Source organism: Salmo trutta, chromosome 32 (assembly GCF_901001165.1).
Source record: "Salmo trutta chromosome 32, fSalTru1.1, whole genome shotgun sequence".
NCBI lineage: Eukaryota > Metazoa > Chordata > Actinopteri > Salmoniformes > Salmonidae > Salmo > Salmo trutta.
This window is the reverse complement of record NC_042988.1, coordinates 7,784,742-7,856,830: the sequence shown is the minus strand read 5'-3', so window position 1 is coordinate 7,856,830 and position 72,089 is coordinate 7,784,742. Positions and strand designations below refer to the sequence as shown.

At 40.8% G+C, this 72,089-nt stretch overlaps 4 protein-coding genes, 1 long non-coding RNA gene and 1 pseudogene across 5 annotated transcripts; all 6 read left to right on the top strand.

Moving 5' to 3' along the window:
• Positions 1–175: 175 nt before the first annotated feature.
• LOC115170954 (uncharacterized) lies at positions 176–1,004 on the top strand. Its single transcript, XR_003871115.1, has 2 exons — positions 176–453; positions 668–1,004. It is a non-coding gene; the product is annotated as an uncharacterized LOC115170954 (long non-coding RNA).
• A 15,096-nt stretch (positions 1,005–16,100) lies between these two features.
• LOC115170661 (interferon beta) lies at positions 16,101–17,091 on the top strand. Its single transcript, XM_029726906.1, has 5 exons — positions 16,101–16,226; positions 16,323–16,409; positions 16,541–16,690; positions 16,787–16,879; positions 16,984–17,091. The coding sequence occupies exons 1-5, from the start codon at positions 16,101–16,103 to the stop codon at positions 17,089–17,091; spliced, it is 564 nt and encodes a 187-aa protein (XP_029582766.1).
• Positions 17,092–19,286: 2,195 nt separating this feature from the next.
• Positions 19,287–22,536, top strand: LOC115170660 (interferon a3-like). The gene is made up of 5 exons (XM_029726904.1): positions 19,287–19,421; positions 19,690–19,764; positions 19,895–20,044; positions 20,356–20,433; positions 22,414–22,536. The coding sequence occupies exons 1-5, from the start codon at positions 19,287–19,289 to the stop codon at positions 22,534–22,536; spliced, it is 561 nt and encodes a 186-aa protein (XP_029582764.1).
• Positions 22,537–29,689: 7,153 nt separating this feature from the next.
• Positions 29,690–31,710, top strand: LOC115170599 (interferon a3-like; annotated as a pseudogene).
• A 2,603-nt stretch (positions 31,711–34,313) lies between these two features.
• Positions 34,314–48,093, top strand: LOC115170659 (interferon a3-like). The gene is made up of 3 exons (XM_029726903.1): positions 34,314–34,463; positions 47,342–47,431; positions 47,559–48,093. The coding sequence occupies exons 1-3, from the start codon at positions 34,314–34,316 to the stop codon at positions 47,730–47,732; spliced, it is 414 nt and encodes a 137-aa protein (XP_029582763.1). The 3' UTR covers positions 47,733–48,093.
• Positions 48,094–63,004: 14,911 nt separating this feature from the next.
• LOC115170598 (interferon a3-like) lies at positions 63,005–64,891 on the top strand. The gene is made up of 5 exons (XM_029726860.1): positions 63,005–63,139; positions 63,344–63,421; positions 63,549–63,698; positions 64,389–64,481; positions 64,696–64,891. The coding sequence occupies exons 1-5, from the start codon at positions 63,005–63,007 to the stop codon at positions 64,789–64,791; spliced, it is 552 nt and encodes a 183-aa protein (XP_029582720.1). The 3' UTR covers positions 64,792–64,891.
• Positions 64,892–72,089: the final 7,198 nt, after the last annotated feature.

Here is a 72,089-nt window from a genome sequence, read left to right as displayed (position 1 = left end):
GGATTTCTCATGCTCAACAGTTTCCCTTCTGTATGAAGAATGGTCCACCACCCAAAGGACATCCAGCCAACATGACACATCTGTGGGAAGTATTGGAGTCAACATGGGCCAGTATCGCTGTGGAACACATGCCCTGACGAATTTAGGCTGTTCTGAGGGTAAAACGGTGTGCTCAACTCAATGTTAGGAAGGTGTTCCTAATGTGGTGTACACTCAGTGCATTTTGGGGGATGACAATCGTGGGCATTGGTATTTAAATAATTGAAACGCTTCAAACACACCAAATATGTTTCTAATATTTTCATAACCGTCTCATAAGACATAATTAATGCACTCACCAGCATTTTATATTGTCTCCAGGTCGTAGGTGGTGTTTGGGAATCCTCTGGAGATGGATGGTCGGTTACTCTGAAAACATACTTCAACAAGCTGAACACCGTCTTGAAAGAGAAGGTGGGTCCAATTTCAAATGTCCTCAAATAGAGGCTAAATTAATCTGAGCAAAAGTTCTAGATCACCAGAAATGAGACTCATTTCAATGCCACAACTCACATATGAAACTTGGAATTGCCAAGTGCCGTTTTTATGTCGATGGATGCGTGGGAGCAACAACACCTGCAGTGGTTGAGTTGACTGAAATAAAATGTATATCTTGTACGCTCTCCAGGAACACAGCGCATGCGCATGGGAGATTGTGCGAAAGGAGATTCGCGAAAACTTGGTGCAGTTCAAGAAATTCATTGACAGCAGAGTCAAGCCGTGAGGAGAAGCACAGAATCATCATTGGAGACGTGACATATTCCTCAGGCTGGCTAACAGATTGATGGCTGATATATATACTGACTGACTGACTGACTGGCCGGCTGCTAGATTGACAGAATGACTGATTTATTTATTTATTTATTTATTTATATATATTGGTAGACTGATATTTATGTGTACACTATGCATTTATTTATTCGTGTTTTATTTATAATACAATTAAATAAAAAATACATACAACTACTCTCATATTGTTTTCATTCACTTATATAATTAATTCATGCATTCATGCATGCCTGCATTCATCCATTCATTTTTTTCATGCATTTATTTTTTTATAGACCGACTTTCTAAACGGGGACTCTGAAATTGAACCAAAACCAAAGCACACTCAATTTTTGTAAATATCTGAGAGATGGGGTTGAAACAAATAACCACTGTCACAGAACTATAGATGCAAGGAAGGATGATCCATGAAATCACAATTCTAGTTTTATCTACATTTTGAAGATATACAGTGGTTGTTAATATTTGCATTGTTTCAACCAATGGTGTAAATCACGTTGGCACATTGGTTTGTTGTGTTGCAACACAATCTCACACTCAATTCGTTTAAATATGTACGAAAAGTATTTAGCATATTTCGAGCATTTTTGTGAGTTTTGTGTGGCTTAATTTGTGTGAAAAGATACACATTTTTGTACGTAGGAAAATACACACATTTTTGTACGACTTCATTCATTAGGAACAAACTTTTTCGGGGTCAAACTTTGGAACAATCTTTTGAAAGTTATTTGAGCAATGCTTGATGAGCAACTGCCTTTTTTATGTCCCATATATATTTCTATAATTCACCAAAATAATTATATTATAATAGAAGCCTTAGATTGTTTTTTTTATTTGTATTAATGCCAATACTGTTTTCTATGCTTGTTTTCTCTTAATTCTTTAGAGTACTGGTGTATTTGGAGTCAGAAAGACCTTTTATTCGTGTAGGCAACCGTAGGACTATACACTTTTCTTCATAACGCATTTCATAGTTCGTGGAGACTACATTACTCAATTTTCTTTATATATTTATTCTTTAACTTCTTAGGACTATAATTTTCTTTATTTATTCTTTAATAAGGGTTTTTCTTTATTTTTACTATTTTCTACATTGTAGAATAATAGTGAAGACATCAGCACATTGAAATAACACATAGAATCATGTAGTAAACAATAAAGTGTTAAACTAATCAAAATATATTTTAGTCAAAAATATTCCTAGTCAAAGCTTATCCAGCTGGGAAAAGAGAGAATGTTGTCATAATGTATGTAGTGCTTGATGAACAGAGCAACAAATCTCTGGCCAAGACAGAGTTTTTGAATCTCTTCAAAATCAATGACAACGCTGCTCTATATACCATGAAGACCTGTTCTGGGGTAACAGAGACTTCAGACAGGAGAACTTCATGGTGGAGTCTATAGACGGACACATGCAGCTCACTCTCCCTACTCTGATTGTCTGGCATCATGTCACAGTCTATAGGCCATGCAGGCCATGAACCGTCTCAAATCACTTCGCAGGACTTTAGACCAAAAGCCTGACATGAAACGTCATTTTATTCTTCATGCAAAAGATGCTGGATAACGATCAAATCAAATCTCCGCCACTAGAGGGAGACAAGGAGTGTCACTTAACAACGTTCTGCTCAGTGATCCAGACTTAAACAACACACTCTTGGGCGTCCTAATGCGCTTCCGCAAACATTGCATTGCACTAACGGCAGATGTGCAACAACTGTTTTACTGTTTTGGAGTACGTGAGGATCACAGAGGTTACTTAAGGTTTCTCTGGTAGACAACAACCCAGATAGAAACATAACTGAGTACAGGATGAAAGTGCATGTATTTGGGAACAGTCCCTCACCAGCCGTAGCCATCTACTGCATGAGGTGAGTAGCTCTACAGGGTGAGAAGGAACATGGGTCAAAACCCAAGCAATATGTAGTGAGGAACTTTTACATCGATGATGGTCTGACATCAGTAGCTACTATAGAAGAATCTATCAACATTGTAAGAAAAACACAAGCAATGTTAGCGGAGTCCAACATGAAACTACACAAAATTGCATCCAATAGCAAAATAGTTATGGAAGCCTTCCCATGAAGGACCATACTAAAGACTTAAAAGACCTGGACCTCAGAGTGGATCCTCTCCCCTTTCAACAGAGCCTGGGACTTTCCTGGAACCTGGAAACAGACAGCTTCACATTCCAGGTGTCCTTTTACGCGGAGAGGCATCCTGTCCACAGTGAATAGTCTTTATGACCCCTTGGGTTCGTGCCTCCAATAACAATGCAAGGTAAAGCCTTAATCAGAGAACTCTCTTCTGACCACAGTGACTGTCATGGGGAAATCAAAATTGGCCCCTCGACCGGCCCACACTATCCCACGCCTAGAACTGTGTGTGGCTGTGCTAGCTGTTGAGATGTATGAAATGATCAGAGACGAAATGGACATTGCCGTAACACAGACAGTAAGATAGTTCTCGGTTACATCCACAATGTCACCAAAAGATTCTATGTGTATGTTGCCAATAGGGTAACTCACATCAGGAAGTCTACCCATCCAGATCAGTGTTGTTATGTAAACACTGACAGCAATCCAGCAGACCATGCAACCAGGCCCATACTAGCTGCGCTCTTAAAGCACACCAGATGGTTCTCAGTTCCACCTTTCCTGACCCAAGCAAACTCAAGAGAGCCTGAGACCATCAATTTTAACCTTGTAGAGCCTCCCGCAGATGCAGAGATTCGACCAAATGTCACAGCCTTCGCCACTAAGGTTACTGGAGCTCAACATGGCTCTCATCGCTTTGAGAGGTTCTCAAGCTGGAAAGCTCACAATCGAGCCACAGCACGACTCATTCATGTTGCCAGATCCTTCCATGAAGGCACGGACAACACCAATTGCAGAGGCTGACATGACTGTAATAAACCATGCTGTACAAGTGAGTTGTCACAAGCCACAACAGCAATCTTTCACTATGTGCAACATGAAGCCTTCAAAGAGGAATTCAAATGCCTTGAAAAAGGAAAAGAGTTCCCAAAACAAAGTACACTCAAAAAGCTGAACCCAGTGATTGATGAGGATGGGTTGCTGAGGGTCGGAGGCCGCTTATCCTCTGCCGACATGTCACAAGACGAAAAACATCCTCTCATCATCCTACGGACACATCATGTCACCACTTTGCTGGTAAGACATTATCATGAGCAAGTCGCTCACCAGGGCCATCATTTTTCAGATGGAGCTATTCCAGCAGCAGGCTTCTGGATTATTGGGAGCAAACGTCTTGTCTTTGGTATCATCCACAAGTTTTTCATCTGCCGCAACGTTAGAAAGAGGTTCCTTGACCAAAAGATGGCTGACTTGCCAGCAGACAGACTCACATCTGAACCACCATTCACCAGCGTTGGACTTGATATGTTTGGACAATGGAATGTCATAACTCGTTGCACTAGAGGTCAGGCCAGGTCGCAGTTGTAAATGAGAACTTGTTCTCAACTGGCCTACCTGGTTAAAAAAAGGTGAAATAAAAATATATAAGAGGTGGTAGTGCAGACTCCAAGAGCTGGGCGGTACTTTTTACATGTATGTCTACTAGAGCATGGACATATTGAGCTCATCGAATCCATTTCCACATCCAGCTTCATCAACGCGCTGAGATGTTTTTTCTCTATCCGTGGTCCAGCAAAAGTGCCACGCTCTGATCAAGGTTCAAACTTTATAGGTGCCTGCGGGGAACTGGGAATCGAAACAAATGACTCAGAACTGACTAAATACCTCTCAGACAAGGGATGTACTTGGATATTTAATCCCCCACACTCGTCTCATATGGGTGGTTCTTGGGAGAGTATCATTGGGGTTGCCAGACGTATCCTAAATGCTATGCTGTTTCAGACGGGCAACACTCGTCTCACACATCAGGTCTTGAGCGCTATTATGTCTGAATTTAAGGCAATAATCAATGCGAGACCCCTAGTGTCAGTGTCAACCGACCCTGACATGCCTGCCATTCTCACACCCTCAATGTTACTGACACAAAAGACCAGCACTTCCTCAGCCCCTTCTGGATACTTCAGCATGAACGACCTTCATGGAAAACAGTGGAAGCAAGTCCAGTGTCTCGCTGACACCTTTTGGAAAAGGAGGAGATAGGAGTACCTGACAACGCTGCAGAGACGCAGAAAAGCCAAATGTAAAAGTGGGAGATGTTGTCTTATTGAAAGACAGTAAGGCGCTCAGATATGACTGGCCAGTCAGCTTGTGGTCAAAACCTTTCCCAGTACTGACAAAAAGGTTAGGAAAGTAGAACTAAAAATTGTCAAGCACGGGGCTGCTAAGGTGTTTCTGACACCGTATTTAAACGTTTTCAATATTTTCATTCAAGAAAAGTCAGCCTTGGGAGTTTTATTTTAGACTTAGTTGTTAGCTATCTGTCTTGTTTGCATGGGAACGCAATTCCAATGCAGAATAGAGAGACTGAAATGAATGAAATACCCTAATCCTCAGCTATGTTCAGTGTCATCAGCAATTTCCAGTGACAAACGCTCAGTCTGAAGACATTCAGCTCTGGGTTTCACAGCCCTATAATAATAAAAATAATAATAGAAGTTATAACACCTTACAAATTGTGTTTTTACAACCTCAGGGGGATATAACATGTTGGGCAAAGTGGTATAGGAGAGACTGACATGACCCCTAACTTCAGTTCGGTCTTCGCCAATGAGAACCAAGAGGGACCTAGCTTCGTATTTCATGACTGAGAAAAGCCTCGATTCTACCCATATCATGTGGATCATTGTCAGGTTATTTGATAGAGCGCATTCGGAAAGTATTCAGACCCCTTGACTTTTTCCATATTTTGTTACATTACACATTCTAAAGTATATATATATTTTTTCAATCGTCATTGATCTTCAAAAACACCCCACGATGACAAAGTGAAAACAAGTTTTTAGGCATTTTTGCAAATTAAAAATAAAAACAGAAATTCCAAGACTTTTCCGATGGCTGGTCGCCCGGCCAAACTGAGCAATCTGCGGAGAAAGCCCTTGGTCATGAAGGTGACCGAGAACTCGAATGTCACTCTGACAGAGCTCCAGAGTTCCTCTGTGGAGATGGGAGAACCTTCCAGAAGGACAACCATCTCTGCAACACTCCACCGATCAGGCCTTTATGGTAGAGTGGCCAGACAGAAGCCACTCCCCAGTAAAAGGCACAACAGCCCACTTGGAGTTGCCAAAAGGCACCTAAAGGAGTAAGACCATGATATACAAGATGGTCTGATCTGATGAAACCGAGTTTGAACTCTTTGGCCTGAATGCCAAGCGTCACTTCTGGAGGAAACCTGGCACCATCCCTACGGTGAAGCAGGGGGGTGGCAGCTTCATATTGTGTGGATGTTTTTCAGCGGCAGGGATTGGGAGACTAGTCAGGATCGAGGGAAAGATGAACGGAGCAAAGTACAGAGACATCCTTGATGAAAACTTGCTCCAGAGCGCTCAGGACCTCGGACTTGGTCAATGGTTCACCTTCCAACAGGACAACGACCCTAACCACACAGCCAAGACAACACAGGAGTGGCTTCAGGACAAGTCTCTGAATGTCCTTGAATTGCCTGGCCAGAGCCTGGACTTGAACCGATTGAAACATCTCTGGAGAGACCTGAAAATAGCTGTGCAGCGACGCTGCCCATCCAACTCGACAGAGTTTGAGAGGATCTGCAGAGAAAAATGGGAGAAACTCTCCAAATACAGGTGTGCCAAGCCTGTAGTGTCATACCCATGAAGACTCGAGGCTGTAATTGGTGCCAAAGGTGCTTCAACAATGTAAACGGTCTTAAACCTCTTGGGGCTAGGGGGCAGTATTTTCACGGCTGGATGAAAAACGAACCCAATTTAAACAGGTTACTACTCTGGCCCAGAAAATAGAATGTGCATATTATTAGTAGATTTGGATAGAAAACACTCTGAAGTTTCTAAAACTGTTTGAATGGTGTCTGTGAGTATAACAGAACTCATATGGCAGGCAAAAACCTGAGAAAAATTGAATCAGGAAGTGGGAGAAATTAGAAATGTAGTTTTTCTTTTGAATCCCTTGAAAAACTACAGTGACATAAGATTTACGTTGCACCTTCTAAGGCTTCCATTGGCTTTCAAAAATCTTCAGGAACTGGTTTCATCCGTCACCTGTTACCGGGCAGAAAATTGTGGCTCAGTCAATCACTGGCCAGTCTGAGGACAGGTGTCTCGTGACGCGCGTGCACCACGTGACTTCGTTGGTTGTTATTTTTCTTCTGGGATGAATACCTATTGCCCGGTTGTAAATTATCGCAATTTTACTTTAAAAAATACCCTAAAGGATTGATTGTAAACATCGTTTGACATGTTTCTACAAACGGTAATGGAACATTTCGTCTATGGATTTGCATCCACGCCACATGGCATTGTAAAGTGTTCTGGATGGGTCAACAAAACGGACGTATTTGGACATAAATGATGGACTTTGCAGAACAAATAAACATTTCTTGTGGAAGTGGGTGCCCTTCCAAGTGCATTTCGCCGAAGATCAGCAAATGTAAGAAAATATTTCGAACATATTTTTTGAGATTTGTCGACGCCGTAGTTGTAGGCTAACTGTATAGCTTAGCATTGAAGGCTAAATTCTGTACTCAGAATATTGAACAATGTGCTTTTTCCGTAAAGTTATTTTGAAATCTGACAAAGTGGTTGCATAAAGGAGTAGATTATCTCTAATTCTTTAAATAATGTTATACATTTTGTCAACGTTTATGAGTTCTTCTGTAAATTAAATGTTCCTATTCACCACAGGTTATGGGGAGAAAACATTTTCTGGACGTCACGCGCCAATGTAGAAATTGGGTTTTTGGATATAAATATGAACTTGATCGAACAAAAAATGCATGTATTGTCTAACATGATGTCCTAGGAGTGTCATCTGATGAAGATTGTCAAAGGTTAGTGCTTAATTTTAGCTGTATATCTGGTTGTGACGGCTATCCGTGCTTGGAAAAATGATTTATTTTTTTTGCTAAGGTGCTATCCTAAAATAATCTAATGTTTTGCTTTCACCGTAAAGCCTTTTTGAAATCGGACAATGTGATTGGATTAACGAGTAGAGTATCTTTAAAATTACGTATAATACTTGAATTTCAATTTTGAGATTATTTTTTTTTGAATTTCGTGCCGTGCTATCTCACTGGTTGTTGTCCAACCAATCCCGTTAACGGGATTTTATCTCGAATGGGTCTTCAAGAGGAATACTTATGTAAATGTGATATTTCAGTTTTAAATTTGTAATACATTTCAAACATTTCTCAAAACCTGTTTTTGCTTTGTTGTTATGGGGAATTGTGTGTAGATTAATGAGACAAAAAAAAACAACTCAGGAAATATTTTTTTGTTTTTTTGGGGGTAGGCACAAAACTCCCTCCATACTTCCATTTGTTTTTTTACCAGCACTGGTTACCTTCAGATGAGTCCTGTGACATTAATGGGGAGTTTAGAGCAAATCGAGAATCTTCCTTTTCCACAGTGGGGTCACATTAGTTTGTAGCCCAAAAGGTTTTGAAACGCTACCAAACAGAAGTTGGCACATTGATAGTACCGACATCAGACAAGTCCCTTGACACTTTGGGTTCGTAAAGCAAACGGGAGAACATCATCATATTGTGTAAGTCTCCCCTTTCAATAGAGTGGTCATTTTCCCCATCAGGAAGACGGAACATTTTTGACATGGGTCCCCAGATCCTCAAAATGTTATACAGCTGCACAACAGAGAGCATCCTGACCGGTTGCATCACTTCCTGGTATGGCAACTGCGCTGCATCTGACTGTAAGGCGCTACAGAGGGTAGTACGTACGGCCAAGTACATCACTGGGGCCAAGCTTCCTGCTATCCAGGACCTATATACTAGGCGATGTCAGAGGAAAGCCCAAAAAATGATCCAAGACTTCAGACACCCAAGTCATAGACTGTTCTCTGCTACTGCACGGCAAGCGGTACGGTACTTGAGCTCCAAGTCTAGGACCAAAAGGCTCCGTAACAGCTTCTACCCCCAAGCCATAAGACTGCTGAGCAATTAATAAAATGCCTGCGTTGACTGTTTACATTGACAACCCCCATCATTTGTTTTTACACTGCTGCCACTCGCTCTTTATTATCTATGCATAGTCACTTTACCCCTACCTACATGAACAAATTTCCTCGACTAACCTGTACCCCCACACATTGACTCGGTACCGGTACCCCTGTATATACAGTTGAAGTCAGAAGTTTACATACTGTACACCTTAGCCATATACATTTAAACTCAGTTTTTCACAATTCCTGACATTTAATCCTAGTAAACATTCCCTGTCTTAGGTCAGTTAGGATCACCACTTTATTTAAAAAATGTGAAACAGAATAATAGTAGAGAGAATTAGTTATTTCAGCTTTTATTTTTTTCATCACATTCCCAGTGGGTCAGACGTTTACATGCACTCAATTAGTATGTGGTAGCATTGCCTTTAAATTGTTTAACTTTGGTCAAACGTTTCGGGTAGCCTTCCACAAGCTTCCGACAATAAGTTGGGTGAATTTTGGCCCATTCCTCCAGACAGAGCTGGTATAACTGAGTCAGGTTTGTAGGCCTCCTTGCTCGCACATGCCTTTTCAGTTTCTGCCCAAAAATCCTCTACAGGATTGAGGTCAGGGCTTTGTGATGGCCACTCCAATGCTTTGACTTTCTTGTCCTTAAGCCATTTTGCCACAACTTTGGAAGTATGCTTGGGGTCATTGTCCATTTGGAAGAGTAATTTGCGACCAAGCTTTAACTTCCTGACTGATTTCTTGAGATGTTGCTTCAATATATCCACATCATTTTCCTGCCTCATGATGCTATCTATTTTGTGAAGTACACCAGCCTCCCCCTTTCTCCTCCAAACATAACGATGGTCATTATGGCCAAAATAGTTATATTGTTGTTTCATCAGACCAGAGGACATTTCTCCCAAAATTATGATCTTTGTCCCCATGTGCAGTTGCAAACCGTAGTCTGGCCTTTTTATTGCAGTTTTGGAGTAGTGGCTACTGCCTTGCTGAGCGGCCTTTCAGGTTATGTCGATATAGGACTCGATTGACTGTGGATATAGATACTTTTGTACCTGTTTCCTCTAGCATCTTCACAAGGTCCTTTGCTGTTGTTCTGGGATTGATTTGCACTTTTCGCACCAAAGTAGGTTCATCTCTAGGAGACAGAACGTGTCTCCTTCCTGAGAGGTATTACGGCTGCGTGGTCCCATGGTGTTTATACTTGCGTACTATTGTTTGTACAGATAAACGTGGTACCTTCAGGCGTTTGGAAATTGCTCCCAAGGATGAACCAGACTTGTGAAGGTCTACAATTTTTTTTTGAGGTCTTGGCTGATTTCTTTTCATTTTCCCATGATGTCAAGCAGTTTGAGGTTGATGGTAATCCATCCACAGGTACACCTCCAATTGACTCAAATGATGTCACTTAGCCTATCAGAAGCTTCTAAAGACATGACATCATTTTCTGGAATTTTCCAATCTGTTTAAAGGCAAAGTCAACTTAGTGGATGTAAACATCTGACCCACTGGAATTGTGAAACAGTGAATTAGTTGTGAAATAATCAGTCCGTAAACAATTGTTGGTAAAATTACTTGTTTCATGCACATAGTCGATGTCCTAACCGACTTGCCAAAACTATAGTTTGTTAACAAGAAATTTGTGGAGTGTTTGAAAAACAAGTTAATGACTCCAACCTAAGTGTAATTAAACTTCCGACTTCAACTGTAGCCTCGTTATTTTGTTGTGATTATTTTTATTATTTTTTACTTTAGTTTATTTGGTCAATATTTTGTTAACTCTATCTTGACTGCACTGTTGGTTAAGCATGGCTGGAGGCTCCATATTGAACTTCCATCCTCTCAGGCCAGTGGCACAACATTGTATGAATTAATGGTTGGATCAGAATCGCTTTTATAATCACTAGCCTGTACAGAGAATTAATGTCACGATCGTAAAAAGGAGTAGACCAAGGTGCAGCGTGGAATATTTCATCTCGTGATTTATTTACTCAGAACACGATAAAAAGTAATGAGCAAAGAAAATACGACCGTTCACGTTCTGTAGGCATACAAAGCAATACAAAAATAAGATCCCACAAACACAGGTGGAAAAAAGGCTGCCTAGTATGGTTCCTAATCAGAGACAAGGATAGACAGCTGCATCTGGTTAGAACCATACTCGCCCAACAAAGAAATGCAAAACATAGAATAACCACCCCAGACCCTGACCTAACCACATAGAGAAACAAACCTCTCTCTCAGATCAGGGCGTGACAGTACCCCCCCCCCCCCCCCCAAGGTTGCGGACTCCTGGCCGCAAACCTGAACCTATAGGGGAGGGTCCGGGTGGGCATCTATACTTGGCGGCGGCTTTGGTTCGGGGGCGTAGCCCCCACACCGCCCGCAGATCCCCCCAGGCTTCTGTGTCGCCGGAGGAACCAGACCGTGGATCAGTGCCGGAGGCTCTGAACTTGCCGACCGCTGCTGAAGAACTCTGGGCTGCAGGACCGTCGCTGAAGCCGCTGCAGACCGCCGCTGAAGACTCGGGGCTGCAGACCGCCGCTGAAGACTCGGGGCTGCAGACCGCCGCTGAAGACTCGGGGCTGCAGACCGCCGCTGAAGACTCGGGGCTGCAGACCGCCGCTGAAGACTCCGGGCTGGAGACCGCGGTGAAGACTCCGGGTTTGCAGACCGCCGCTGGAGGCTCCGGACTGAGGAGCGTCGCTGGAGGCTCCGGACTGAGGAGCGTTGCTGGAGGCTCCGGACTGAGAGCGTCGCTGGAGGCTCCGACTGTAGAGCGTCTCTGTAGGTTCCGGACTGGGGACCGTCGCTGAAGGATCCGTGCCATGGATCATCACTGGAGGCTCCGGGCCATGGATTATCACTGGAGGCTTCGTGCTATGGATCATCCCTACTGGCTCCAGGCCATGGATAATCACTGGAGGCTTCGTGCCATGGATCATCCCTACAGGCTCCGGGCCATGGATCATCACTGGAGACATCGTGCCATGGATTATCACTGGAGACATCGTGCCATGGATTATCACTGGAGACATCGTGCCATGGATTATCACTGGAGACATCGTGCCATGGATTATCACTGGAGACAGTCGTGCATGGATATACACTGGAGGCTTCGTGCCATGGATTATCACTAAAGGCTCCTGGTCATGGATAAACACTGGAGGCTTCGTGCCATGGATTATCACTGGAGCCTTCGGACCATTGATCATCACTGGAGGCTTCCGGTGAGACGCACCGGAGACTGGGTGCGCAGAGCAGGCACAGGACGTACTGGGCTATGGTGGCGCACTGGAGGGAGAGTGTGCGGAGCAGGCACAGGACGTACTGGGCTATGGTGGCGCACTGGAGGGAGAGTGCGCGGAGCAGGCACAGGACGTACTGGGCTATGGTGGCGCACTGGAGGGAGAGTGCGCGGAGCAGGCACAGGACGTACTGGGCTATGGTGGCGCACTGGAGGGAGAGTGCTCGGAGCAGGCACAGGACGTACTGGGCTATGGTGGCGCACTGGAGGGAGAGTGTGCGGAGCAGGCACAGGACGTACTGGGCTATGGTGGCGCACTGGAGGGAGAGTGCTCGGAGCAGGCACAGGACGTACTGGGCGTGGAGGGAGTACTGGAGTCGGCGCTTACATTAGATTGTATAATACTCATAGGTGCGGTTTCTGAAATGTGTTGGCATATGTTTGGGGTTTATTGTTGAAGACAAAAAAATTCAACGCCGTTAATGAATGCAATATGAAAAACTCAATTAATGTAATGTTCCCCTAAAGAAACCTGTCTAGAGTTTGATCACCGTATGTTGATGTTATTTGGGTTGAATAAAGTATATTTTTTCAATTGAAGATAATCAAATTGAGGTTATCACCACTGACTGTTATAGTTTGGAAGGTTTTTTGGTAACCCGGATAACGTGTATAATCAAAATTCTTACTGTCTCATCATTCGGCTTATTTATGGTGAATCAAACAGCTAGGCTACTCAGTTGTCCCATCTCGGTTGGCTGTCAGGAAGAAAAAGAAAGTCACAACAGACTTAACGTGTGATGAAAATATGATCGCTGTGCCACGCCTATTGAAACAACCTTCTGGTTAACCCTACACAGAATCTGAAACATGTGGTGTGCAATGTCCACAATATTGACCATGGCCCTCATTTACTAAGATAGATCCCTGCAACATTGTAGAAATAGGCTACTGTTTTATTAGTTTTTCATGTTCAATATTACCTGCTGAAAAACTGCTTTCTGACCTCATGAAATGCATTGCTCCAATGCAATTCTCCGCAAAGACATGTATGAAACTGTTAACTTGCTGGACAAAATACATTCTTATTAATATCCCAACAGCATAATTAAAAATCACTCGCTGAAATGTTGGGCTTATAGAGGGAAGCTAAAGCCTGAACCATGCAGCCTTCTTCACCACAATAAATGTTTAATACCTTCAAGTTCAGCGATACTTCGGTTTATTATATCAGATGGGCAACTTCATCATTATTATGGAAGATGGACAACTTTAGCAATGTAGGAATCGTATCGAATCAAGATTAAGATAATCCGTTGTTAATCATTTCGAAAGTCTGTTACAATTAAATGATATCAAAAGAAACATGGTTCTATTGAAATAGTTGAGTATCTGCCTGACTGTTCTGCCGAGGCACAGCAGAATCCGGACGCAGATTATGCACCAGTCCGCTAAATTTGCACCAGTCCGCTCTTTGGTGAACTCAATTTGATGCTCAATACATCTCATTATTAGGCCTACATGTTTTTTTTTTCATTATAAACCATTTAATGTAACCAATTCTTTCTCTATCTGTACCACAACGTTTAATGTAAGGTTACTATTCCAATACAGTTCACTTTTTGATATTGATATGACTTTATTTCAGAGTGGACAGTTTCCAGTTCTGTGTCTAAAAGAAAAGTCGAGCGCATGTTTCCAGAACATGTTTACAGGAACACACAGGCAGGATACACTTCAGTATCATATAGCAAGATTTTAAAAGCCTAAACTATAGTATATGATTTTTACAATTTCAAAATGATAAATTGGAAGTTTATCCATGGAATTTATGAGACACCCTAATGCCTAAACCCCTGTTTTCTTTTACACAGGTGAGGACGTTTCTGTAGTTGCATTAGAGGCTTTGGGATATATGGCCCAATTATTTAATGGTCTGACTCCTGTCACGTGGAACCAGGAAACACTGAACCTGTTCAAAAATGATGACCTAGTTAAGTTAAGAAATTAGAGGGATGTGTAAGTATGATCCCTCATGGTGTATCCTAAGATATATTTGGGGGGCAGACAATAATTGTCACAGGTCTTTAATTTGTGATTTAATCTAAATTATTTTTATAATATTTTTAGAACTTTAATTAATACGGAACTAATTCACTGACCACCATTTTTATTGTCACCAGGTCGGGTGTGGTGTTGGGGCATCCTTGGAGATGGAGGGTCGGTCACAACAGGCAACGCGTCATGAAAACACATTTCGACAAGCTGAACACCGTCTTGAAACAGAAGGTGGGTCCAATATCAAATGTCCTTGAAAAGAGGCCAAAATAATCTGAGGAAAAGTTCTAGATCACCACAAATCGGATGAATTTTGCTGCCACAACTCACATGTGAAACATGGAACTTCCAAACACCGTTTTTGTCGTCGGATGCGTTTGCGCAGTGCTGTGGTTGATTTGACTGCGGAGTCAAGCAGTGAGGAAGAAGAGGTCTGTTGGACAAACCACATAATCATCATTGGAGACATGTGACATGTACATGAGGCTGGCTAATAGATTGATGGATGATATATTTACTGACTGACTGATTTATGTGAAGGCTATGTATTTATTTATTCATTTCTTTTTTATATTAAAATTAAATAAAAAGAACATGCATCTATTATCATATTGTTTGTATTAATTTACATATTTAGTCATCCATGCATTCATCCATTCATTCTTTCATGTATTCATTTGTTTATAGACAATATGCAGTTCAAAACAACAGCATAGTGTCACTCGACCACATTTTTGGTAAATTGCTGAGTAAAGGGGTTTGAGAAAAGTAACCACTGTCAGAGAGCTATTGATTCAAGTAATGACCATCCAAGATATCAAAACTATAATTTTACCCTTAAACTAAGCATATCTAAGACGATGAAAAGTATTATTATTAGGAATTAGGATTTAGGTATTTTTCTAATAAGCCGACGATAACGTTATCACAACACATTGGCACATTAGTTTATTCATAGGAATATCCCTGCTAGTCTCTCGAAAGGAATAAATAGTCAAATGTTAATGTTAGCCTCATTATTCAGATACGGACGTTATAAAATGCTGCTTAATTTCTATTTAATCATCAGTTATTATCAAGAGTTTAATTCAAATGTATAGACATGAATGTTATTAAAGACAGAAGATCCAAACAGAACGAGATCATATTAAATCATCATCTCCCTCTCCCACCTCTCACAGACACGCGCACGCACGCACGAACAGGGACATATACAAACACACACAGAGAGAGAGAAACAAACAAAGAAACAAGCAAATAGCAGTTTTGTGATTAAAAAACAAACATTGTAGTAGGCCTACCCTTAGTCCATAAAAGTGCCATTAGTTTAATATTGGTGTTGATAAAGACATAGAGGTCTACTGCATTCATTGTAAAGTTAATAAGGGGGTCGATATTCTCTGTCTCTCTTTCTCTCTCTCTCTCCTTCTCCCTGTCTTTCTTAGAAAAGTTTGCGTTTTCACAAGGCCATCTATGAGATATATTTTCAACCTACTTAGGACAACGTGCCTCCCATGAAGGAACACTCGAAACATGCTGAGAGGGAAGTGGAGCAAAAGGAAAGAGATATCCGGTCTTGTGGTTCACTGGGCAAAACTTTCCCAAATTCTTTCATTTTAACTCCTAATTTAGCGTTACACCCATTCACTTTTTGTACATCCTTTCAATCCTCACTATTTAAATTAATCCGCAGATATGGGATCAGAACACAAACCACATTCTCACTGGAGGAAATTTGCAATATACTGGCAACAGGTGAGTCAACAATATGCTATCTTTTGATAATTGCTTCAGGATACAAATAATGAATTATTTTCAGGATTATATTCGACTAACAATGATCATCTGCTGCAGATCATCTAACTACAATAAGAATGGCACTTCAGACTATCACTTGGATGAGCGCCTTCCTCTGCGTCGTGCAAGTTTGCTCCATGCCCATGCCTTGCCAGCTACAAGGACAGCTGGTGCGAATAACCCACAACCTACTGAGAGACATGGTACATTTTGTAAATTACTTTTGTCTTGAGAAGTATTATCCACCTATGTATAACTGAATAGCTCAACGTGAATGCTGTGTTTTCTCTGTCTTTCAGGGGGGTAATTTTCCTCTGGAGTGTCTGCAGGAGAACGTCTTCATGGCATTCCCAGACACCGCATTTACATCCTCCGGCGCGCCACAGGTAAGGGCAAGCGAGCATATCCAAGTGTTCTTTACAGCATGAAAGAGGATTTGCAACCGTTAGGATTAGAAAGTAGATAACTTTAAACTGCCATTCATGTTATTTGAAAGTATTGTTGTTGTCCGTTTCAGTTGAGCAGCAGTGGTGCTAAGGCTATTTATGAGACATTGAAGAACATCGACACATTGTTTGGAGCTGACGACCTGCCTACTCAGTGGGACCAACGGAAGATGGAGAATTTTCAGAATATTGTATACCGCCAGATTGAAGAGAGCAAATGTGTGAGTTACTATGCCAACACACATCGCTTAACTGTTTAATTGTGGTATTGTGACATTTTTATTATTATTCATCGCCTGCCTTTTTCTTTCTGGCAGATGATGGGCAGTGTGGATACAAGTGATTATCTCATCAGGACAGAAGGACTGAATACGTACTTTGGGAACATTGCAGCAGTCCTAAAAGAAAAGGTAGACTACAGGTTAAACACATATAGACACATTTTTTTGATAATATCTCTACATTGGACAATATTACCATACATTTCCCTAACAGTTTATTTGTATTTTCACAGAATTTCAGTTACTGCGCCTGGGAAGTGGTTCGAAAAGAGCTCCTGTACACCCTACAGTTCATTCTGGAACACACCTCTGATAGCCTTCTGTGGGCCAACAGAACATGAACTTGAACTTGCAGAACATTTTTGGAATTGTGTTTTACAATTGTACATGATTTTAAAAGCCTACTATTCTACAATCACGTAATGTGCAACGTCAAACAGAAATATTATGTATTTATTTATTTATTAAGGTTATTTATTTATGTATGCCTATTTATGAATGTATTGATTTATCTATTGGAAAATATGTTGCTCTTCATCAAATGTTAAGTTAATAAACATTTGTATACTTTGAAATATTATTAATCTGAGTGCTCATTCTGTAGCCCAGTCTGTCGGTGTGTGAACATTCATATTTGTATTAAACATGCTCAGGACATATGGATGTCAGTACTATTAGTCCTATAGCCTACGGGTCCTGCACATGTGCAGAAGCTTCAGGACCTTTAGCTGTTGGGAGGAAAGATCCGTTTTTTACATTGCCTGTTTTTATTTCACATCATTCTTTCCATAATCTCACCAGTCAAAACATAACTAACCAACACTAACACTTTGATGAAATCAATTCACTTTAAGCTGTCACTGTAGGATCAATATTGGTTTGTTCTTTACCTCTAGAACACAACTTGAAACTTCAGGAGGAGGAACCCAAGTGGTGGACCTGGTTTCAACGACAGAAAAGTAATTTCTACATTTGCGGCATAATGAGGAAATAATGAAAATAATGAAAATCTTTGTACCATTGTTCTAGTTTTAGATGCACATTACGATAACATTATGTCAACTGTAATATTAATTAACTGTCTTCTTTTGCTTTTATTTCAGAGGGTCAAGCAATGGCGACAAGGTTGTCAAGACAAAACTTGAAACTGTGGGGAGACTTTCTCTTTAACCTCAAAAGAGAAACATGCTTTTCTTATGCTATGAGAAAGCTTTTTAGAATGTAGACCTTTCCACATGACTCTGTAATCTTTATTTAAATGTTCAGACTGTTCTCTCTTGTCTCCTTCAGTCTTTGTACTGGATATTTTGGGGTATTTCAAGGTCTTGATACTGTAATTGCGAATAACCTTTATCAAATGCATGTGTCAACAATGAATGTGTATGGTTGGCTTTATTTTTCACTTTGAATGTTCTAGAGTAAAAAGTTATATCAATGTAATGGACAGACAGACAGACAGACAGACAGACAGACAGACAGACAGACAGACAGTCGAGGCTAAGTGAAAGTGATGAAGGGATCTGAGACCAGCACTGAAGCCTAGCCGTATTGGCGGCTCCATAACATCAACAATTTATATTGTCTATCAATATCCGAAATAGACATAAGGCCTATGCTTTCCCAGCAGTTAACTGACTTGCCTAGTTAAATAAATGTAAAAAAAAAACCAAGAATGGTCCACCACCCAAAGGACATCCAGCCAACTTGACACATTTGTGAGACGCATTGGAGTCAACATGGGCCAGCATCCCTGTGGAACGCTTCGACACCTTGTAGAGTCCATGCCCCGACAAATTGATGGTGTTCTGAGGGCAAAATGGGGTGCAACTCAATATTAGGAAGGTGTTCCTAATGATTTGTACACTCAGTGTACGGTCAGATATAATTTTTCATTTGTCCTTTGTAAAGAAAAGGACAACGTTCCAACAAATCATGTTGTCACTGCTCGTCAAAATTGCATCACCAGCTGGTGGAAGTTGGTTCCGTCATTGTTGAAATGAGAAGATGAGACCCCCAGACGTCTCCCTTTCACTTTCATTTGAAGCGCAACATTGAGGACTTGCAAGAACGCCACGAAACAATATTTCGGACTAACTTGGGAACGAAACCCACTAAATTGACTTATTATATGGGTAAATGTCATAGTTTGGGGTTTTATTTCGACTTCGACGATTTTGTTATCAGACTTTTTTAGATTTTTTTTTTGCGGTTCACGCGAAGTTAATGTCAGTTAAAAGCCTAGCTCGCGTATAGCTTATTCTCGCGAATAGCCTATATCTAAATAAAATAACCTATATTGTTTTGGTTAAACTATCATTCAACGCTGGCATTTGTTCGTCCAGAAGTCGGACAAAACATGGAATTCCTTTGCCTGCATGTGCTAGAGTCTGAAAAGTTAAAGTCCCCGCCTCCGGTAGGTTAATCGGGGATATTCTCCATACAGTTTTCGCTTTCCCATCTCCAAATAAAACTCCTTAAGAGCCAAAATGTTCAAACTCAACTGGAAAACTAAGAGCAAAGCAAACTACTATTTACAATGTATACAATGCAGAGTTGGACGTGTTTATTTCTTATTATTTGCAGTATGCAGAGCGTGTGTCATTGCTGTGACTGGATCCGACACCACTACGGTCACTTGAGCTCAGAATACCTTTCCCTGCTGGACCAGATGGTGAGTTATCAGCACACTGTAAGAGGAGACTGAATGCATGTATTAAGGACAGCAAAACAACCAACCTATCAGAATACTATTGTGTTTCATGTTCAGCCTTTGTGTTAGAAGACTGTAATCTATATTTGAGTAGCCATAGTAAAAGGCGCTAAGGCTATAATGACAGAGCGACCACGAGAAGCAATATACATTAGGCCTATACTGTCCTTGCAGTATAAGCTATACTTTTAGACGCGTGACTTAACATACTATATTGGTTGTATTCCAGGGAGGAGACATCACAGAGCAGGATGCCCCAGTCTTTTTCCCAACATTACTTTACAGACACATAGATGAAGCCAAGGTAAAAACTAGAATTATGACTTATCATGTTCTAATCTGCTTTAGTATAGCAGTCTTGACCTAATGTTAAATTTATGCCATAATTGGAGCCTATACTGTTTCTAATCTTCTTTTTACATGTTCATGTGTAGTTTGAGGACCAAGTCAGATTCCGGAACGAGACCATCTATCAAATCACAAAACTGTTTGATGGGAATATGAAGGCTGTCACCTGGGACAAGAAAAAGCTGGACGATTTCCTCAACATTCTAGAACGCCAATTGGAGAACCTTAATTCCTGTGTAAGTAATGGGTCTATTTAAAGTATAATCCCTGTTTAGGTCAGGGCTCTCCAACCCTGTTCATGGAGAGCTTCCCTCGTGTAGGTTAACGCTCCAACACCAGTTGTAACTAACCTGATTCAGTTAATCAACCAGCTAATTAATCGGCTGTGATAGATTAGGATTGTAGTGAAAACCTAAAGGACCGTATCTCTCCAGGAACAGGGTTGGAAAGCCCTGCTTTAGGTGTAGACTACTAACTGTACAAGTGAGAAAATCTATGTGGGCTGTTATGTTCAGTGGGAGGCTAATGTTTTAATTTTGTCCAACAGGTATCACCTGCCAAGAAACCTGAGAGGAGACTGAAACGCTACTTCAAGGAGTTGAATAGGAAGGTTCTGAGAAAAATGGTGAGTTCGGTTTCGTATGGAAACATGTTTAATACATCTAATCAAATGAATATAAACTAGGCTAAGCAGGAGCAGGTTTGAAACCGGGATTGGTTGGACAACAACCAGTGAGATAGCACGTCGCGAAATTTAAAAAAATAATCATCTCAAAATTAAAATTGAAGTATTATAAGGCATTTTAAAGATACTCTGCTCGTTAATCCAATCACATTGTCCGATTTCAATAAGGTTTTACGGTGAAAGCAAAACATTAGATTATTTTAGCATAGCACATTAGCAAAAAAAAAGCAATTTTCCAAGCACAGATAGCGGCACTAAACTTTGACAATCTTCATCAGATGACACTCCTAGGACATCATGTTAGACAATACATGCATTTGTTGTTCGATCAATTTCATATTTATATCCAAAATCCCCATTTTTACATCGGCGTGTGATGTTCAGAAAATGTTTTCTCCCCATAACTGCCGGTGAATTGGCACATACATTTACAGAAGAACTCATAAACGTTGACAAAATTTATAGCAATTATTTAAAGAATTAGAGATAATCTACTCCTTTATGCAACCACTTTGTCAGATTTCAAAATAACTTTACGGAAAAAGCACATTGTTCAATATTCTGAGTACAGAACTTAGCCTTCAATGCTAAGCTATACAGTTAGCCTACAACCACTGCGTGACAAATCTCTAAAAATATGTTAGAAATATTTTCTTACCTTTGCTGATCTTCGGCGGAATGCACTCAGAAGGGCACCCACTTCCACAAGAAATGTTCATTTGTTCTGCAAAGTCCATCATTTATGTCCAAATACGTCTGTTTTGTTGAACCATCCAGAACACAGTCAAAACTGTTCGCTCTTCTGGCACCCCAATGGTGGAACAAGTTCCCTCACGACGCCAGGACAGCGGAGTCAATCACCACCTTCCGGAGACACCTGAAACCCCACCTCTTTAAGGAATACCTGGGATAGGATAAAGTAATCCTTCTACCCCCCCCCCCCTCCCAAAAGATTTAGATGCACTATTGTAAAGTGGTTGTTCCACTGGATATCTTAAGGTGAATGCACCAATTTGTAAGTCGCTCTGGATAAGAGCGTCTGCTAAATGACTTAAATGTAAATGTAAATGTAAACACCATTACCATTTGTAGAAACACGTCAAACGATGTTTACAATCAATCCTTTAGGGTATTTTTAACGTAAAATTGAGATATTTACAAACCGGGCAATAGGTATTCATCCCAGAAAGAAAAATAAAAAACAACAAAGTCACGTGGTGCACAAGACAACCTGTCCTCAGACTGGCCAGTGATTGGCTGAGCCACAATTTTCTGCCCGGTAACAGGTGACGGATGAAACCAGTTCCTAAAGATTGTTGAACAGCCAATGAAAGAGTTAGGAGTTGCAACATAAAGCTATGTCACTGTATGTTTTCAAGGGATTCAAAAGAAAAACTACATTTCTAATTTCTCCCACTTCCTCATTAAATTTTTCTCAGGTTTTATACCTGCCATATGAGTTCTGTTATACTCACAGACACCATTCAAACAGTTTTAGAAACTTCAGAGTGTTTCTATCCAAATCTACTAATGATATGCATATTATAGTTTCTGGGTCAGAGTAGTAACCTGTTTAAATTGGGTACGTTTTTCATCAGGCCGTGAAAATACTGCCCCCTAGCCTCAATACATCTAATCAAATGAATATAAAGTAGGCTAAGCAGGAGCAGTTTTGAAAGACTTTTTGGGTTCTAGGGCCATATGTATTAAGCATCTCAGAAAAGTGCAGATCTAGTATCAGGCCTCTGCCTTATTTATAGTGATCTGAAATGCAAAACTGGTCCCTAAATCAGCACTCCTACTCTGAGAAGCTTCATACATTATTACATACGGCCCCAGCCCTTGTTGTTCAAGACAATATGATCATTGTATGACCAGAAAGTCACACCACTAATATGTACATTTTCCTTTGTGTTTCAGAACTACAGTGCACAGGCGTGGGAGCTCATCAGGAAAGAGACCAAACGTCATCTGCAAAGATTGGATATTTTTAAGGCAAAGATTACTGATCATCCGGACTCATCTCAGAAGCTACGCCCTTAACAGTTTATAAAGAATGCACACAATCAACGTGGGACCTGTTAGTCTATTATTATATTTAAATGCATAAATCATCGTTTATTATTATTATACATTTATATTTTGTATGTCCCTTTTGTACCTATGTTGAACCTGAACTGTATTACTGTCTGCTTGAATAACCTGTGAAAAATTGACATATTGGAAAATGTGTCTATTTGAATTTTACTGTGTCTCTTCCTGCTTTGTTCAGTGTCTCACACTTATTCTCAGTGGTGGAAAATTTCCGACTATCATACTTGAGTAAAAAGTAAGAATACCTTAATAGAAAATGACTCAGTAAAAGTAAAATGCACCCAGTAAAATTCTACTTGATTAAAAGTATTTGGTTTAAAATATACTAAAGTATTTACATTTTAGTGATTTAGCAGATGCTCTTATTCAGAGCAACTTACAGTAGTGAATGCATACATTTCATACATTTCATACATTTCATTTTTTTTCCCTGTGCTGGCCCCCGTGGGAATCGAACCCAAACACTGGCATTGCAAACACCATTGCGCTACCAACTGAGCTACACAGAAGGCTGTATCAAAAGTAAATGTTATTGCTAAAATATACTTAAGTATCAAATGTAGAAGTATAAAGCGTTTCCAATTCGTTATATTTAGCAATCCAGACGTCACCATTTTCTTGTACTCTTAATTTACGGATAGCCAGGGGCACACTCCAACATTCAGATGTAATTAACAAACGAAACATGTGTGTTTAGTGAGTCCGCTGGCAGGGGCGAAATCTGATATTAACTTTGGAGGGGACAATTACATGACAATTTTACTCAAGAGCAATTCCTGAGGGGGAAAACCAAAGTAGTGCTGTAACGCATAGCCTACGTTGTAATGGTAAATGTATATTGAGGAACCAAAAAAATAAGGTGTTTGCCATACTCCTAACTACTGGTACCCAAAACTACACAACTAATCACAACAGCAATACCATTGCCTTTAACAAATCTTAGTTCAGTCACCAGTTTAAGTTGAGAGTGGGGGTATCCATGGCATTTTCCAATTATGTTCCTATTTTACAAGTAAAAAAAATTGAGAACCTTTCAATAATGTTGCAAAACAAAGACTCAACAAACTTACCTGAGACTCCCTGTCTCTGCCAGTCTGTCCCTGCCCATCTGTCCTCAGCTCTGCTGTCTGTGTGCCATCTGTTGCCTGCTCTGCCTAATGACATCAGGGTGAAACATTCCATTAGTATTTCACTTCTTTCTTATGAACATTTTATCAACTAGTCTTTGAGATATTAGGCTACTAGGGTTCTTACTTTGCGTTTTGGTGTACTGAAAAATACTCTGATGTCCGTCCTTTTTTTTCTGCCATTTTTCTACCTGGCTGGCTACACACACATACACACACTCACACTCACACTCACAACATCACACACACACACACACACACACACACACACACACACACACACACACACACACCACAGTGTGTAAGTTATTTACAGTAGGAGATGGGCTTCTACCATCTTATCTTCTATCATTCTATATCGGCTTCGATCTAAAAGGTAGCTAGCAAATGTGAAACGGATTGCAGTGACAAGAGTTGACAGCTGTATGAGTTCAACATTTTACACAACATATGCTGCAACCTTTGTAATTTTAATCATGTTTCATATTGCTGGCTTCCAACAATAGCTGAATTTGCAAACTAGTGAGCACCAATTCCGTTTCAGTGGTGTCTGCTATAATCTTTGCTACCCGGGTTAAATAAAGGTGAAAATAAAATAAATAAATAAAGTTCCCTTGCGACAATTTAGCTTTTGCAACGAGACCATTAATATATTTAAGACAATGGTAAAACCAGAGTCTAGTTTCTGTTCAGTTTGGACTTCAGTTTATTGCTAACCTTATCACAGGGACTTTGAAGCACCAACTTACATGCATGCTGATCTTGGAATAACGAGAGCAAAGATTCCATCTTTGACAACGCCACATAAATGGAAAAGGTACTAGCTAGCTTAATAGTTAATGTTTGCTCGCTAGCTCTGGCAAATTCAGCTAGTATGTGTGTGAACCCTGCCAACATAAAACAAAACATTGCTATGGCGATTGACTGGATTAACCTCACGTCAGTTACGTGCATTGAGTGCCTTTCAGACAGTAGATACAGACCCTCTGTTACCTTGACAACGAAGGAACTGGCAGTGGATCAAACCATTGTGAGGCAAAGGGTGGGGGGGTCGCAATCTTTTGAAAACTTAAAAATGAGATATTAATATCTATAATCAGCACAATTGCTTTCATTGCGTATTATTAATATGATTTAAATTACATAGTTATGTTTACAGTGATATATTGGGGGGGACAAATCATATTTTTCCCAGGATGGGGGGGGTCGTGTCCCCCCCGTCCCCCTGGGATGTTCCGCCCCTGTCCGCTAGATCAGAGGCACTAGGGATGACCATGGATGTTCTGTTGATAAGTGCATGAATTTGACAATTTTCCTGTCCTGCTAAGCATTTAAAATGTAACGAGTACTTTTGGGTGTCAAGGAAAATGTATGGAGGAAAATAATAATATTTAGGAATGTAATGAATTCAAAAGTAAATGTAGTCAAAAAATATATAGTAAATTAAAGTACAGATACCCCAAAAAACTTCTTAATTAGTACTTTAATGTATTTTTACTTAAGTACTTTACACCACTGTTTATTCTACATGTTTGACCTGTTTAATACATAGAAATGCACCTGTTGTAGACAGACAGGGGTGTCTGAGGATTGCTCTCACAAGGTCGGCTCAGCGGGAGTGAAAATATTGGCAGAACACCCAGACTGTGGTTGCCAGGTGTTGTTCTCCTCCGCACCCGGTCTCTGAGAGCAAACGCTTTGCTGAGAAAGGAGACAGTTGGCTATCTTTGTGTAACCCGTAGAGACAGTATAAATATGCTGAGGGAAATACCTCGTCAGAGCTTTTGACTAACTTCCAGATGAAGCGCTGTTTGTCTGTAATCTCTCCGCTGGCGTGAATAGACATAAATTCATTTAGCTTGACTTTGGGGTCCTTAGTGTAATTTCCCCGACTTGTGAATACAATGTATTTTGTATAATTTGTCCAAATTTCTCATCCCCCCTTTGCTGCTATAGTAGCCTCCACTCTTCTGGGAATGCTTTCCACTAGATGTTACTTGAAACATTGTTGCGGGGAGTTGCTTCCATTCAGCCAGAAGACCATTAGTGAGGTCGGGCACTGATGTTGGGCGATTAGGCCTGGCTCGCAGTCGGTGTTTCATTTCATCCCAAACGTGTTCAATGGGGTTGGTATCAGGGCTCTCTGCAAGCCAGACAAGTTCTTTCAAACCAATCTCGACAAACCATTTCTGTATGGACCTTGCTTGGTGGACTAGGGCATTGTCAGGCTGAAACAGGATAGGGACTTCCCCAAACTGTTTCCACAAAGGTTGGAAGCACAGAATTGTCTAGAATGTCATTGTATGCTGTAGCGTTAAGATTTCCCTTCACTGGAGCTAAGGGGCCTAGCCCGAACCATGAAAAACAGCCCCACACCACTATTCCTCCTCCACCAAACTTTACAGTTGGCACTATGCATTCGGGCAGGTAGAGTTCTTCTGGTATCCGCCAAACTCAGATTTGTCCGTCGGACTGACAGATGGTGAAGCATGATTCATCAGTACAGAAAACGTGTTTCCACTGCAGCGAGCTTGACACCACTCCAGCCGACGCTTGGCATTACCGAATCAATGTAATAAGAATGAACACCAAGAGAGAAAAGGAAAAGATAAGCCAATACCACTGCACTATACTATCGAAATAGGTTACTGTTTTCTTGTTTTTTTATATTCAATATTGAATATGGGGCGACAGGTAGCCTAGTGGTTAGAATGTTGGGCCAGTAATGGAAAGGTTGCTAGATCGAATCCCCGAGCTGACAAGGTACAAATCTGTTGTTCTGCCCCTGAACAAGGCAGTTAACCCACTGTTCCTAGGCCGTCATTGTAAATAAGAATTTGATCTTAACTGATTTGTCTAGTTAAATAAAGGTAAAATAATAATTGTCTGCTGAATAACTACTTTCTAACCTCATGAAATGCAATTCTCTGCATAGACATGTATGAAAACTGTTAACTTGCTGGACAAAAAACATTCTTATTAATTTCACAATAGCAAAAAAAAGTGGGGCTTGTAAAGGGAAGCTAAAGCCTGAACCCTGCAGCCTTCTTCACCACAAAGGAATGTTTTATACCTTCACGTATAGCGATACTTCGGTTAATTATAAGATGAACAACTTTAGCAATGTAGGTACCATATCGAATCAAGATTAAGATAATCGGTTGTTGATCATTTCGAAAGTCTGTTTCACTTAAATATTATCAAAAGAAACATGGTTCTATTGAAATAGTTGAGTATCTGCCTGACTCTGTTCTGTCGAGGCACAGCTGACTCCGATCTGTGCAGGTGGACGCAGTTTATGCACCGATCTGTGCAGGTGGACGCAGTTTATGCACAATTTGATTCTGAATATATCTCATTATTAGGCCTACATTTATTTTACTTTTTTTACAGCACATTATATGTCACCAATGCTTTCATTCTCTTTACCACAATTTTTCATGTAAGGTTACTATTCCAATACAGCTCACTTTATTTCAGGGTGGACAAGTTACAGTTCTGAAAGAAAAGTCGTGCGCATGTTTCCAGAGCATGTTTACAAGAACACGCAGGTAGGACACACTTCAGTATCATATAGCAAGATTTTAATAGGCTAAACTATAGTATATGATATTTTACAATTGCAAAATGATAAATTGGAAGTTGACCCATGGAATTTATGAGACACCCTAATGCCTAAACCCCTGTTTTCTTTTACACAGGTGAGGACGTCTCTGTAGTTCCATTAGAGGCTTTGGGATATATGGCCCAATTATTTAATGGTCTGACTCCTGTCACGTGGAACAAGGAAACACTGAACCTGTTCAAAAACAGATGACCTAGTTAAGTTAAGAAATTAGAGGGATGTGTAAGTATGATCCCTCATGGTGTAGCCTAAGATATATATGGGAGGCAGACAATAAATGGCACAGGTCTTTAATTTGTGATTTAATCTAAATTATTTTTTTATAATATTTTCAGAACTTTAATTAATACGGAACTAATTCACTGACCACCATTTTATTGTCACCAGGTCGGGTGTGGTGTTGGGGAATCCTCTGGAGATGGAGGGTCGGTCACAACAGGCAACGCGTCATGAAAACACATTTCGACAAGCTGAACACCGTCTTGAAACAGAAGGTGGGTCCAATATCAAATGTCCTTGAAAAGAGGCTAAATTAATCCGAGGGAATGTTCTAGATCACCACAAATCGGATGAATTTCGCTGCCACAACTCACATGTGAAACATGGAACTTCCAAACGCCGTTTTAGTCGACGGATGCGTTAGCGCAGCACCTGCTGTGGTTGAGTTGACTCTAAAACAATTATGTATTGTATGCGCTCCAGGAACAGAGCGCATGCGCATGTGAGATCGTGGGGGGTTTCGGTTTGCTACAAACTGGTACAGATTTAAAAATTCCTCGACAGCAGAGTCAAGCAGTGAGGAAGAAGAGGTCTGTTGGACAAACCACATAATCATCATTGGAGACATGTGACATGTACATGAGGCTGGCTAATAGATTGATGGATGATATATTTACTGACTGACTGATTTATGTGAAGGCTATGTATTTATTTATTCATTTATTTTTTATATTAAAATTAAATAAAAAGAACATGCATCTATTATCATATTGTTTGTATTACTTTACATATTCAGTCATCCATGCATTCATCCATTCAGTCTTTCATGCATTCATTTGTTTACAGACAATATGCAGTTCAAAACAACGGCGTAGTGGAGTCTATGCACTACAGATTAGCACATGTAATATATTTATTTCATACCACGACTGTAGGCTGCGAAATAAACCTGTTGACCATTTAACAACATTTGTAATTAACTGACTGCACAAATACAGTGAAATTCATCTCAAGTTTGAAAATATCATTAATTTGCTGATTGGCCAACAGTCATGAACAATCATATGCTATGATGAGTTAGTTCATTGTTACAAGGTAACCTAATATAAAGACTTAACATAAAAACTGCATAATCAGAAACCTACACCTCCAATTAACGTCATCATCATCCTCATATGATTCTATATCTGAATGGGATTTTCATGGTTAAATAAAAGTTTAGAAAAATATAGCTATAACCCATCATTAGCGTAATCATCATTCACATTCGGTCAAATTCACACGTCATCGTCACGGCAAAATTACGGCATATAACTATTTTTTTAAACAAAATGAACTAACTTTAAAAAAAACTTGGAATTTACCGAATCAATTTAATAAGAATGAAGCGCATAAGAGAAAAGGAAAAGTAATTCCCCTGCATGCTGGCAACACCACCGCAACACCACCGCAACACCACCGCACTCTACTCTCCATTTTAGAGGCGGCGGCTTTAGTCTTCATTCAACACTACCAGTTACTCTATTAATAAAACGTGTTTCTATTTCAAAGATTTGCAATATTAACACTGTTCAGTAATGCTTCAGACTGCACTACCGGATTAAAAGAGAGTCAACAACAGACTAAACGTGTGTGAGCAAAAATGGATCTCCGTGCTACTCCTATCAAAAAAACGTTTCACCCAGAATCTGAAAAATGTGGTGTGCAATGTCCAAAACTACAGCATATTTATACTGAACATGGCCCTCATTTCATAGGAGAGATCCATGTACCATTGTATTATAGAAATAACAAATCAGCCATGGTTTTCTTAGTATTTAATATTCAATATGGCCTACATTTTAACACCTGCTGAATATGTTAGCATGAAATGCATTGCTCAATGCAATTCTCTACATATGAAAACTGTTAACTTGATAGGCAAACCTTTCTGATTAGTTTTACAACAGAATAATTAAGAATAAACCACCTGAAAATTGGGGCTTATAAAGGGAAGCGAAAGTCTGAACCATGAAACCCTTCTTCACCACAAAGGGATTTTGATACCTTTACGTAGCGATACTTGTGTCATATAAAATGGGCAAATTCAACAATCTAGGCATCATATCAATCAAGATAATCCGTCCTTAACATGGCTGTATTGAAATGGTTGAGCATTTGCCTGACTCTGTTCTGCCAAGGAACAGCTGCATCAAACCTTGCAGGTGGACGCAGTTTAGGTTGGGGAGGCTGAACGATGTGAGCATAGCCCTGCTCTCAGATATGGTGAGGAATTTAAACTGCACCAGTCCGCTATTTGTGTGCACAAATTGATGCGCAAAATTCGCAATGATATTAAATTTATATTTTGCATTATAGCACAATATATTTTTAAGCAATGCTTTCACTTTCTGAACCAAAATTTTTCATTTAAGGTTACTATCACAATATAGTTTACCTTCTTGATATTAATATGAATTCTATTTCAGGGTGGACTCTTCCACTTATGTGTGCAGAGAAAACGTCGAACAAACGTTTCCAGAGGATCTTTACAAGAACACAGAGGTAGGAGACACTTCAGCATTTTGATAGCCTAAAGTACAGTATAACTTAAGTACAGTATGTGTAATTGGAAGTTTAAAACCACTTATTTAGACACCAATGCCTAAACCCTGTTTTATTTATCCAGGGTGAGGACGTCTATGTGGTCGCATTGGAGGCTATGCGATATGTGGAGCAATTATACAACAACAGTCTGACGTCTGTCACGTGGAACAAAACAAAACTGAACATGTTCCAAAACGTCATATATCGTCAAGTTCAAAACTTAGAGTTATGTGTAAGTATGATCCCTCTTGTGTAGTCTATAGGTTATACACTGGGTGTTCAAAACATTAGCAAGAGCTGCTCTTTCGATGACATAGACTGGCCAGCTGAATCCAGGTGAAAGCAATGATCCCTCACTTGTTAGACCCACTTCTATTGGTGTGGAGGAAGGGGCGGAGACAGGTTAAACAAGGATTTTTAAGCCTTGAGACAATTGAGATATGGATTGTGTATGTGTGCCATTCAGAGGGTGAATGAGCAAGACAAAATATGTCTTTCACGGGAGTATGGTAGTAGGTGCCAGGCGCACCAGTTTGAATGTGTCAAGAACTGCAACGTCGCTGGATTTCTCATGCTCAACCGTTTCCCTTCTGTATGAAGAATGGTCCACCACCCAAAGGACATCCAGCCAACATGACACATCTGTGGGAAGTATTGGAGTCAACATGGGCCAGTATCGCTGTGGAACACATGCCCTGACGAATTTAGGCTGTTCTGAGGGTAAAACGGTGTGCTCAACTCAATGTTAGGAAGGTGTTCCTAATGTGGTGTACACTCAGTGCATTTTGGGGGATGACAATCGTGGGCATTGGTATTTAAATAATTGAAACGCTTCAAACACACCAAATATGTTTCTAATATTTTCATAACCGTCTCATAAGACATAATTAATGCACTCACCAGCATTTTATATTGTCTCCAGGTCGTAGGTGGTGTTTGGGAATCCTCTGGAGATGGATGGTCGGTTACTCTGAAAACATACTTCAACAAGCTGAACACCGTCTTGAAAGAGAAGGTGGGTCCAATTTCAAATGTCCTCAAATAGAGGCTAAATTAATCTGAGCAAAAGTTCTAGATCACCAGAAATGAGACTCATTTCAATGCCACAACTCACATATGAAACTTGGAATTGCCAAGTGCCGTTTTTATGTCGATGGATGCGTGGGAGCAACAACACCTGCAGTGGTTGAGTTGACTGAAATAAAATGTATATCTTGTACGCTCTCCAGGAACACAGCGCATGCGCATGGGAGATTGTGCGAAAGGAGATTCGCGAAAACTTGGTGCAGTTCAAGAAATTCATTGACAGCAGAGTCAAGCCGTGAGGAGAAGCACAGAATCATCATTGGAGACGTGACATATTCCTCAGGCTGGCTAACAGATTGATGGCTGATATATATACTGACTGACTGACTGACTGGCCGGCTGCTAGATTGACAGAATGACTGATTTATTTATTTATTTATTTATTTATATATATTGGTAGACTGATATTTATGTGTACACTATGCATTTATTTATTCGTGTTTTATTTATAATACAATTAAATAAAAAATACATACAACTACTCTCATATTGTTTTCATTCACTTATATAATTAATTCATGCATTCATGCATGCCTGCATTCATCCATTCATTTTTTTCATGCATTTATTTTTTTTATAGACCGACTTTCTAAACGGGGACTCTGAAATTGAACCAAAACCAAAGCACACTCAATTTTTGTAAATATCTGAGAGATGGGGTTGAAACAAATAACCACTGTCACAGAACTATAGATGCAAGGAAGGATGATCCATGAAATCACAATTCTAGTTTTATCTACATTTTGAAGATATACAGTGGTTGTTAATATTTGCATTGTTTCAACCAATGGTGTAAATCACGTTGGCACATTGGTTTGTTGTGTTGCAACACAATCTCACACTCAATTCGTTTAAATATGTACGAAAAGTATTTAGCATATTTCGAGCATTTTTGTGAGTTTTGTGTGGCTTAATTTGTGTGAAAAGATACACATTTTTGTACGTAGGAAAATACACACATTTTTGTACGACTTCATTCATTAGGAACAAACTTTTTCGGGGTCAAACTTTGGAACAATCTTTTGAAAGTTATTTGAGCAATGCTTGATGAGCAACTGCCTTTTTTATGTCCCATATATATTTCTATAATTCACCAAAATAATTATATTATAATAGAAGCCTTAGATTGTTTTTTTATTTGTATTAATGCCAATACTGTTTTCTATGCTTGTTTTCTCTTAATTCTTTAGAGTACTGGTGTATTTGGAGTCAGAAAGACCTTTTATTCGTGTAGGCAACCGTAGGACTATACACTTTTCTTCATAACGCATTTCATAGTTCGTGGAGACTACATTACTCAATTTTCTTTATATATTTATTCTTTAACTTCTTAGGACTATAATTTTCTTTATTTATTCTTTAATAAGGGTTTTTCTTTATTTTTACTATTTTCTACATTGTAGAATAATAGTGAAGACATCAGCACATTGAAATAACACATAGAATCATGTAGTAAACAATAAAGTGTTAAACTAATCAAAATATATTTTAGTCAAAAATATTCCTAGTCAAAGCTTATCCAGCTGGGAAAAGAGAGAATGTTGTCATAATGTATGTAGTGCTTGATGAACAGAGCAACAAATCTCTGGCCAAGACAGAGTTTTTGAATCTCTTCAAAATCAATGACAACGCTGCTCTATATACCATGAAGACCTGTTCTGGGGTAACAGAGACTTCAGACAGGAGAACTTCATGGTGGAGTCTATAGACGGACACATGCAGCTCACTCTCCCTACTCTGATTGTCTGGCATCATGTCACAGTCTATAGGCCATGCAGGCCATGAACCGTCTCAAATCACTTCGCAGGACTTTAGACCAAAAGCCTGACATGAAACGTCATTTTATTCTTCATGCAAAAGATGCTGGATAACGATCAAATCAAATCTCCGCCACTAGAGGGAGACAAGGAGTGTCACTTAACAACGTTCTGCTCAGTGATCCAGACTTAAACAACACACTCTTGGGCGTCCTAATGCGCTTCCGCAAACATTGCATTGCACTAACGGCAGATGTGCAACAACTGTTTTACTGTTTTGGAGTACGTGAGGATCACAGAGGTTACTTAAGGTTTCTCTGGTAGACAACAACCCAGATAGAAACATAACTGAGTACAGGATGAAAGTGCATGTATTTGGGAACAGTCCCTCACCAGCCGTAGCCATCTACTGCATGAGGTGAGTAGCTCTACAGGGTGAGAAGGAACATGGGTCAAAACCCAAGCAATATGTAGTGAGGAACTTTTACAATCGATGATGGTCTGACATCAGTAGCTACTATAGAAGAATCTATCAACATTGTAAGAAAAACACAAGCAATGTTAGCGGAGTCCAACATGAAACTACACAAAATTGCATCCAATAGCAAAATAGTTATGGAAGCCTTCCCATGAAGGACCATACTAAAGACTTAAAAGACCTGGACCTCAGAGTGGATCCTCTCCCCTTTCAACAGAGCCTGGGACTTTCCTGGAACCTGGAAACAGACAGCTTCACATTCCAGGTGTCCTTTTACGCGGAGAGGCATCCTGTCCACAGTGAATAGTCTTTATGACCCCTTGGGTTCGTGCCTCCAATAACAATGCAAGGTAAAGCCTTAATCAGAGAACTCTCTTCTGACCACAGTGAGTGTCATGGGGAAATCAAAATTGGCCCCTCGACCGGCCCACACTATCCCACGCCTAGAACTGTGTGTGGCTGTGCTAGCTGTTGAGATGTATGAAATGATCAGAGACGAAATGGACATTGCCGTAACACAGACAGTAAGATAGTTCTCGGTTACATCCACAATGTCACCAAAAGATTCTATGTGTATGTTGCCAATAGGGTAACTCACATCAGGAAGTCTACCCATCCAGATCAGTGTTGTTATGTAAACACTGACAGCAATCCAGCAGACCATGCAACCAGGCCCATACTAGCTGCGCTCTTAAAGCACACCAGATGGTTCTCAGTTCCACCTTTCCTGACCCAAGCAAACTCAAGAGAGCCTGAGACCATCAATTTTAACCTTGTAGAGCCTCCCGCAGATGCAGAGATTCGACCAAATGTCACAGCCTTCGCCACTAAGGTTACTGGAGCTCAACATGGCTCTCATCGCTTTGAGAGGTTCTCAAGCTGGAAAGCTCACAATCGAGCCACAGCACGACTCATTCATGTTGCCAGATCCTTCCATGAAGGCACGGACAACACCAATTGCAGAGGCTGACATGACTGTAATAAACCATGCTGTACAAGTGAGTTGTCACAAGCCACAACAGCAATCTTTCACTATGTGCAACATGAAGCCTTCAAAGAGGAATTCAAATGCCTTGAAAAAGGAAAAGAGTTCCCAAAACAAAGTACACTCAAAAAGCTGAACCCAGTGATTGATGAGGATGGGTTGCTGAGGGTCGGAGGCCGCTTATCCTCTGCCGACATGTCACAAGACGAAAACATCCTCTCATCATCCTACGGACACATCATGTCACCACTTTGCTGGTAAGACATTATCATGAGCAAGTGGCTCACCAGGGCCATCATTTTTCAGATGGAGCTATTCCAGCAGCAGGCTTCTGGATTATTGGGAGCAAACGTCTTGTCTTTGGTATCATCCACAAGTGTTTCATCTGCCGCAACGTTAGAAAGAGGTTCCTTGACCAAAAGATGGCTGACTTGCCAGCAGACAGACTCACATCTGAACCACCATTCACCAGCATTGGACTTGATGTGTTTGGACAATGGAATGTCATAACTCGTTGCACTAGAGGTCAGGCCAGGTCGCAGTTGTAAATGAGAACTTGTTCTCAACTGGCCTACCTGGTTAAAAAAAGGTGAAATAAAAATATATAAGAGGTGGTAGTGCAGACTCCAAGAGCTGGGCGGTACTTTTTACATGTATGTCTACTAGAGCATGGACATATTGAGCTCATCGAATCCATTTCCACATCCAGCTTCATCAACGCGCTGAGATGTTTTTTCTCTATCCGTGGTCCAGCAAAAGTGCCACGCTCTGATCAAGGTTCAAACTTTATAGGTGCCTGCGGGGAACTGGGAATCGAAACAAATGACTCAGAACTGACTAAATACCTCTCAGACAAGGGATGTACTTGGATATTTAATCCCCCACACTCGTCTCATATGGGTGGTTCTTGGGAGAGTATCATTGGGGTTGCCAGACGTATCCTAAATGCTATGCTGTTTCAGACGGGCAACACTCGTCTCACACATCAGGTCTTGAGCGCTATTATGTCTGAATTTAAGGCAATAATCAATGCGAGACCCCTAGTGTCAGTGTCAACCGACCCTGACATGCCTGCCATTCTCACACCCTCAATGTTACTGACACAAAAGACCAGCACTTCCTCAGCCCCTTCTGGATACTTCAGCATGAACGACCTTCATGGAAAACAGTGGAAGCAAGTCCAGTGTCTCGCTGACACCTTTTGGAAAAGGAGGAGATAGGAGTACCTGACAACGCTGCAGAGACGCAGAAAAGCCAAATGTAAAAGTGGGAGATGTTGTCTTATTGAAAGACAGTAAGGCGCTCAGATATGACTGGCCAGTCAGCTTGTGGTCAAAACCTTTCCCAGTACTGACAAAAAGGTTAGGAAAGTAGAACTAAAAATTGTCAAGCACGGGGCTGCTAAGGTGTTTCTGACACCGTATTTAAACGTTTTCAATATTTTCATTCAAGAAAAGTCAGCCTTGGGAGTTTTATTTTAGACTTAGTTGTTAGCTATCTGTCTTGTTTGCATGGGAACGCAATTCCAATGCAGAATAGAGAGACTGAAATGAATGAAATACCCTAATCCTCAGCTATGTTCAGTGTCATCAGCAATTTCCAGTGACAAACGCTCAGTCTGAAGACATTCAGCTCTGGGTTTCACAGCCCTATAATAATAAAAATAATAATAGAAGTTATAACACCTTACAAATTGTGTTTTTACAACCTCAGGGGGATATAACATGTTGGGCAAAGTGGTATAGGAGAGACTGACATGACCCCTAACTTCAGTTCGGTCTTCGCCAATGAGAACCAAGAGGGACCTAGCTTCGTATTTCATGACTGAGAAAAGCCTCGATTCTACCCATATCATGTGGATCATTGTCAGGTTATTTGATAGAGCGCATTCGGAAAGTATTCAGACCCCTTGACTTTTTCCATATTTTGTTACATTACACATTCTAAAGTATATATATATTTTTTCAATCGTCATTGATCTTCAAAAACACCCCACGATGACAAAGTGAAAACAAGTTTTTAGGCATTTTGCAAATTAAAAATAAAAACAGAAATTCCAAGACTTTTCCGATGGCTGGTCGCCCGGCCAAACTGAGCAATCTGCGGAGAAAGCCCTTGGTCATGAAGGTGACCGAGAACTCGAATGTCACTCTGACAGAGCTCCAGAGTTCCTCTGTGGAGATGGGAGAACCTTCCAGAAGGACAACCATCTCTGCAACACTCCACCGATCAGGCCTTATGGTAGAGTGGCCAGACAGAAGCCACTCCCCAGTAAAAGGCACAACAGCCCACTTGGAGTTGCCAAAAGGCACCTAAAGGAGTAAGACCATGATATACAAGATGGTCTGATCTGATGAAACCGAGTTTGAACTCTTTGGCCTGAAATGCCAAGCGTCACTTCTGGAGGAAACCTGGCACCATCCCTACGGTGAAGCAGGGGGGTGGCAGCTTCATATTGTGTGGATGTTTTTCAGCGGCAGGGATTGGGAGACTAGTCAGGATCGAGGGAAAGATGAACGGAGCAAAGTACAGAGACATCCTTGATGAAAACTTGCTCCAGAGCGCTCAGGACCTCGGACTTGGTCAATGGTTCACCTTCCAACAGGACAACGACCCTAACCACACAGCCAAGACAACACAGGAGTGGCTTCAGGACAAGTCTCTGAATGTCCTTGAATTGCCTGGCCAGAGCCTGGACTTGAACCGATTGAAACATCTCTGGAGAGACCTGAAAATAGCTGTGCAGCGACGCTGCCCATCCAACTCGACAGAGTTTGAGAGGATCTGCAGAGAAAAATGGGAGAAACTCTCCAAATACAGGTGTGCCAAGCCTGTAGTGTCATACCCATGAAGACTCGAGGCTGTAATTGGTGCCAAAGGTGCTTCAACAATGTAAACGGTCTTAAACCTCTTGGGGCTAGGGGGCAGTATTTTCACGGCTGGATGAAAAACGAACCCAATTTAAACAGGTTACTACTCTGGCCCAGAAAATAGAATGTGCATATTATTAGTAGATTTGGATAGAAAACACTCTGAAGTTTCTAAAACTGTTTGAATGGTGTCTGTGAGTATAACAGAACTCATATGGCAGGCAAAACCTGAGAAAAATTGAATCAGGAAGTGGGAGAAATTAGAAATGTAGTTTTTCTTTTGAATCCCTTGAAAACTACAGTGACATAAGATTTACGTTGCACCTTCTAAGGCTTCCATTGGCTTTCAAAAATCTTCAGGAACTGGTTTCATCCGTCACCTGTTACCGGGCAGAAAATTGTGGCTCAGTCAATCACTGGCCAGTCTGAGGACAGGTGTCTCGTGACGCGCGTGCACCACGTGACTTCGTTGGTTGTTATTTTTCTTCTGGGATGAATACCTATTGCCCGGTTGTAAATTATCGCAATTTTACTTTAAAAAATACCCTAAAGGATTGATTGTAAACATCGTTTGACATGTTTCTACAAATGGTAATGGAACATTTCGTCTATGGATTTGCATCCACGCCACATGGCATTGTAAAGTGTTCTGGATGGGTCAACAAACGGACGTATTTGGACATAATGATGGACTTTTGCAGAACAAATAAACATTTCTTGTGGAAGTGGGTGCCCTTCCAAGTGCATTTCGCCGAAGATCAGCAAATGTAAGAAAATATTTCGAACATATTTTTTGAGATTTGTCGACGCCGTAGTTGTAGGCTAACTGTATAGCTTAGCATTGAAGGCTAAATTCTGTACTCAGAATATTGAACAATGTGCTTTTTCCGTAAAGTTATTTTGAAATCTGACAAAGTGGTTGCATAAAGGAGTAGATTATCTCTAATTCTTTAAATAATGTTATACATTTTGTCAACGTTTATGAGTTCTTCTGTAAATTAAATGTTCCTATTCACCACAGGTTATGGGGAGAAAACATTTTCTGGACGTCACGCGCCAATGTAGAAATTGGGTTTTTGGATATAAATATGAACTTGATCGAACAAAAAATGCATGTATTGTCTAACATGATGTCCTAGGAGTGTCATCTGATGAAGATTGTCAAAGGTTAGTGCTTAATTTTAGCTGTATATCTGGTTGTGACGGCTATCCGTGCTTGGAAAAATGATTTATTTTTTTTGCTAAGGTGCTATCCTAAAATAATCTAATGTTTTGCTTTCACCGTAAAGCCTTTTTGAAATCGGACAATGTGATTGGATTAACGAGTAGAGTATCTTTAAAATTACGTATAATACTTGAATTTCAATTTGAGATTATTTTTTTTTGAATTTCGTGCCGTGCTATCTCACTGGTTGTTGTCCAACCAATCCCGTTAACGGGATTTTATCTCGAATGGGTCTTCAAGAGGAATACTTATGTAAATGTGATATTTCAGTTTTAAATTTGTAATACATTTTCAAACATTTCTCAAAACCTGTTTTTGCTTTGTTGTTATGGGGAATTGTGTGTAGATTAATGAGACAAAAAAAAAACAACTCAGGAAATATTTTTTTGTTTTTTTGGGGGTAGGCACAAAACTCCCTCCATACTTCCATTTGTTTTTTACCAGCACTGGTTACCTTCAGATGAGTCCTGTGACATTAATGGGGAGTTTAGAGCAAATCGAGAATCTCCCTTTTCCACAGTGGGGTCACATTAGTTTGTAGCCCAAACGGTTTTGGACGCTACAAACAGAAGTTGACACATTGATAGTACCGACATCAGACAAGTCCCTTGACACTTTGGGTTCGTAAAGCAAACGGGAGAACATCATCATATTGTGTAAGTCTCCCCTTTCAATAGAGTGGTCATTTTCCCCATCAGGAAGACGGAACATTTTTGACATGGGTCCCCAGATCCTCAAAATGTTATACAGCTGCACAACAGAGAGCATCCTGACCGGTTGCATCACTTCCTGGTATGGCAACTGCGCTGCATCTGACTGTAAGGCGCTACAGAGGGTAGTACGTACGGCCAAGTACATCACTGGGGCCAAGCTTCCTGCTATCCAGGACCTATATACTAGGCGATGTCAGAGGAAAGCCCAAAAAAATGATCCAAGACTTCAGACACCCAAGTCATAGACTGTTCTCTGCTACTGCACGGCAAGCGGTACGGTACTTGAGCTCCAAGTCTAGGACCAAAAGGCTCCGTAACAGCTTCTACCCCCAAGCCATAAGACTGCTGAGCAATTAATAAAATGCCTGCGTTGACTGTTTACATTGACAACCCCCATCATTTGTTTTTACACTGCTGCCACTCGCTCTTTATTATCTATGCATAGTCACTTTACCCCTACCTACATGAACAAATTTCCTCGACTAACCTGTACCCCCACACATTGACTCGGTACCGGTACCCCTGTATATACAGTTGAAGTCAGAAGTTTACATACTGTACACCTTAGCCATATACATTTAAACTCAGTTTTTCACAATTCCTGACATTTAATCCTAGTAAACATTCCCTGTCTTAGGTCAGTTAGGATCACCACTTTATTTAAAAAATGTGAACAGAATAATAGTAGAGAGAATTAGTTATTTCAGCTTTTATTTTTTTCATCACATTCCCAGTGGGTCAGACGTTTACATGCACTCAATTAGTATGTGGTAGCATTGCCTTTAAATTGTTTAACTTTGGTCAAACGTTTCGGGTAGCCTTCCACAAGCTTCCGACAATAAGTTGGGTGAATTTTGGCCCATTCCTCCAGACAGAGCTGGTATAACTGAGTCAGGTTTGTAGGCCTCCTTGCTCGCACATGCCTTTTCAGTTCTGCCCAAAAATCCTCTACAGGATTGAGGTCAGGGCTTTGTGATGGCCACTCCAATGCTTTGACTTTCTTGTCCTTAAGCCATTTTGCCACAACTTTGGAAGTATGCTTGGGGTCATTGTCCATTTGGAAGAGTAATTTGCGACCAAGCTTTAACTTCCTGACTGATTTTCTTGAGATGTTGCTTCAATATATCCACATCATTTTCCTGCCTCGTGATGCTATCTATTTTGTGAAGTACACCAGCCTCCCCCTTTCTCCTCCAAACATAACGATGGTCATTATGGCCAAAATAGTTATATTGTTGTTTCATCAGACCAGAGGACATTTCTCCCAAAATTATGATCTTTGTCCCCATGTGCAGTTGCAAACCGTAGTCTGGCCTTTTTATTGCAGTTTTGGAGTAGTGGCTACTGCCTTGCTGAGCGGCCTTTCAGGTTATGTCGATATAGGACTCGATTGACTGTGGATATAGATACTTTTGTACCTGTTTCCTCTAGCATCTTCACAAGGTCCTTTGCTGTTGTTCTGGGATTGATTTGCACTTTTCGCACCAAAGTAGGTTCATCTCTAGGAGACAGAACGTGTCTCCTTCCTGAGAGGTATTACGGCTGTGTGGTCCCATGGTGTTTATACTTGCGTACTATTGTTTGTACAGATAAACGTGGTACCTTCAGGCGTTTGGAAATTGCTCCCAAGGATGAACCAGACTTGTGAAGGTCTACAATTTTTTTTTGAGGTCTTGGCTGATTTCTTTTCATTTTCCCATGATGTCAAGCAGTTTGATGTTGATGGTAGGCCTTGTAATCCATCCACAGGTACACCTTCAATTGACTCAAATGATGTCACTTAGCCTATCAGAAGCTTCTAAAGACATGACATCATTTTCTGTAATTTTCCAATCTGTTTAAAGGCAAAGTCAACTTAGTGGATGTAAACATCTGACCCACTGGAATTGTGAAACAGTGAATTAGTTGTGAAATAATCAGTCCGTAAACAATTGTTGGAAAAATTACTTGTTTCATGCACAAAGTAGATGTCCTAACCGACTTGCCAAAACTATAGTTTGTTAACAAGACATTTGTGGAGTGTTTGAAAAACAAGTTTTAATGACTCCAACCTAAGTGTATTTAAACTTCCGACTTCAACTGTAGCCTCGTTATTTTGTTGTGATTATTTTTATTATTTTTTACTTTAGTTTATTTGGTCAATATTTTGTTAACTCTATCTTGAACTGCACTGTTGGTTAAGCATGGCTGGAGGCTCCATATTGAACTTCCATCCTCTCAGGCCAGTGGCACAACATTGTATGAATTAATGGTTGGATCAGAATCGCTTTTATAATCACTAGCCTGTACAGAGAATTAATGTCACGATCGTAAAAAGGAGTAGACCAAGGTGCAGCGTGGAATATGTTCATCTCGTGATTTATTTACTCAGAACACGATAAAAAGTAATGAGCAAAGAAAATACGACCGTCACGTTCTGTAGGCATACAAAGCAATACAAAAATAAGATCCCGCAAACACAGGTGGAAAAAAGGCTGCCTAAGTATGGTTCCTAATCAGAGATAAGGATAGACAGCTGCATCTGGTTAGGAACCATACTCGGCCCAACAAAGAAATGCAAAACATAGAATAACCACTCCAGACCCTGACCTAACCACATAGAGAAACAAACCCTCTCTCTCAGATCAGGGCGTGACAGTACCCCCCCCCCCCCCCCCAAAGGTGCGGACTCCCGGCCGCAACCTGAACCTATAGGGGAGGGTCCGGGTGGGCATCTATACTTGGCGGCGGCTTTGGTTCGGGGCGTAGCCCCCACACCGCCCGCAGATCCCCCAGGCTTCTGTGTCGCCGGAGGAACCAGACCGTGGATCAGCGCCGGAGGCTCTGAACTGCCGACCGCCGCTGAAGACTCTGGGCTGCAGACCGTCGCTGAAGGCTCCGGACTGGGGAGCGTCGCTGCAGGCTCCGGACTGGGGAGCGTCGCTGGAGGCTCCAGACTGAGAGGCGTCGCTGGAGGCTCCGGACTGGGGAGCGTCGCTGGAGGCTCCAGACTGAGGAGCATCGCTGGAGGCTACGGACTGAGGAGCATGGCTGGAGGCTCCGGACTGGAGAGCGTCTCTGTAGGTTCCGGACTGGGGACCGTCGCTGCAGGCTCCGTGCCATGGATCATTACTGCTGGTTCCGCGCCATGGATCATCACTGGAAGCTTCGTGCTATGGATCATCGCTGGAGGCTTCGTGCCATGGATCATCGCTGGAGGCTTCGTGCCATGGATCATCACTGGAGGCTCCAGGCCATGGATTATCATTGGCGACTTCGTGCCATGGATCATCCCTACAGGCTACAGGTCATGGATAAAACACTGGAGGCTTCGTGCCATGGATTATCACTAAAGGCTCCTGGTCATGGATAAACACTGGAGGCTTCGTGCCATGGATTATCACTGGAGCCTTCGGACCATTGATCATCACTGGAGGCTTCCGGTGAGACGCACCGGAGACTGGGTGCGCAGAGCAGGCACAGGACGTACTGGGCTATGGTGGCGCACTGGAGGGAGAGTGTGCGGAGCAGGCACAGGACGTACTGGGCTATGGTGGCGCACTGGAGGGAGAGTGCGCGGAGCAGGCACAGGACGTACTGGGCTATGGTGGCGCACTGGAGGGAGAGTGCGCGGAGCAGGCACAGGACGTACTGGGCTATGGTGGCGCACTGGAGGGAGAGTGCTCGGAGCAGGCACAGGACGTACTGGGCTATGGTGGCGCACTGGAGGGAGAGTGTCCGGAGCAGGCACAGGACGTACTGGGCTATGGTGGCGCACTGGAGGGAGAGTGCTCGGAGCAGGCACAGGACGTACTGGGCTATGGTGGCGCACTGGAGGGAGAGTGCTCGGAGCAGGCACAGGACGTACTGGGCTATGGTGGCGCACTGGAGGGAGAGTGTGCGGAGCAGGCACAGGACGTACTGGGCTATGGTGGCGCACTGGAGGGAGTGTGCGCGGAGCAGGCACAGGGTATACTGGGCCTTGGAGGCGTACTGGACGTCTGGCGCTTACATTATATTGTATAATACTCATATGTGCTGTTTCTGAAGGTTTTGCAGTATGTTTGGTTTATTTGTCAAAATAAATAAAATTAAACCCGTTAATGAATGCAATATGAAAACTCAATTAATTTAATTTTCCCCCTAAAGAAACCTGTCTAGAGTTGATCACCGTATGTTATTTGGGTTGAATAAAGTATATTTTTTCAATTGAAGATAATCAAATGAGGTTATCACCACTGACGTTTATAGTTGGAAGGTTTTGGTAAATCGGGATAACTTCTATAATCAATATTCTTTACTGTCTCATCATTCGGCTTATTTATGGTGAATCAAACTGCTAGGCTACTCAGTTGTCCCATCTCGGTTGGCTGTCAGGAAGAAAAAGAAAGTCACAACAGACTTAACGTGTGATGAAAATATGATCGCTGTGCCACGCCTATTGAAACAACCTGGTTAACCCTACACAGAATCTGAAACATGTGGTGTGCAATGTCCACAATATTGACCATGGCCCTCATTTACTAAGATAGAGCCCTGCAACATTGTAGAAATAGGCTACTGTTTTAATTAGTTTTTCATGTTCAATATTACCTGCTGAAAAACTGCTTTCTGACCTCATGAAATGCATTAATCCAATGCAATTCTCCGCAAAGACATGTATGAAAACTGTTAACTTGCTGGACAAAATACATTCTTATTAATTTCACAACAACATAATTAAGAATCACCCGCTGAAAAGTTGGGCTTATAGAGGGAAGCTAAAGCCTGAACCATGCAGCCTTCTTCACCACAAGGAATGTTTAATACCTTCAAGTTCAGCGATACTTCGGTTTATTATATCAGATGGGCAACTTCATCATTATTATGGAAGATGGACAACTTTAGCTATGTAGGAATCGTATCGAATCAAGATTAAGATAATCGGTTGTTAATCATTTCGAAAGTCTGTTATAATTAAATTATATGAAAAGAAACATGGTTCTGTTGAAATAGTAGAGTTTCTACCTGACTCTGTTCTGCCGAGGCACAGCAGAATCCGATTGGTGCAGGTGGACGCAGTTTATGCACCAGTCCGCTAAATTTTGCACCAGTCCGCTATTTGGTGTGCTCAATTTGATGCTCAATACATCTCATTATTAGGCCTACATTTATTTTATTTCATTATTTCACATTTAATGTAACCAATTCTTTCTCTATCTGTACCACAACGTTTAATGTAAGGTTACTATTCCAATACAGTTCACTTTTTCATATTAATATGACTTTATTTCAGAGTGGACAGTTTCCAGTTCTGTGTCTAAAAGAAAAGTCGAGCGCATGTTTCCAGAGCCTGTTTACAGGAACACACAGGCAGGATACACTTCAGTATCATATAGCAAGATTTTAATAGCCTGAACTATAGTATATGATTTTTACAATTGCAAAATGATAAATTGGAAGTTTATCCATGGAATTTATGAGACACCCTAATGCCTAAACCCCTGTTTTCTTTTACACAGGTGAGGACGTCTCTGTAGTTGCATTAGAGGCTTTGGGATATATGGCCCAATTATTTAATGGCCTGACTCCTGTCACGTGGAACCAGGAAACACTGAACCTGTTCAAAAACAGATGACCTAGTTAAGTTAAGAAATTAGAGGGATGTGTAAGTATGATCCCTCATGGTGTAGTCTAAGCTATATTTGGGGGGCAGACAATAATTGGCACAGGTCTTTAATATGTGATTTAATCTATAATTATTTTTGTATAATATTTTCAGAACTTTAATTAATACGAAACAAATTCACTGACCACCATTGTATTGTCACCAGGTCGGGTGTGGTGTTGGGGCATCCTCTGGAGATGGAGGGTCGGTCACAACAGGCAACGCGTCATGAAAACACATTTCGACAAGCTGAACACCGCCTTGAAACAGAAGGTGGGTCCAATATCAAATGTCCTTGAAAAGAGGCTAAATTAATCAGAGGAAAAATTCTAGATCACCACAAATCGGATGAATTTTGCTGCCACAACTCACATGTGAAATATGGAACTTCCAAACGCCGTTTTTGTCGTCGGATGCGTTAGCGCAGCACCTGCTGTGGTTGAGTTGATTGAAAAATATGCATGTCTCGTATTCGCTCCAGGAACAGAGCGCATGCGCATGTGAGATCGTGGGCGGTTTGCTACAAACTGGTGCAGATTTAAAAATTCCTCGACAGCAGAGTCAAGCAGTGAGGAAGAAGAGGTCTGTTGGACAAACCACATAATCATCATTGGAGACATGTGACATGTACATGAGGCTGGCTAATAGATTGATGGATGATATATTTACTGAATGACTGATTTATGTGAAGGCTATGTATTTATTTATTCCTTTATTTATTTATATTAAAATTAAATGAAAAAAACATGCATCTATTATCATATTGTTTGTATTACTTTACATATTCAGTCATCCATGCATTCATCCATTCAGTCTTTCATGCATTCATTTGTTTACAGACAATATGCAGTTCAAAACAACGGCGTAGTGGAGTCTATGCACTACAGATTAGCACATGTAATATATTTATTTCATACCACGACTGTAGGCTGCGAAATAAACCTGTTGACCCATTTAACAACATTTGTAATTAACTGACTGCACAAATACAGTGAAATTCATCTCAAGTTTGAAAATAATCATTAATTTGCTGATTGGCCAACAGTCATGAACAATCAATGCTATGATGAGTTAGTTCATTGTTACAAGGTAACCTAATATAAAGACTTAACATAAAAACTGTATAATCAGAAACCTACACCTCCAATTAACGTCATCATCATCCTCATATGATTCTATATCTGAATGGGATTTTCATGGTTAAATAAAAGTTTAGAAAAATATAGCTATAACCATCATTAGCGTCATCATCATTCACATTCGGTCAAATTCACACGTCATCGTCACGGCAAAATTACGGCATATAACTATTTTTTAAAACAAAAATGAACTAACTTTAAAAAAACTTGGAATTTACCGATCAATTTAATAAGAATGAAGCGCATAAGAGAAAAGGAAAAGTAATTTCCCTGCATGCTGGCAACACCACCGCAACACCACCGCAACACCACCGCACTCTACTCTCCATTTTAGAGGCGGCGGCTTTAGTCTTCATTCAACACTACCAGTTACTCTATTAATAAAACGTGTTTCTATTTCAAAGATTTGCAATATTAACACTGTTCAGTAATGCTTCAGACTGCACTACCGGATTAAAAGAGAGTCAACAACAGACTAAACGTGTGTGAGCAAAAATGGATCTCCGTGCTACTCCTATCAAAAAAACGTTTCACACAGAATCTGAAAAATGTGATGTGCAATGTCCAAAACTACAGCATATTTATACTGAACATGGCCCTCATTTCATAGGAGAGATCCATGTACCATTGTATTATAGAAATAACAAATCAGCCATGGTTTTCTTAGTATTTAATATTCAATATGGCCTACATTTTAACACCTGCTGAATATGTTAGCATGAAATGCATTGCTCAATGCAATTCTCTACATGTGAAAACTGTTAACTTGATAGGCAAACCTTTTCTGATTAGTTTTACAACAGAATAATTAAGAATAAACCCCCTGAAAAGTGGGGCTTATAAAGGGAAGCGAAAGTCTGAAGCATGAAACCCTTCTTCACCACAAAGGGATTTTGATACCTTTACGTAGCGATACTTGTGTCATATAAAATGGGCAACTTCAACAATCTAGGCATCATATCAATCAAGATTAAGATAATCCGTCCTTAACATGGCTGTATTGAAATGGTTGAGCATTTGCCTGACTCTGTTCTGCCAAGGCACAGCAGCATCAAAACCTTGCAGGTGGACGCAGTTTAGGTTGGGGAGGCTGAACGATGTGAGCATAGACCTGCTCTCAGATAGGGTGAGGAATTTAAACTGCACCAGTCCGCTATTTGGTGTGCACAAATTGATGCGCAAAATTCGCAATGATATTAAAATTAATATTTTGCATTATAGCACAATATATTTTTAAGCAATGCTTTCACTTTCTGAACCAAAATTTTTCATTTAAGGTTACTATCACAATATAGTTTACTTCTTGATATTAATATGAATTCTATTTCAGGGTGGACTCTTTCCACTTATGTGTGCAGAAGAAAACGTCGAACAAACGTTTCCAGAGGATCTTTACAAGAACACAGAGGTAGGAGACACTTCAGCATTTTGATAGCCTAAAGTACAGTATAACTTAAGTACAGTATGTGTAATTGGAAGTTTAAAACCACTTATTTAGACACCCAATGCCTAAAACCCTGTTTTATTTTATCCAGGGTGAGGACGTCTATGTGGTCGCATTGGAGGCTATGCGATATGTGGAACAATTATACAACAACAGTCTGACGTCTGTTACGTGGAACAAAACAAAACTTAACATGTTCCAAAACGTCATATATCGTCAAGTTCAAAACTTAGAGTTATGTGTAAGTATGATCCCTCTTGTGTAGTCTATAGGTTATACGCTGGGTGTACAAAACATTAGCAAGACCTGCTCTTTCCATGACATAGACTGGCCAGCTGAATCCAGGTGAAAGCAATGATCCCTCACTTGTTAGACCCACTTCTATTGGTGTGGAGGAAGGGGCGGAGACAGGTTAAACAAGGATTTTTACGCCTTGAGACAATTGAGACATGGATTGTGTATGTGTGCCATTCAGAGGGTGAATGGGAAGACAAAATATGTCTTTCACGGGAGTATGGTAGTAGGTGCCAGGCGCACCAGTTTGAATGGGTCAAGAACTGCAACGCCGCTGGATTTCTCATGCTCAACCGTTTCCCTTCTGTATGAAGAATGGTCCACCACCCAAAGGACATCCAGCCAACATGACACATCTGTGGGAAGTATTGGAGTCAACATGGGCCAGTATCGCTGTGGAACACATGCCCTGACGAATTTAGGCTGTTCTGAGGGTAAAACGGTGTGCTCAACTCAATGTTAGGAAGGTGTTCCTAATGTGGTGTACACTCAGTGCATTTTGGGGGATGACAATCGTGGGCATTGGTAATTAAATAATTGAAACACTTCAAACACACCAAATATGTTTCTAATATTTTCATAACCGTCTCATAAGACATAATTAATGCACTCACCAGCATTTTATATTGTCTCCAGGTCGTAGGTGGTGTTTGGGAATCCTCTGGAGATGGATGGTCGGTTACTCTGAAAACATACTTCAACAAGCTGAACACCGTCTTGAAAGAGAAGGTGGGTCCAATTTCAAATGTCCTCAAATAGAGGCTAAATTAATCTGAGCAAAAGTTCTAGATCAACAGAAATAAGACTCATTTCAATGCCACAACTCACATATGAAACTTGGAATTGCCAAGTGCCGTTTTTATGTCGATGGATGCGTTGGAGCAACAACACCTGCAGTGGTTGAGTTGACTGAAATAAAATGTATATCTTGTACGCTCTCCAGGAACACAGCGCATGCGCATGGGAGATTGTGCGAAAGGAGATTCGCGAAAACTTGGTGCAGTTCAAGAAATTCATTGACAGCAGAGTCAAGCCGTGAGGAGAAGCACAGAATCATCATTGGAGACGTGACATATTCCTCAGGCTGGCTAACAGATTGATGGCTGATATATATACTGACTGACTGACTGGCCGGCTGCAAGATTGACTGAATGACTGATTTATTTATTTATTTATTTATATTGGTAGACTGATTTATGTGTACACTATGCATTTATTTATTCATGTTTTATTTATAATACAATTAAATAAAAAATACATACAACTAATCTCATTGTTTTCATTCACTTATATAATTAATTCATGCATTCATGCATGCCTGCATTCATCCATTCATTTTTTCATGCATTTATTTTTTTTATAGACCGACTTTCTAAAGGGGACCTCTGAAATTGAACCAAAACCAAAGCACACTCAATTTTTGTAAATATCTGAGAGATGGGGTTGAAACAAATAACCACTGTCACAGAACTATAGATGCAAGGAAGGATGATCCATGAAATCACAATTCTAGTTTTATCTACATTTTGAAGATATACAGTGGTTGTTAATATTTGCATTGTTTCAACCAATGGTGTAAATCACGTTGGCACATTGGTTTGTTGTGTTGCAACACAATCTCACACTCAATTCGTGCAAATATGTACGAAAAGTATTTACCATATTTGGAGCATTTTTGTGAGTTTTGTGTGGCTTAATTTGTGTGAAAAGATACACATTTTTGTGCTACTTAATACGTAGGAAAATACACATTTTTGTACGACTTCATTCATTAGGAACAAACTTTTTCGGGGTCAAACTTTGGAACAATCTTTTGAAAGTTATTTGAGCAATGCTTGATGAGCAACTGCCTTTTTTATGTCCCATATACATTTATATAATAAACCAAACGTGATAACAAGCAAATATTGTTAATCAACCAGGTTGTCACCAAAATAATTATATTATAATAGAAGCCTTAGATTGTTTTTTATTTGTATTAATGCCAATACTGTTTTCTATGCTTGTTTTCTCTTAATTCTTTAGAGTACTGGTGTATTTGGACTCAGAAAGACCTTTTATTCGTGTAGGCAACCGTAGGACTATACACTTTTCTTCATAACGCATTTCATAGTTCGTGGAGACTACATTACACAATTTTCTTTATATATTTATTCTTTAACTTCTTAGGACTATAATTTTCTTTATTTATTCTTTAATAAGGGTTTTTCTTTATTTTTACTATTTTCTACATTGTAGAATGATAGTGAATACATCAAAACATTGAAATAACACATATAGAATCATGTAGTAAACAATAAAGTGTTAAACTAATCAAAATATATTTTAGTCAAAAATATTCCTAGTCAAAGCTTATCCAGCTGGGAAAAGGGAGAATGTTGTCAAAATGTATGTAGTGCTTGATGAACAGAGCAACAAATCTCTGACCAAGACAGAGTTTTTGAATCTCTTCAAAATCAATGACAGCTCTGCTCCATACACCATGAAGACCTGTTCTGGGGTAACAGAGACTTCAGAAAGGAGAACTTCATGGTGGAGTCTATAGACGGACACATGCAGCTCACTCTCCCTACTCTGATAGACTGTGACATGATGCCAGACAATAGGCCATGCAGGCCATGAACCATGATTATCCTCTGCCGACATGTTACAAGACGAAAAACATCCTCTCATCATCCTACGGACAAATCATGTCACCACTTTGCTGGTAAGACATTATCATGAGCAAGTGGCTCACCAGGGCCATCATTTCTCAGATGGAGCTATTCGAGCAGCAGGCTTCTGCATTATTGGGAGCAAACATCTTGTCTTTGGTATCATCCACAAGTTTTTCACCTGCCACAACGTTAGAAGGAGGTTCCTTGACCAAAAGATGGCTGACTTGCCAGCAGACAGACTCACATCTGAACCACCATTCACCAGCGTTGAACTTGATGTGTTTGGACAATGGAATGTCATAACTCGTTGCACTAGAGGTCAGGCCAGGTCGCAGTTGTAAATGAGAACTTGTTCTCAACTGGCCTACCTGGTTAAATAAAGGTGAAATAAAAATATATAAGAGGTGGTAGTTCAGACTCCAAGAGCTGGGCGGTACTTTTTACATGTATGTCTACTAGAGCATGGACATATTGAGCTCATCGAATCCATGTCCACATCCAGCTTCATCAACGCGCTGAGATGTTTTTCTCTATCCGTGGTCCAGCAAAAGTGCTACACTCTGATTGAGGTTCAAACTTTATAGGTGCCTGCGGAGAACTGGGAATCGAAACAAATGACTCAGAACTGACTAAATACCTCTCAGACAAGGGATGTACTTGGATATTTAATCCCCCACACTCGTCTCATATGGGTGGTTCTTGGGAGAGTATCATTGGGGTTGCCAGACGTATCCTAAATGCTATGCTGTTTCAGACGGGCACCACTCGTCTCACACATCAGGTCTTGAGCGCTATTATGTCTGAATTTAAGGCAATAATCAATGTGAGACCCCTAGTGTCAGTGTCAACCGACCCTGACATGCCTGCCATTCTCACACCCTCAATGTTACTGACACAAAAGACCAGCACTTCCTCAGACCCTTCTGGATACTTCAGCATGAACGACCTTCATGGAAAACCGTGGAAGCAAGTCCAGTGTCTCGCTGACACCTTTTGGAAAAGGTGGAGATAGGAGTACCTGACAACGCTGTAGAGACGCAGAAAAACCAAATGTAAAAGTGGGAGATGTTGTCTTATTGAAAGACAGAAAGGCACTCAGAAATGACTGGTCAGTCAGCTTGTGGTCAAAACCTTTCCCAGTACTGACAAAAGGGTTAGGAAAGTAGAACTAAAAATTGTCAAGCACAGGGCTGCTAAGGTGTTTCTGAGACCGTATTTAAACATTTTCAATATTTTCATTCAAGAAAAGTCAGCCTTGGGAGTTTTATTTTAGACTTAGTTGTTAGCTATCTGTCTAGTTTGCATGGGAACGCAATTCCAGTGCAGAATAAAGAGACTGAAATGAATGAAATAGCCTAATCCTCAGCTATGTTCAGTGTCAAAAGCAATTTCCAGTGACAAATGCTCAGTCTGAAGACATTGAGCTCTGGGTTTCACAGCCCTATAATAATAATAATAATACTACAAGTTATAACACCATACAAATTGTGTTTTTACAACCTCTGGGGAATAACATGTTGGGCAAAGTGGTATAGGAGAGACTGACATGACCCCTAACTTTAGTTCAGTCTTCGCCAATGAGAAACAAGAGGGACCTAGCTTCGTATTTCATGACTGGGAAAGGCCTCCATTCTACCCATATCATGTGGATCATTGTCAGGTCATTTGATAGAGCGCATTCGGAAAGTATTCAGAGCCCTTGGCTTTTCCATATTTTGTTACATTAGTCCTTATTCTAAAATTGATTTTTTTTTCAATCGTCATTGATCTACAAAAACACCCCACAATGACAAAGTGAAAACAAGTTTTTAGGCATTTTTGCAAATTAAAAATAAAAACAGAAATTCCAAGACTTTTCCGAGGGCTGGCCGCCCGGCCAATCTGAGCAATCTGGGGAGAAAGCCCTTGGTCATGAAGGTGACCGAGAACTCAAATGTCACTCTGACAGAGCTCCAGAGTTCCTCTGTGGAGATGGGAGAACCTTCCAGAAGGACAACCATCTCTGCAACACTCCACCGATCAGGCCTTTATGGTAGAGTGGCCAGACAGAAGCCACTCCCCAGTAAAAGGCACAATAGCCCTCTTGGAGTTTGCCAAAAGGCACCTAAAGGAGTAAGACCATGAGATACAAGATGATCTGATCTGATGAAACCGAGTTTGAACTCTTTGGCCTGAATGCCAAGCGTCACTTCTGGAGGAAACCTGGCAACCATCCCTACGGTGAAGCAGGGGGGTGGCAGCTTCATATTGTGTGGATGTTTTTCAGCGGCAGGGACTGGGAGACTAGTCAGGATTGAGGGAAAGATGAACGGAGCAAAGTACAGAGACATCCTTGATGAAAACTTGCTCCAGAGCGCTCATGACCTCGGACTGGGCCGATGGTTCACCTTCCAACAGGACAACGACCCTAACCACACAGCCAAGACAACACAGGAGTAGCTTCAGGACAAGTCTCTGAATGTTCTTGAATTGCCTGGCCAGAGCCTGGACTTGAACCGATTGAAACATCTCTGGAGAGACCTGAAAATAGCTGTGCAGCGACGCTACCCATCCAACTCGACAGAGCTTGAGAGGATCTGCAGAGAAAAATGGGAGAAACTCTCCAAATACAGGTGTGCCAAGCCTGTAGTGTCATACCCATGAAGACTCGAGTCTGTAATCGGTGCCAAAGGTGCTTCGACAATGAACTGAGTAAAGGGTCTTAATATTTATGTAAATGTGATATTTCAGTTTTAATTTTGTAATACATTTTCAAACATTTCTCAAAACCTGTTTTTGCTTTGTTGTTATGGGGAATTGTGTGTAGATTAATGAGACAAAAAAAATAACCTCTCAGGAAATATTTTTTTGTTTTTTTGGGGGTAGGCACAAAACTCCCTCCATACTTCCATTCGTTTTTTTTACCATCACTGGTTACCTTCAGATGAGACATTAATGGGGAGTTTAGAGCAAATCGAGAATCTCCCTTTTCTATAGTGTGATCACATTAGTTTGTAGCCCAAACGGTTTGGACGCTACAAACAGAAGTTGGCCCATTGATGGTACCGACATCAGACAAGTCCCGTGACACTTGGGGGTCGTAGAGCAAAACGGAGAACATCATCATATTGTGTAAGTCTCCCATTTCAATAGAGTGGTCATTTTCCCCATCAGGAGACTGAAAATATTTGACAGACTCTAAAAAAGTTCTACAGCTGCACCACAGAGAGTATCCTGACCGGTTGCATCACTTCCTGGTATGGCAACTGCTCTGCATCTGACCGTAACGCGCTACAGAGGGTAGTACGTATGGCCAAGTACATCACTGGGGCCAAGCTTCCTGCTATCCAGGACATATATACTAGGCGGTGTCAGAGGAAAGCCCAAAAAATTGTCAAAGAATTCAGACACCCAAGTCATAGACTGTTATCTCTGCTACTGCACGGCAAGCGGTACTGTACTTGAGCTCCAAGTCTAGGACCAAAAGGCTCCTTAACAGCTTCTACCCACAAGCCATAAGACTGCTGAGCAATTCATAAAATGGCCGCGTGGACTGTTTACATTGACAACACCCTCATTTGTTTTTACACTGCTGCCACTCACTCTTTATTATCTATGCATAGTCACTTTACCCCTACCTACATGAACAAATTACCTTGACTAACCTGTACCCCCACACGTTGACTCGGTACCGGTACCCCCTGTATATACAGTTGAAGTCGGAAGTTTACATACTGTACACCTTAGCCAAATACATTTCAACTCAGTTTTTCACAATTCCTGACATTTAATCCTAGTAAAAATTCCCTGTCTTAGGTCAGTTAGGATCACCACTTTCTTTTAAATTTTATGTGAAACATCAGAATAATAGTAGAGAGAATGATTTATTTCAGCTTTTATTTCTTTCATCACATTCCCAGTGGGTCAGACGTTTACATACACTTAATTAGAATTTGGTAGCATTGCCTTTAAAATGTTTAACTTTGGTCAAACGTTTCGGGTAGCCTTCCACAAGCTTCCAACAATAAGTTGGGTGAATTTTGGCCCATTCCTCCTGACCGAGCTGGTGTAACTGAGTCAGGTTTGTAGGCTTCCTTGCTCGCACACGCCTTTTCAGTTCTGCCCACAAATGAGGTCAGGGCTTTGTGACTGCCACTCCAATACTTTGACTTTCTTGTCCTTAAGTTCACTAGGGTAGGGGGCAGTATTTTCACGGCCGGATGAAAAAGGTACCCAAATTAAATGGCCTACTACTCGGGCCCAGGAACTAGAATATGCATATTAAATATTTGCATATTATTAGTAGATTTGGATAGAAAACACTCTGAAGTTTCTAAAACTCTTTGAATGATGTCTGTGAGTATAACAGAACTCATATGGCAGGCAAAAACCTGAGAAAAATCCAACCCGGAAGTGGGAAATCTGGTGCTTGTAGTCTTTTCAAGTCATTGCCTATCTAACACACAGTGACTTTGGGTTCATTTTGCACCTAAGGCTTCCACTAGATGTCAACACTCTTTAGAACCTAGTTTCAGGCTTTTGCAGTGAACAGAGAGCAAACAAGAAGGCCGGGAAGTTGTTCACTCAGAAAATGACATGAGTTTTGTGGCGCGCATTCACATGATGAGGTAGCTGTGTTCCAAAACACAAGACATTGGAATCGTCCGATTGGAATATTATTGAAGTTTAATTTTAAAAAAGACCCTAAAGATTGATGCTATACAACGTTGACATGTTTCAATGAACGTAAATATAACTTTTTTTTTTACTTTTCGTCGTGAAATTTTGGGTGCGCTTCCTACATTTGGAGTAGTTTACTGAATGCGCAAACAACAAGGAGGTATTTGGACATAAATTATGGACATTATCGAACAAAACAACATTTATTGTGGACCTGGGATTCCTGGAAGTGCCTTCTGATGAAGATCAAAGGTAAGTGAACATTTATAATGCTATTTATGATTTTAGATGACTCCAAAATGGCGGGTATCTGTATTGCCTGGTGTATGTTTCTGAGTGCCGTACTCAGATTATTGCAAAGTGTGCTTTCCCCGTGAAGCTTTTTTGAAATCTGTCACAGCGGTTGCATAAAGGAGATGGTTATCTATAATTCTTTGAATAACAGTTTAATATTTTATCAACGGTTATGATGAGTATTTATGGAAATTGTTGTGCTGATTCACCGGCAGTATTGGAGGCAAAATACTTTCTTTACATCACGCGCCAATGTAAAATGCTGTTTTTTGATATAAATATGAGGTTTATCGAACAAAACATACATGTATTGTCTAACATTGAGTCCTAGGAGTGTCATCTGATGAAGATCGTCAAAGGTTAGTGCTTAATTTTAGCTGAATTTCTGGTATTTGTGACCCCTGCTTGGACCCCTGCTTTGAAAATGACAGTGTGGCCTTTCTTGTGTTGTACCTGTCCTAACATAATCTAACTTTATGCTTTCGCCGTAAAGCCTTCTTGAAATCGGACAATGTGGTTACATTAAGGAGAAGTGTACCTTTAAAATGGTATAAAATAGTCATATGTTTGAGAACTTTGAATTATGATTTTTGTTGTTTTGAATTTGGTGCTCTGATTTTTCACTGGCTGTTGAATAGTGTGTCCCGTGCCCAAGAGAGGTTATGCCATTTTGCCACAACTTTGGAAGTATGCTTGGGGTCATTGTTCATTTGGAAGAGCCATTTGCGACCAATCTTTAAGTTCCTGACTGATTTCTTGAGATGTTGCTTCAATATATCCACATAATTTTCCGTCCTCATGATGCCATCTATTTTATGAAGTGCACCAGTCCCTCTTGCAGCAAAGCACCCCCACAATATAATGCTGCCACCCCCGTGTTTCACAGTTGGGATGGTGTTCTTCTGCTTGCAAGCCTCCCCCTTTTTCCTCCAAACATAACAATGGTCATTATGGCCAAAATAGTTCTATTGTTGTTTCATCAGACCAGAGGACATTTCTCCAAAAATTACGATCTTTGTCCCCATGTGCAGTTGCAAACCGTAGTCTGGCTTTTTTATGGCCGTTTTGGAGCAGTCGCTTCTTCCTTGCTGAGCGGCCTTTCAGGTTATGTCATTATAGGACTCGTTTGACTGTGGATATAGATACTGTTGTACCCGTTTCCTCTAGCATCTTCACAAGGTCCTTTGCTGTTGTTCGGGGATTGATTTGCGCTTTTTGCACCAAAGTAGGTTCATCTCTAGGAGACAGAATGTGTCTCCTTCCTGAGAGGTATGACGGCTGAGTGGTCCCATGGTGTTTATACTTGCGTACTATTGTTTGTACAGATCAACGTGGTACCTTCAGGCGTTTGGAAATTGCTCCCAAGGATGAACCAGACTTGTGAAGGTCTACACATTTTTTTTGAGGTCTTGGCTGATTTCTTTTGATTTTCCCAATTATGTCAAGCAGTTTGAGTTTGAAGGTAGGCCTTGAAATCCATCCACAGGTACACCTCCAATTGACTCAAATGATGTCAATTAGTCTATCAGAAGCTTATAAAGCCATGACATCATTTTCTGGAATTTTCCAATCTGTTTAATGGCACAGTCAACTTAGTGGATGTAAACTTCTGACCAACTGGAATTGTGAAACAGTGAATTAGTAGTGAAATAATCAGTCCGTAAAGAATTGTTGGAAAAAGTACTTGTGTCATGCACAAAGTAGATGTCCTAACCGACTTGCCAAAACTATAGTTTGTTAACAAGAAATTTGTGGAGTGTTTGAAAAACAAGTTTTAATGACTCCAACCTAAGTGTATGTAAACTTCCGACTTCAAATGTAGCCTCGTTATTTTGTTGTGATTATTTTTATTATTTTTTACTTTAGTTTATTTGGTCAATATTTTGTTAACTCTATCTTGAACTGCACTGTTGGTTAAGGTGTTGTAAGTAAGCATTTCCCGGTATGGTCTACACATGTTGTATTCGGCGCATGTGATAAATAAAGTTTGATTCGATTTAATATAACAAACCGCTGGGACGCTACAGACTTTTTCGTGAGAAGACCGATTTGTTTTGTTAGAAGACCAATTTGGTCTGACAAACAATGCTCTAGCTCTGCCACCGTTCACCGCAGATGCGGAATTGCAAAATCGGTTGGATGCCGTAGATATCTCTAGCTGAAACTGACGGGTTTTGATGGGGATATTTTTATTATGTTACTTAATAACTTCTTCACCACACCCTGTATGGATGGAACATTTCAGATTGTAAGTAATGTGTATGCCGAGGAACTTGAAGCTTTTGACCTTCTCCACTGAGGTCCCGTCGATGTGGATGGGGGCGGCTCCCTCTGCTGTCACCTGAAGTCCACGATCAGCTCCACCTTTTGTTGACCTTGAGGGAGAGGTTATTTTCCTGGAACCACTCAGCCAGGGCCCTCACATTCTCCCTGTAGGCTGTCTTGTTGTTGTTGGTCATCAGACCTATCATTGTTGTGTCGTGTGCAAACTTGATGATTGAGTCAGACCCAGGGCCCCGAGCTTAGTGATGAGATTGGAGAGCACTATGTTGTTGAAGGCTGAGCTGCAGTCAATTAATGAGCATTCTTACATAGGTATTCCTCTTGTCCAGATTGGATATGGCAGTGTGCAGTGCGGTGTCGATTGGATCTACTGGGGTGGAATGCAAATTGCAGTGGGTGTAGAGTGTCTGGTAAGGTGGAGAAGATATGATCCTTAACCAGCCTTTCAAAACACTTCATGATGACAGAAGAGAGTGCAATGGGGCGATAGTCATTTAGATCAGTTACCTTCGCTTTCTTGGGAACAGGAAAAATATCCCTGATATCGTATACCAAGGAAGTACACTGAGTGTACAAAACATTAGGACCCTTCCATTACATATTGTAGACTGACCAGCAGTAGCGGTCAGCGCGTGACAGTACCCCACCAAAGGTGCGGACTCCCGGCTGCAAACCTGAACCTATAGGGGAGGGTCCGCGTGGGCATCTATACCTGCCGGCGGCTTTGATTTGGGGCGTAGCCCCTACACCGCCCGCTGATCCCCCCAGCTTCTGTGTCGCCGGAGGAACCAGACTGTGGATCAGCGCCGGAGGCTCTGAACTGCCGACCGCCGCTGAAGACTCTGGGCTGCGGACCGTCGCTGAAAACTCGGGGCTGGGGAGCGTCGCTGAAAACTCGGGGCTGGGGAGCGTCGCTGAAAACTTGGGACTGGGGAGCGTCGCTGGAGGCTCCGGACTGGGGAGCGTCGCTGGAGGCTCCGGACTGGGGAGCGTCGCTGGAGGCTCCGCGCCATGGATTATCATTGGAGCCTTCGTGCCACAGATCATCCCTACAGGCTCCAGGCCATGGATCATCACTGGAGACTTCGTGCCATGGATCATCACTGTAGGCTCCGCGCCATGGATTATCATTGGAGGCTTCGTGCCATGGATCATCCCTACAGGCTCCAGGCCATGGATCATCACTGGAGACTTCGTGCCATGGATTATCACTGGAGGCTTCGGACCATTGATCATCACTAGAGGCTTCCTACGTGGAGCTGGTACCGGTATCACCGGACTGGGGAGACGCACCGGAGACTGGGTGTGCGGAGCAGGCACAGGACGTACTGGGCTATGGTGGCGCACTTGAGGGAGTGTGCGCGGAGCAGGCACAGGGTATACTGGGCCTTGGAGGCGTACTGGACGTCTGGCGCTTACATTATATTGTATAACATTCATATGTGCTGTTGCTGAATGTTTTGCAGTATGTTTGGTTTATTTGTAAAAAAATATATATATATTATACCCGTTAATGAATGCAATATGAAAACTCTATTAATTTAATTTTCCCCCTAAAGAACCCTGTCTAGAGTGGATCACCGTATGTTATTTGGGTTGAATAAAGTATATTTTTTCAATTGAAGATAATCAAATGAGGTTATCACCACTGACGTTTATAGTTGGACGGTTTTGGTAAATCGGGATAACTTAGCCTTCCCTGTAGCTCAGTTGGTAGAGCATGGTGTTTGCAACACCAGGGTTGTGGGTTCGATTCCCAGGGGAGCCAGCACAGAAAGAGAAAAAAATTATGAAATGTATGCATTCACTACTGTAAGTCGCTCTGGATAAGAGCGTCTGCTAAATGACTAAAATGTAAATGTAATAACTTCTATAATCAACATTCTTTACTGTCTCATCATACGGCTTATTTATGGTGAATCAAACAGCTAGGCTACTCAGTTGTCCCATCTCGGTTGGCTGTCAGGAAGAAAAAGAAAGTCACAACAGACTTAACGTGTGATGAAAATATGATCGCTGTGCCACGCCTATTGAAACAACCTGGTTAACCCTACACAGAATCTGAAACATGTGGTGTGCAATGTCCACAATATTGACCATGGCCCTCAATTGCTAAGATAGAGCCCTGCAACATTGTAGAAATAGGCTACTGTTTTATTAGTTTTTCATGTTCAATATTACCTGCTGAAAAACTGCTTTCTGATCTCATGAAATGCATTAATCCAATGCAATTCTCCGCAAAGACATGTATGAAAACTGTTAACTTGCTGGACAAAAAACATTCTTATTAATTTCACAACAGCATAATTAAGAATCACCCGGTTAAAAGTTGGGCTTATAGAGGGAAGCTAAAGCCTGAACCATGCAGCCTTCTTCACCACAAGGAATGTTTAATACCTTCAAGTTCAGCGATACTTCGGTTTATTATATCAGATTGGCAACTTCATCATTATTATGGAAGATGGACAACTTTAGCAATGTATCGAATCAAGATTAAGATAATCGGTTGTTAATCATTTCGAAAGTCTGTTACAATTAAATGATATCAAAAGAAACATGGTTCTATTGAACTAGTTGAGTGTCTGCCTGACTGTTCTGCCGAGGCACAGCAGAATCCGATTGGTGCAGATGGACGCAGTTTATGCACCAGTCCGCTAAATTTTGCACCAGTCCACTATTTGGTGAACTCAATTTGATGCTGAATACATCTCATTATTAGGCCTACATTCATTTTATTTCATTATAACACATTTCATGTAACCAATTCTTTCGCTATCTGTACCACAACGTTTAATGTAAGGTTACTATTCCAATACAGTTCACTTTTTGATATTGATATGACTTTATTTCAGAGTGGACAGTTTCCAGTTCTGTGTCTAAAAGAAAAGTCGAGCGCGTGTTTCCAGAGCATGTTTCCAGGAACACACAGGCAGGATACACTTCAGTATCATATCGCAAGATTTTAATAGCCTAAACTATAGTATAAGATATTTACAATTTCAAAATGATAAATTGGAAGTTTATCCATGGAATTTATGAGACACCCTAATGCCTAAAGCCCTGTTTTCTTTTACACAGGTGAGGACGTTTCTGTAGTTGCATTAGAGGCTTTGGGATATATGGCCCAATTATTTAATGGCCTGACTCCTGTCACGTGGAACCAGGAAACACTGAACCTGTTCAAAAACAGATGACCTAGTTAAGTTAAGAAATTAGAGGGATGTGTAAGTATGATCCCTCATGGTGTAGTCTAAGCTATATTTGGGGGGCAGACAATAATTGGCACAGGTCTTTAATATGTGATTTAATCTATAATTATTTTTGTATAATATTTTCAGAACTTTTAATTAATACGGAACTAATTCACTGACCACCATTGTATTGTCACCAGGTCGGGTGTGGTGTTGGGGAATCCTCTGGAGATGGAGGGTCGGTCACAACAGGCAACGCGTCATGAAAACACATTTCGACAAGCTGAACACCGTCTTGAAACAGAAGGTGGGTCCAATATCAAATGTCCTTGAAAAGAGGCTAAATTAATCAGAGGAAAAATTCTAGATCACCACAAATCGGATGAATTTTGCTGCCACAACTCACATGTGAAATATGGAACTTCCAAACGCCGTTTTAGTCGACGGATGCGTTAGCGCAGCACCTGCTGTGGTTGAGTTGACTCTAAAACAATTATGTATTGTATGCGCTCCAGGAACAGAGCGCATGCGCATGTGAGATCGTGGGAGGTTCGCTACAAACTGGAGCAGATTTAAAAATTCCTCGACAGCAGAGTCAAGCAGTGAGGAAGAAGATGTCTGTTGGACAAACCACATAATCATCATTGGAGACATGTGACATGTACATGAGGCTGGCTAATAGATTGATGGATGATATATTTACTGAATGACTGATTTATGTGAAGGCTATGTATTTATGTATTCCTTTATTTATTTATATTAAAATTAAATGAAAAAAACATGCATCTATTATCATATTGTTTGTATTACTTTACATATTCAGTCATCCATGCATTCATCCATTCAGTCTTTCATGCATTCATTTGTTTACAGACAATATGCAGTTCAAAACAACGGCGTAGTGGAGTCTATGCACTACAGATTAGCACATGTAATATATTTATTTCATACCACGACTGTAGGCTGCGAAATAAACCTGTTGACCCATTTAACAACATTTGTAATTAACTGACTGCACAAATACAGTGAAATTCATCTCAAGTTTGAAAATAATCATTAATTTGCTGATTGGCCAACAGTCATGAACAATCAATGCTATGATGAGTTAGTTCATTGTTACAAGGTAACCTAATATAAAGACTTAACATAAAAACTGCATAATCAGAAACCTACACCTCCAATTAACGTCATCATCATCCTCATATGATTCTATATCTGAATGGGATTTTCATGGTTAAATAAAAGTTTAGAAAAATATAGCTATAACCATCATTAGCGTCATCATCATTCACATTCGGTCAAATTCACACGTCATCGTCACGGCAAAATTACGGCATATAACTATTTTTTTAAACAAAAATGAACTAACTTTAAAAAAAACTTGGAATTTACCGATCAATTTAATAAGAATGAAGCGCATAAGAGAAAAGGAAAAGTAATTTCCCTGCATGCTGGCAACACCACCGCAACACCACCGCAACACCACCGCACTCTACTCTCCATTTTAGAGGCGGCGGCTTTAGTCTTCATTCAACACTACCAGTTACTCTATTAATAAAACGTGTTTCTATTTCAAAGATTTGCAATATTAACACTGTTCAGTAATGCTTCAGACTGCACTACCGGATTAAAAGAGAGTCGACAACAGACTAAACGTGTGTGAGCAAAAATGGATCTCCGTGCTACGCCTATCAAAAAAACGTTTCACACAGAATCTGAAAAATGTGGTGTGCAATGTCCAAAACTACAGCATATTTATACTGAACATGGCCCTCATTTCATAGGAGAGATCCATGTACCATTGTATTATAGAAATAACAAATCAGCCATGGTTTTCTTAGTATTTAATATTCAATATGGCCTACATTTTAACACCTGCTGAATATGTTAGCATGAAATGCATTGCTCAATGCAATTCTCTACATATGAAAACTGTTAACTTGATAGGCAAACCTTTTCTGATTAGTTTTACAACAGAATAATTAAGAATAAACCCCCTGAAAAGTGGGGCTTATAAAGGGAAGCGAAAGTCTGAAGCATGAAACCCTTCTTCACCACAAAGGGATTTTGATACCTTTACGTAGCGATACTTGTGTCATATAAAATGGGCAACTTCAACAATCTAGGCATCCTATCAATCAAGATAATCCGTCCTTAACATGGCTGTATTGAAATGGTTGAGCATTTGCCTGACTCTGTTCTGCCAAGGAACAGCTGCATCAAAACCTTGCAGGTGGACGCAGTTTAGGTTGGGGAGGCTGAACGATGTGAGCATAGCCCTGCTCTCAGATATGGTGAGGAATTTAAACTGCACCAGTCCGCTATTTGGTGTGCACAAATTGATGCGCAAAATTCGCAATGATATTAAAATTTATATTTTGCATTATAGCACAATATATTTTTAAGCAATGCTTTCACTTTCTGAACCAAAATTTTTCATTTAAGGTTACTATCACAATATAGTTTACTTCTTGATATTAATATGAATTCTATTTCAGGGTGGACTCTTTCCACTTATGTGTGCAGAAGAAAACGTCGAACTAACGTTTCCAGAGGATCTTTACAAGAACACAGAGGTAGGAGACACTTCAGCATTTTGATAGCCTAAAGTACAGTATAACTTAAGTACAGTATGTGTAATTGGAAGTTTAAAACCACTTATTTAGACACCCAATGCCTAAAACCCTGTTTTATTTTATCCAGGGTGAGGACGTCTATGTGGTCGCATTGGAGGCTATGCGATATGTGGAGCAATTATACAACAACAGTCTGACGTCTGTCACGTGGAACAAAACAAAACTGAACATGTTCCAAAACGTCATATATCGTCAAGTTCAAAACTTAGAGTTATGTGTAAGTATGATCCCTCTTGTGTAGTCTATAGGTTATACACTGGGTGTTCAAAACATTAGCAAGAGCTGCTCTTTCGATGACATAGACTGGCCAGCTGAATCCAGGTGAAAGCAATGATCCCTCACTTGTTAGACCCACTTCTATTGGTGTGGAGGAAGGGGCGGAGACAGGTTAAACAAGGATTTTTAAGCCTTGAGACAATTGAGATATGGATTGTGTATGTGTGCCATTCAGAGGGTGAATGAGCAAGACAAAATATGTCTTTCACGGGAGTATGGTAGTAGGTGCCAGGCGCACCAGTTTGAATGTGTCAAGAACTGCAACGTCGCTGGATTTCTCATGCTCAACAGTTTCCCTTCTGTATGAAGAATGGTCCACCACCCAAAGGACATCCAGCCAACATGACACATCTGTGGGAAGTATTGGAGTCAACATGGGCCAGTATCGCTGTGGAACACATGCCCTGACGAATTTAGGCTGTTCTGAGGGTAAAACGGTGTGCTCAACTCAATGTTAGGAAGGTGTTCCTAATGTGGTGTACACTCAGTGCATTTTGGGGGATGACAATCGTGGGCATTGGTATTTAAATAATTGAAACGCTTCAAACACACCAAATATGTTTCTAATATTTTCATAACCGTCTCATAAGACATAATTAATGCACTCACCAGCATTTTATATTGTCTCCAGGTCGTAGGTGGTGTTTGGGAATCCTCTGGAGATGGATGGTCGGTTACTCTGAAAACATACTTCAACAAGCTGAACACCGTCTTGAAAGAGAAGGTGGGTCCAATTTCAAATGTCCTCAAATAGAGGCTAAATTAATCTGAGCAAAAGTTCTAGATCACCAGAAATGAGACTCATTTCAATGCCACAACTCACATATGAAACTTGGAATTGCCAAGTGCCGTTTTTATGTCGATGGATGCGTGGGAGCAACAACACCTGCAGTGGTTGAGTTGACTGAAATAAAATGTATATCTTGTACGCTCTCCAGGAACACAGCGCATGCGCATGGGAGATTGTGCGAAAGGAGATTCGCGAAAACTTGGTGCAGTTCAAGAAATTCATTGACAGCAGAGTCAAGCCGTGAGGAGAAGCACAGAATCATCATTGGAGACGTGACATATTCCTCAGGCTGGCTAACAGATTGATGGCTGATATATATACTGACTGACTGACTGACTGGCCGGCTGCTAGATTGACAGAATGACTGATTTATTTATTTATTTATTTATTTATTTATATATATTGGTAGACTGATATTTATGTGTACACTATGCATTTATTTATTCGTGTTTTATTTATAATACAATTAAATAAAAAATACATACAACTACTCTCATATTGTTTTCATTCACTTATATAATTAATTCATGCATTCATGCATGCCTGCATTCATCCATTCATTTTTTTCATGCATTTATTTTTTTTATAGACCGACTTTCTAAACGGGGACTCTGAAATTGAACCAAAACCAAAGCACACTCAATTTTTGTAAATATCTGAGAGATGGGGTTGAAACAAATAACCACTGTCACAGAACTATAGATGCAAGGAAGGATGATCCATGAAATCACAATTCTAGTTTTATCTACATTTTGAAGATATACAGTGGTTGTTAATATTTGCATTGTTTCAACCAATGGTGTAAATCACGTTGGCACATTGGTTTGTTGTGTTGCAACACAATCTCACACTCAATTCGTTTAAATATGTACGAAAAGTATTTAGCATATTTCGAGCATTTTTGTGAGTTTTGTGTGGCTTAATTTGTGTGAAAAGATACACATTTTTGTACGTAGGAAAATACACACATTTTTGTACGACTTCATTCATTAGGAACAAACTTTTTCGGGGTCAAACTTTGGAACAATCTTTTGAAAGTTATTTGAGCAATGCTTGATGAGCAACTGCCTTTTTTATGTCCCATATATATTTCTATAATTCACCAAAATAATTATATTATAATAGAAGCCTTAGATTGTTTTTTTTATTTGTATTAATGCCAATACTGTTTTCTATGCTTGTTTTCTCTTAATTCTTTAGAGTACTGGTGTATTTGGAGTCAGAAAGACCTTTTATTCGTGTAGGCAACCGTAGGACTATACACTTTTCTTCATAACGCATTTCATAGTTCGTGGAGACTACATTACTCAATTTTCTTTATATATTTATTCTTTAACTTCTTAGGACTATAATTTTCTTTATTTATTCTTTAATAAGGGTTTTTCTTTATTTTTACTATTTTCTACATTGTAGAATAATAGTGAAGACATCAGCACATTGAAATAACACATAGAATCATGTAGTAAACAATAAAGTGTTAAACTAATCAAAATATATTTTAGTCAAAAATATTCCTAGTCAAAGCTTATCCAGCTGGGAAAAGAGAGAATGTTGTCATAATGTATGTAGTGCTTGATGAACAGAGCAACAAATCTCTGGCCAAGACAGAGTTTTTGAATCTCTTCAAAATCAATGACAACGCTGCTCTATATACCATGAAGACCTGTTCTGGGGTAACAGAGACTTCAGACAGGAGAACTTCATGGTGGAGTCTATAGACGGACACATGCAGCTCACTCTCCCTACTCTGATTGTCTGGCATCATGTCACAGTCTATAGGCCATGCAGGCCATGAACCGTCTCAAATCACTTCGCAGGACTTTAGACCAAAAGCCTGACATGAAACGTCATTTTATTCTTCATGCAAAAGATGCTGGATAACGATCAAATCAAATCTCCGCCACTAGAGGGAGACAAGGAGTGTCACTTAACAACGTTCTGCTCAGTGATCCAGACTTAAACAACACACTCTTGGGCGTCCTAATGCGCTTCCGCAAACATTGCATTGCACTAACGGCAGATGTGCAACAACTGTTTTACTGTTTTGGAGTACGTGAGGATCACAGAGGTTACTTAAGGTTTCTCTGGTAGACAACAACCCAGATAGAAACATAACTGAGTACAGGATGAAAGTGCATGTATTTGGGAACAGTCCCTCACCAGCCGTAGCCATCTACTGCATGAGGTGAGTAGCTCTACAGGGTGAGAAGGAACATGGGTCAAAACCCAAGCAATATGTAGTGAGGAACTTTTACATCGATGATGGTCTGACATCAGTAGCTACTATAGAAGAATCTATCAACATTGTAAGAAAAACACAAGCAATGTTAGCGGAGTCCAACATGAAACTACACAAAATTGCATCCAATAGCAAAATAGTTATGGAAGCCTTCCCATGAAGGACCATACTAAAGACTTAAAAGACCTGGACCTCAGAGTGGATCCTCTCCCCTTTCAACAGAGCCTGGGACTTTCCTGGAACCTGGAAACAGACAGCTTCACATTCCAGGTGTCCTTTTACGCGGAGAGGCATCCTGTCCACAGTGAATAGTCTTTATGACCCCTTGGGTTCGTGCCTCCAATAACAATGCAAGGTAAAGCCTTAATCAGAGAACTCTCTTCTGACCACAGTGAGTGTCATGGGGAAATCAAAATTGGCCCCTCGACCGGCCCACACTATCCCACGCCTAGAACTGTGTGTGGCTGTGCTAGCTGTTGAGATGTATGAAATGATCAGAGACGAAATGGACATTGCCGTAACACAGACAGTAAGATAGTTCTCGGTTACATCCACAATGTCACCAAAAGATTCTATGTGTATGTTGCCAATAGGGTAACTCACATCAGGAAGTCTACCCATCCAGATCAGTGTTGTTATGTAAACACTGACAGCAATCCAGCAGACCATGCAACCAGGCCCATACTAGCTGCGCTCTTAAAGCACACCAGATGGTTCTCAGTTCCACCTTTCCTGACCCAAGCAAACTCAAGAGAGCCTGAGACCATCAATTTTAACCTTGTAGAGCCTCCCGCAGATGCAGAGATTCGACCAAATGTCACAGCCTTCGCCACTAAGGTTACTGGAGCTCAACATGGCTCTCATCGCTTTGAGAGGTTCTCAAGCTGGAAAGCTCACAATCGAGCCACAGCACGACTCATTCATGTTGCCAGATCCTTCCATGAAGGCACGGACAACACCAATTGCAGAGGCTGACATGACTGTAATAAACCATGCTGTACAAGTGAGTTGTCACAAGCCACAACAGCAATCTTTCACTATGTGCAACATGAAGCCTTCAAAGAGGAATTCAAATGCCTTGAAAAAGGAAAAGAGTTCCCAAAACAAAGTACACTCAAAAAGCTGAACCCAGTGATTGATGAGGATGGGTTGCTGAGGGTCGGAGGCCGCTTATCCTCTGCCGACATGTCACAAGACGAAAAACATCCTCTCATCATCCTACGGACACATCATGTCACCACTTTGCTGGTAAGACATTATCATGAGCAAGTGGCTCACCAGGGCCATCATTTTTCAGATGGAGCTATTCCAGCAGCAGGCTTCTGGATTATTGGGAGCAAACGTCTTGTCTTTGGTATCATCCACAAGTTTTTCATCTGCCGCAACGTTAGAAAGAGGTTCCTTGACCAAAAGATGGCTGACTTGCCAGCAGACAGACTCACATCTGAACCACCATTCACCAGCGTTGGACTTGATATGTTTGGACAATGGAATGTCATAACTCGTTGCACTAGAGGTCAGGCCAGGTCGCAGTTGTAAATGAGAACTTGTTCTCAACTGGCCTACCTGGTTAAAAAAAGGTGAAATAAAAATATATAAGAGGTGGTAGTGCAGACTCCAAGAGCTGGGCGGTACTTTTTACATGTATGTCTACTAGAGCATGGACATATTGAGCTCATCGAATCCATTTCCACATCCAGCTTCATCAACGCGCTGAGATGTTTTTTCTCTATCCGTGGTCCAGCAAAAGTGCCACGCTCTGATCAAGGTTCAAACTTTATAGGTGCCTGCGGGGAACTGGGAATCGAAACAAATGACTCAGAACTGACTAAATACCTCTCAGACAAGGGATGTACTTGGATATTTAATCCCCCACACTCGTCTCATATGGGTGGTTCTTGGGAGAGTATCATTGGGGTTGCCAGACGTATCCTAAATGCTATGCTGTTTCAGACGGGCAACACTCGTCTCACACATCAGGTCTTGAGCGCTATTATGTCTGAATTTAAGGCAATAATCAATGCGAGACCCCTAGTGTCAGTGTCAACCGACCCTGACATGCCTGCCATTCTCACACCCTCAATGTTACTGACACAAAAGACCAGCACTTCCTCAGCCCCTTCTGGATACTTCAGCATGAACGACCTTCATGGAAAACAGTGGAAGCAAGTCCAGTGTCTCGCTGACACCTTTTGGAAAAGGAGGAGATAGGAGTACCTGACAACGCTGCAGAGACGCAGAAAAGCCAAATGTAAAAGTGGGAGATGTTGTCTTATTGAAAGACAGTAAGGCGCTCAGATATGACTGGCCAGTCAGCTTGTGGTCAAAACCTTTCCCAGTACTGACAAAAAGGTTAGGAAAGTAGAACTAAAAATTGTCAAGCACGGGGCTGCTAAGGTGTTTCTGACACCGTATTTAAACGTTTTCAATATTTTCATTCAAGAAAAGTCAGCCTTGGGAGTTTTATTTTAGACTTAGTTGTTAGCTATCTGTCTTGTTTGCATGGGAACGCAATTCCAATGCAGAATAGAGAGACTGAAATGAATGAAATACCCTAATCCTCAGCTATGTTCAGTGTCATCAGCAATTTCCAGTGACAAACGCTCAGTCTGAAGACATTCAGCTCTGGGTTTCACAGCCCTATAATAATAAAAATAATAATAGAAGTTATAACACCTTACAAATTGTGTTTTTACAACCTCAGGGGGATATAACATGTTGGGCAAAGTGGTATAGGAGAGACTGACATGACCCCTAACTTCAGTTCGGTCTTCGCCAATGAGAACCAAGAGGGACCTAGCTTCGTATTTCATGACTGAGAAAAGCCTCGATTCTACCCATATCATGTGGATCATTGTCAGGTTATTTGATAGAGCGCATTCGGAAAGTATTCAGACCCCTTGACTTTTTCCATATTTTGTTACATTACACATTCTAAAGTATATATATATTTTTTCAATCGTCATTGATCTTCAAAAACACCCCACGATGACAAAGTGAAAACAAGTTTTTAGGCATTTTTGCAAATTAAAAATAAAAACAGAAATTCCAAGACTTTTCCGATGGCTGGTCGCCCGGCCAAACTGAGCAATCTGCGGAGAAAGCCCTTGGTCATGAAGGTGACCGAGAACTCGAATGTCACTCTGACAGAGCTCCAGAGTTCCTCTGTGGAGATGGGAGAACCTTCCAGAAGGACAACCATCTCTGCAACACTCCACCGATCAGGCCTTTATGGTAGAGTGGCCAGACAGAAGCCACTCCCCAGTAAAAGGCACAACAGCCCACTTGGAGTTGCCAAAAGGCACCTAAAGGAGTAAGACCATGATATACAAGATGGTCTGATCTGATGAAACCGAGTTTGAACTCTTTGGCCTGAATGCCAAGCGTCACTTCTGGAGGAAACCTGGCACCATCCCTACGGTGAAGCAGGGGGGTGGCAGCTTCATATTGTGTGGATGTTTTTCAGCGGCAGGGATTGGGAGACTAGTCAGGATCGAGGGAAAGATGAACGGAGCAAAGTACAGAGACATCCTTGATGAAAACTTGCTCCAGAGCGCTCAGGACCTCGGACTTGGTCAATGGTTCACCTTCCAACAGGACAACGACCCTAACCACACAGCCAAGACAACACAGGAGTGGCTTCAGGACAAGTCTCTGAATGTCCTTGAATTGCCTGGCCAGAGCCTGGACTTGAACCGATTGAAACATCTCTGGAGAGACCTGAAAATAGCTGTGCAGCGACGCTGCCCATCCAACTCGACAGAGTTTGAGAGGATCTGCAGAGAAAAATGGGAGAAACTCTCCAAATACAGGTGTGCCAAGCCTGTAGTGTCATACCCATGAAGACTCGAGGCTGTAATTGGTGCCAAAGGTGCTTCAACAATGTAAACGGTCTTAAACCTCTTGGGGCTAGGGGGCAGTATTTTCACGGCTGGATGAAAAACGAACCCAATTTAAACAGGTTACTACTCTGGCCCAGAAAATAGAATGTGCATATTATTAGTAGATTTGGATAGAAAACACTCTGAAGTTTCTAAAACTGTTTGAATGGTGTCTGTGAGTATAACAGAACTCATATGGCAGGCAAAAACCTGAGAAAAATTGAATCAGGAAGTGGGAGAAATTAGAAATGTAGTTTTTCTTTTGAATCCCTTGAAAAACTACAGTGACATAAGATTTACGTTGCACCTTCTAAGGCTTCCATTGGCTTTCAAAAATCTTCAGGAACTGGTTTCATCCGTCACCTGTTACCGGGCAGAAAATTGTGGCTCAGTCAATCACTGGCCAGTCTGAGGACAGGTGTCTCGTGACGCGCGTGCACCACGTGACTTCGTTGGTTGTTATTTTTCTTCTGGGATGAATACCTATTGCCCGGTTGTAAATTATCGCAATTTTACTTTAAAAAATACCCTAAAGGATTGATTGTAAACATCGTTTGACATGTTTCTACAAACGGTAATGGAACATTTCGTCTATGGATTTGCATCCACGCCACATGGCATTGTAAAGTGTTCTGGATGGGTCAACAAAACGGACGTATTTGGACATAAATGATGGACTTTGCAGAACAAATAAACATTTCTTGTGGAAGTGGGTGCCCTTCCAAGTGCATTTCGCCGAAGATCAGCAAATGTAAGAAAATATTTCGAACATATTTTTTGAGATTTGTCGACGCCGTAGTTGTAGGCTAACTGTATAGCTTAGCATTGAAGGCTAAATTCTGTACTCAGAATATTGAACAATGTGCTTTTTCCGTAAAGTTATTTTGAAATCTGACAAAGTGGTTGCATAAAGGAGTAGATTATCTCTAATTCTTTAAATAATGTTATACATTTTGTCAACGTTTATGAGTTCTTCTGTAAATTAAATGTTCCTATTCACCACAGGTTATGGGGAGAAAACATTTTCTGGACGTCACGCGCCAATGTAGAAATTGGGTTTTTGGATATAAATATGAACTTGATCGAACAAAAAATGCATGTATTGTCTAACATGATGTCCTAGGAGTGTCATCTGATGAAGATTGTCAAAGGTTAGTGCTTAATTTTAGCTGTATATCTGGTTGTGACGGCTATCCGTGCTTGGAAAAATGATTTATTTTTTTTGCTAAGGTGCTATCCTAAAATAATCTAATGTTTTGCTTTCACCGTAAAGCCTTTTTGAAATCGGACAATGTGATTGGATTAACGAGTAGAGTATCTTTAAAATTACGTATAATACTTGAATTTCAATTTTGAGATTATTTTTTTTTGAATTTCGTGCCGTGCTATCTCACTGGTTGTTGTCCAACCAATCCCGTTAAC

What these genes read in the sequence shown, in the direction of transcription:
- LOC115170661 (XM_029726906.1), top strand. Translation starts at nt 16,101, where the DNA reads ATGGCACTTCAGACTATCACTTGGATGAGCGCCTTCCTCTGCGTCGTG. An exon ending in ACAACCTACTGAGAGACATG is followed by an intron (nt 16,227 to 16,322) that starts GTACATTTTGTA and finishes TCTGTCTTTCAG; the next exon opens with GGGGGTAATTTTCCTCTGGA. An exon ending in CATCCTCCGGCGCGCCACAG is followed by an intron (nt 16,410 to 16,540) that starts GTAAGGGCAAGC and finishes TGTCCGTTTCAG; the next exon opens with TTGAGCAGCAGTGGTGCTAA.
- LOC115170660 (XM_029726904.1), top strand. Translation starts at nt 19,287, where the DNA reads ATGTATACAATGCAGAGTTGGACGTGTTTATTTCTTATTATTTGCAGT. An exon ending in TTTCCCTGCTGGACCAGATG is followed by an intron (nt 19,422 to 19,689) that starts GTGAGTTATCAG and finishes GTTGTATTCCAG; the next exon opens with GGAGGAGACATCACAGAGCA. An exon ending in GACACATAGATGAAGCCAAG is followed by an intron (nt 19,765 to 19,894) that starts GTAAAAACTAGA and finishes GTTCATGTGTAG; the next exon opens with TTTGAGGACCAAGTCAGATT.
- LOC115170659 (XM_029726903.1), top strand. Translation starts at nt 34,314, where the DNA reads ATGGCTCTCATCGCTTTGAGAGGTTCTCAAGCTGGAAAGCTCACAATC. An exon ending in TAATAAACCATGCTGTACAA is followed by an intron (nt 34,464 to 47,341) that starts GTGAGTTGTCAC and finishes ATATTAATATGA; the next exon opens with ATTCTATTTCAGGGTGGACT. An exon ending in ATCTTTACAAGAACACAGAG is followed by an intron (nt 47,432 to 47,558) that starts GTAGGAGACACT and finishes TATTTTATCCAG; the next exon opens with GGTGAGGACGTCTATGTGGT.
- LOC115170598 (XM_029726860.1), top strand. Translation starts at nt 63,005, where the DNA reads ATGGCTGTATTGAAATGGTTGAGCATTTGCCTGACTCTGTTCTGCCAA. An exon ending in TAGCCCTGCTCTCAGATATG is followed by an intron (nt 63,140 to 63,343) that starts GTGAGGAATTTA and finishes ATTCTATTTCAG; the next exon opens with GGTGGACTCTTTCCACTTAT. An exon ending in TTCAAAACTTAGAGTTATGT is followed by an intron (nt 63,699 to 64,388) that starts GTAAGTATGATC and finishes TATTGTCTCCAG; the next exon opens with GTCGTAGGTGGTGTTTGGGA.